At 43.1% G+C, this 60,948-nt stretch overlaps 1 long non-coding RNA gene across 9 annotated transcripts; it reads right to left on the bottom strand.

Moving 5' to 3' along the window:
- Positions 1 to 411: 411 nt before the first annotated feature.
- On the bottom strand, positions 412 to 30,454 carry LOC110607310. 9 transcript variants are annotated; one of them, XR_006352373.1, is made up of 7 exons: positions 30,304 to 30,454; positions 30,077 to 30,219; positions 25,104 to 25,239; positions 23,671 to 24,016; positions 22,432 to 23,170; positions 21,346 to 22,190; positions 21,039 to 21,142 (listed from the first exon to the last, which is right to left on the bottom strand). It is a non-coding gene; the product is annotated as an uncharacterized LOC110607310 (long non-coding RNA). The 9 variants fall into 9 exon arrangements; XR_006352375.1 differs by having other exon boundaries at positions 21,044 to 21,142; positions 21,346 to 21,391; positions 21,938 to 23,170; XR_006352377.1 differs by lacking the exon at positions 21,039 to 21,142 and adding an exon at positions 412 to 863 and having other exon boundaries at positions 21,938 to 23,170.
- Between the last annotated feature and the right edge of the window lie 30,494 nt (positions 30,455 to 60,948).

Below are 60,948 nucleotides of genomic sequence, written 5' to 3'. Positions count from 1 at the left end.
CACACCAATTTTTCCTTATGAATAAATTAATCCTCTTCGCGCTTAAATTAATTCATAGTTAACTAACAACCCCAACACACGTGTAGATTTAATTAGTCAACTGCATTAAGAGAGAAGAACTCAAACTTGATCAATAAAAATACTCGTTTTATTTAAATCAAATCTACTAATTTCTTATTATAAATTAATATATTAATTGCTACTTATTATTAACCCAATTAAACAATTACAGATTTAATTAGATTAATTAGCAATATGTTATCTTCCCAAGAGATTCAATGGACCCTTTGAATTCTCAAGAAAACAACAATGGAGGTGGTGTTCCTCGAATTCAGAAATTAATAGAAAATAAAAATAAGATAAAGAGAGTTGTAGTGCATAAACTCACAACTTGAACAAACCTCAAGTTAATTTAACCTTCAACTGAAAATAAATGTTTAGCTACTCATGGCCATAATAAAATTATAACAACTAAGCAAAAGAATAAGAAAAAGAAAAGAAGATGGAGAAAAAGGTGAGGGGCAACAAGAGAGGAAATGAGAGTGACAGGTAGAATATGATTCTCCAGGTTGAATGTTATGAGCCTTTATATAGGCACAAAAAGATAAAATTTAAAATAAAATATATTATTCTTATCGTATCTCTATCCTCATCTTATCTCCATCTTAATATGATCTTTATCCTCATCTGATTGAGTTTGATTCAATTTGACTCCACTTGAAACTGATCTTATCTTTGCACAAAATCTATCTTATCTCCCCATCGCCTCGGGTTACAGGTTTGGTAAAGGTTGTAGCCTCCCAGTATAAAAAATCCTTTAATTCAACATTTTTTCTTCCTTTTCTCAACTTCTGCTCACAAACCTGTCCAAAATCAAATTTAAATTAAAATTAAATATTTATATCAAAATTAGAGTAAAATCAAGGAATTAAATGAGGAAAAAATTGTGAATTTTTGGAACTCATCAGATTCCTCCACACTTGCACCTTTACTTGTCCTCAAACACATAAATTAAAATGAACAATAAAATTGAGCCCTGTCCTCAACCAACCTGAAATTTAATTTGTCCAAAGCAAAAAACCAAATTGTCATGCAACAGGATGATAGCAGAAATAGCTTCATTCACCAAAGTTTACTTCAACAAGTTTCATATTTAAAACTTGTTTCTTAAGGCATAAAGTTGATCCTCAATTCAATTTCAAGCATAAAAAATTAGAATGTCATATAATATTAGACTGCCCTTTTGAAATAATAGAATTTTAGAACTCTTGACTAGACCAATCAAATTTAAAGATTTGAGGGTTTATTATTTATTATTTACACTTTCTACTATATCTTGCCTGAAACTGATAAAGTGAACGTGAAACAAATGGTTACTGAGCCACTCGCCCCAAGCTATTCAGCTCAGGTGGCTACTAGCTCCACTCATAGTTACCTAATAAAAAGGTATGGGCGAGTTTTTTAAACAACCCAAAAAGGGGTGATACTCTTCCAAACACCAATTTCTCCATACGGAATCACCTTAAGGGGGCACCAAGTACCGTATTACTTGGACCATCGGGTTGGTAATCAATTGATCAAGCAACTAGAGGAGTGGGTCATAGGAGTGCATTTATTTCTGATTTTTATTTTTATTTTTTTCTTATTTTTCTTTGATGACACCCCTTAATTTCCACATAAACATTTTGTCTAGAAAATATCATTTAATTCATTCTCAACAAAGGGCAACAACTCATTTAAAAGAACATGCATTCATTACCCAACTATTTAAATAAGGACCATACATCATGAGTTTTCAAAACAAGTCTTAAAAATAAAACTAACAAAATAAACAATGATAAATTTATTCTATTTAAGCTAGCATACAAATGGCATAAGAACTTGTATTCTATGATAAATGACATATCAATTTCTTATGGCAAGTAAGGAGCTGTAATTTTTTTTATTTATTTATTTTTTTGAACAAAATGATGTCAATACTAGAAATCATAAAAATTAAATATGAGAAACAATTTAAAGTGCAAGTGCTGAGAAACTGCTGAGAATCATAAAAACAGATCAAGTGTTTATAGGTTTGGGCAATCCTCTAACTCAAACACCAAAAAATCAAAGAAAAATGGCAGAAAATAAAAATAAAAATAAAAATAAAAATTTCCAAAAATTTCATAATGTTCATCAATCATCAACCAATCTCATCAATCACAAAAAAAAACCTTCAATTTCCATACCATACCACATCTCCCCCACACTTACTCCTCACATTGTCCTCAATGTGGAAAAAAAAATCAATTAACGGGAAGTCCACAGAATAAAATAAAAGTAAGTTGAAGAAAACTTCCCTGAGGAGTAAGTCCATAGAACTCAAGTCGGTGGTGGTTGAGTTGCATTTTTCGGTCTTGGAGTTGCTTCAGGATCTCAAGTTTCACCTCCTCATCATCATAACTCATATCATCTGCAAATGCTGGCGTGTGGTTGCATCCGGCGAGGAAGTGGATGGCGGTGGAGGCGGCGGTGGAGGCATCGAGGAGGTGGCAATCGGTGAGGCTGGACTCGCGATTTGGCAAAGAAGGCGTGGCTGGGCTAGTAATCGGCGGCGAAGACATCGCGATTGGTGAAGGGGGCGCTGCATCCGGCGATGAAGGTTGCGCAGGCTTCGCTAGATGGAGGGACGCGTGACCGGCGATGATGGAGCGTCCGCTGGTTCAGTCGCGCGCGAGGTCGGGTCGCCACGTTTGTAATACCCGGCTGGAGTCCGGCATCGGAATGCTACCTTCCGGTGGAGTCCGGGATGTCGGAATGCTCTAGAAGGGTTAGCGTTATGTTTTTCTAAACTGTTTTGAGATGTTCATAAAGTTTTAAGCATAAGGAAATGAGTTTTTGAGTGAAATGAACCAAGGCAGAAAAGCCAGGTTCGGCCGCCGAAGTTGAGGTTCGGCCGCCGAACATGCATGGCTTTCGGTTTCACGTGTGGCCGCCGAAGGTGGTCTGGCCAGCCACCTATAAATGGCCCTCAGTCGGTTGAAGCGGCAGAACACCGTTTCTTTCACTTGCTGAGGTGAAACTCTGTCCTTTGTGAGTATTCTTTCATGTTTTCATGAAATCATGCAAAGCTTTGATTAGTTTTTATGGTATTTGAAGGTTTTAAAGCTAAAAACTCAAAGTTGTGAAGTTTGGAGAGTTTGAAGGCAAGTTGCTCCAAACCTCTACGTTAGGATCATTCATCTACTTGTTTTCACGAGGTAAGTGAAGATCCTGAGCTTGTTTTTATGTTTTCTGAAGGTTTTATGGGGTTTATGGAGAGAGTTGCATGAATAGGGTTTTTGTGAGTTTTTGATGATTTTGTATGTACAGCTTGTTTTTATGGTATGTGATTTGTGTTATTGGGGTTTTAGGTAGTTTTTGACCCCTTGGAGCATATACTTAGGTGTATGCAAGTTGAGGAAGTGAGGTGTGAAGTTGGAGAGGAGTTTGGTGCATTTGGCGAAAGGCAGGGCAAGTTTTTGCCCTGCTGATGAACTCAGGTTCGGCAGCCGAAGGTACATTCGGCCGCCGAACCCCTGAGTAGGTGTGAGGAGGTGGCTTCGGCTGCCCCAGCTTGCCCTCGAGCTTTTGGACTTTCGGCTCTGGAGGGAAGTTCGGCCGCCGAAGGTGCCGCCGAAGGTTAGAGACTTTCCTCTCTGGAGTGCCTTTTGGCCTCCGAAACTTGCCCCCGAAAGGGTTCGGCAGCCGAAAGTGGAAGTTCGGCCGCCGAAGGTGCTTGAGTTTCATCTCTGGAGAGGACTTTCGGCCGCTGAACCTGCCGCCGAAAGTGTTCTGTCCAGCTTTTCTTTTTCATTCTTTGCATGAGTTTTAGAGTGAGTGTGAAGGGCTTTGTGGGGAGTTAAATAGAGTTGTTCATAAGCTAGTTTGGTCCCTCATTTGCGTTTATCTGTACCTATACAGACCAGAGGAACCAGAGAGAGCAGCAGTGAGTACTGCTCCAGAGTTTACAGAGCCTGCAGAGTCAGTCAGTCCAGATAGCCAGAGGTGAGTGGAACTAAACTTAATTCTTTTAATTGACCAATGGAATGTTTTAGCATATCTCATGCATCATGATTCTGCAATAGGTTGATTGCATTAGTAGCCACGAATATGTTGCATTGCATAGTACATTGTTGATGTGGGTAAATGCTGAATGATCCAATAGTAACAGACAGGAAGTCCAGGAGCCTTTGACTATGCCCTGGCAGGTATAGAGAAGTCCAGGAGCCTTTGCCTTCGCCCTGGCAGGTATATAGTAAAGTCTAGGAGCCTTTGACTACGCCCTGGCAATGGTAAGTACAGAGGTGTTATATACACATATACATATATGACAGGAAGACCAGGTGCTCGATTCTATGCCCTGGCACAGAGTTACTGGGACTATGTGGTGACAGGTTTACCTTTGATGTGGATTGTCTGTGATATGATGCATTCCATCAGAGCATGTGTTAATGACTCTTTTACTGTTCTACTCACTGGGCTATAGAGCTCATCCCACTCCCTTAACACCAGTTTTGCAGGTTCAGTGTACAGTGTACAGGGACAGTCCAACAGAGTACAGGAAGAGGAGTTGTAATAGCGTAGAGTGGACATGTAATATGACATAGATGTGTATAAAGTTAGAAATGTGCTTGACTTAGTGATGTTTGTGGTAAACATGATCTGTATATGTATATATGTTTCTGTATGTGAAAAACCAGGCTTAACAGGTATGAGTTACCCATCTAGAGCAAGCTCTAGTCAGGGGTACAGAGTACAGAGTACAGAGTACAGAGTACAGAGTACAGAGATAGTGCATGCACAGGTTAAGCCTTGGTTCAGAAAAGAGTTTTTATTTTCACAGAAAATGTATGATCATGTATGAGTATTACAGGTACACAGAGAGTATAGCAGGCTTGCTACGGGTTCTGGCGGCCTTAAGCCGACCTGAATCCTAGCGCCGGTGACGGTCCATTTTGGGGTCATTACAGATTGGTATCAGAGCCCTAGGTGCACATGATCGGACCTAGAGAGAAAGTGTCGGGCTCATAAAGGTTAGAAGTGGTCAAGTACAATAGGAAATCATGTCCACTAGGATAGGGTATTGAGTCCTATCTGTTTTATGCCATGAGTTATGCATGTGCCTTATTGATATGTGATGTTTCTATGCTAAGTGCTATATGATATGTTGTGTTTTCAGAGTAACGATGAGAGGAACTCGTCGATCAGCTCGATTGACTGGAGTCCCACCAGAAAGTGAGAGACCAACTGCTCGTCCTCCTGCATTGCCAAGGGCAAGGTCTCAGAGATCTAGCAGGGAAGGTACGTCAATAGACCCTAGACGGTCTGTCGACGAGAGCAGAAGAGGAACAGCTAGGGGAGAAAGATCAGAGGACAGGAGGCAGGCTATGGAGATTGACCGGTCTCAAGATGACAGCATAGGTATAGGCAGCTTTAAGGAAGGTATGGGAGAGTCGCAGGGAGGCGCTCAGACCTCAGGTTTTGGCTACCCAGAGTATCTGATGGAAGGTATGTCGGAGTACTCTAGTTTTGTCCCATATCCCCCTTATATGCCCTATATGCCTTATCCTCCTTATTACCCACCATATCCTATGTACCCACCGTCCCCTACCCATCCAAGTGCATCACACCCAGAGCTAAATGACCCAATACCACCACCACCAGAACCAGTAGCCCTTGTGGTTGCCAGACATCAACCTAGCTCATCTGGAGGTAAAGTGCAAATGATGGAGTACTTGAAATTGGATGCTCCTAAGTATAACACAGGAGATGATCCATTTGAATACCTCAGATCAGTTAGGATGATAACCAGTGAATTGGGAGCTGATGATAGTAGAGCCATTGAGATGGCAGGGTTTACACTGAAATGTAAGAAGGCTAGAGAATGGTTCAAGAACTATGTGGAACCCAGGATGAACAATATGTCGTGGGGAGAGTTCGCCAATGAGTTTGCAGGGTGGGCTTTTCCTGACAGTTCGAGGGAGATGAAAGTCATAGAGTTCGAACAGTTGAGACAGACAGATGAGATGAGTGTTGATGAATTCACAGATAAGTTCCTGGATTTGCTTTAGTATGTGGGTCAAGCCTATGATACTGATCAGAAGAAGGCAAGGAGATATACTATGAGATTGCATCCCAGGTATTCTTCCTTGATTCTTCCAGCAGAAAAGGAGAGTTTCCACACCATAGTGGACGCAGCCAGAAAAATGGATGCTAGTGCCAATATTCAGAAACAATCAAAGGCACAGGCGTCGGGTTCTAAGGCCCCCAGTTCAGGCGGCAAGAGATGGGATAGAGCAAAAGGAACAAAGAGTAAGTTCTGGAGTAAAGTGAAGTCAGGTCTGGGAATAGGTAGTGGCTCAAGCTCTGGCACAGCTCCAGTATGCAGACGATGTGGAAAACCACATGGAGGAATTTGTCGGTTGGGATCTACAGCTTGCTTTCGATGTGGACAGGAAGGGCATATTGCTCGGGATTGTCCGCAGATGACTTTTGCACCATCCCAGCAGATGAGTTCAGGCAGTGTGGTACAGCCAGTTGTTCGGCCAGCAGCTCCAGTCATGCCTCAGAGTAGTGGCAGAGGTAGAGGGAGAGGGGCAGCCTCTACTTCAGCAGCAGGTTCCCGAGGTGGAAATCCGGTAGCCCCAGCACGGATTTTCACTGTGACACAGGAGGAGGCTAACACGTCGAACACAGTGGTGTCAGGTAATCTCATCATTGGGTATTCAGATGTGTATGCTTTGATGGACCCCGGTGCTTCTCATTCCTTTATTGCTTCGAGAGCCATAAAGAGGTTGGGTTTGATCAGTTCTGAGTTAGAGTATCCTCTCTGGGTCAGTGGACCCAAGTGTGACCCATCAGTGGCAGCGTCAGTCTGTTGTTTCAGTCTAGTGTTCATAGAGGGTAGATGCCTTCCAGCTGACCTTGTGGTTCTAGACTTGACAGATTTTGATGTCATTCTAGGGATGGATTGGCTATCTGCATATAGTGCTACTTTGGACTGTAGAGAGAAGATAGTGAGTCTTAGAGACCAGGATGGGTCAGAGTGTGTCTACAGAGGAGACAGGAGAGGTACACCCAGAGGTATGATTTCAGCCCTTCAGGCTCGTCGTTTGCTTAGGAGGGGTTGTCAGGGGTTTCTAGCTCATGTGAGAGAGCTAGACAGTCAGGTGAGGGAACCAGCCACAGTACTAGTAGTCCGAGAGTTTCCCGATGTGTTCCCAGACGATTTACCAAGACTTCCACCTGATAGGGAGATAGGGTTTGAAATAGAATTGCTGCCTGATACCAGACCTATCTCTATTCCTCCCTACAGGATGGCACCAGCAGAGTTAAAAGAGTTAAAAGAGCAGTTGCAGGACTTGGTAGATAAGGGTTTCATCCGCCCTAGTACCTCACCTTGGGGTGCTCCAGTGCTCTTTGTCAGAAAGAAGGATGGATCCCTCAGACTTTGTATTGACTACAGACAGTTGAACAAAGTCACTACCAAGAATCGATATCCTCTACCTCGGATTGATGATCTATTCGACCAGCTAGCTGGAGCAGGTTGTTTCTCTAAAATAGATTTGAGATCCGGGTATCATCAGTTGAGAGTTAGAGAGGCAAATGTGCCAAAGACAGCGTTCAGGACCAGATATGGGCATTATGAGTTCTTAGTGATGCCGTTCGGGTTGACTAACGCCCCTGCAGCATTCATGGATCTCATGAATAGAGTTTTCAGTGAGTTTCTGGATCACTTTGTCATTGTTTTCATCGATGATATTTTAGTGTATTCCAGAGATGCAGAGGAGCATGCCCAGCATCTGAGGATTGTTTTGCAGACACTGAGAGAGCATGGGTTGTATGCCAAGTTCTCGAAGTGTGAGTTTTGGTTGAGGAGCATTTCCTTCTTGGGACATGTGGTATCAGCAGAGGGTATTGAAGTAGATCCCAAGAAGATAGAGGTTGTAGCTAACTGGTCCAGACCCACTACAGTGACTGAGATTAAAAGCTTTTTGGGACTGGCAGGTTACTACAGGAGGTTCGTTCAGGACTTCTCAAAGATAGCGGCTCCTATGACCAAACTGACTCAGAAGAACCAGAAGTTTATCTGGTCAGACCAGTGTGAAGCTGTAATACCCGGCTAGACTCCGGTATCGGAATTCCTACCGTCCGGTGGAATTTGGGTGTCGGAAACCTCTAGAAGGGTAAAAGCATGTATTTTAATGTTTTAAGTATGATTTTAAATAAGTTTTTTTGCATGAAAATTCTTTAAGGAAAAACCCAGGTTCGGCCGCCGAAACTTACTTTCGGCCGCCGAACATGCATGGACTTTGGGAGGCACGTTAGGCCCCCGAAAGTCTAAGTGAGGGAAGTGCAGGTTCGGCCGCCGAACCTTATGTTCGGCCGCCGAACATTGCATGGATGCGGAGGCACATTCGGCCCCCGAACGTGGCCTGGCCAGCCACTATAAAAGGGTCCCCTTGGTCCGCACGGGCGAGCTTTTTCTCTCCCATTTTCGGCCAAGGTGAGTCTCCACCGTTCCTCCCTCGATCTTGAGTGTTTCCTCTAGATCTTTCATGGTTTTAACAAGTTTTCATCTTGCTTTGAAGCTTTTAAGCTTTTGAATCGAGTTTTGAGCAAGTTTTGAGCTTGGAGACCCAAGGAGCTAAATCTCTTCCAACTCCAAGTTAGATCGCCTCTACTCTCGATCTTCAAGAGGTAAGGGTCGATCTTGAACTCTTTTTATGCTTGACACAAGTTTTATGAAGATCTTTGGGGATTAAAGGCATGTTTAGTTCATGTGTAGGTTTATGGGTTTAAGTTGTGATTTTTGAGCAATGTAGCTTGTTTGTGTGTGAATGAAGTGTTGTAGATGGGGTATATACATGTTTGAGACCCCTAGGAACCTGTATGTGTGTTTTAGTTGAGAAATATGCATGATCTATGGTTTTGGGAGCCAGGAGGTTCACTTGAACCAAGTTTCTGCCGTTTGGCAGAAACCAGGTTCGGCAGCCGAAGGGAGTTTCGGCCGCCGAACCCCTCTTGTGAAGGCAGCTTTCGGCTGCCGAAGGTGCCCCCGAAAAGAGACTTTCGTCTCTGTCTGGCACTTTCGGCCGCCGAAGGTGCCGCCGAACCTAGCTGAGTTTCGTCTCTGTCCAGGACTTTCGGCCGCCGAAGGTGCCGCCGAAGGTGCCCTGTTTAGCCATTTCATGCATATTTTCTGTGATGTTTTCATGATGTTTTAGGGGGGTTTTTGGGGGATATATTAGAGTTGTGTTTATATATGTTTGGTCCCTCATTGGAGTCCACCTGTGTAGGCTCGGACCCGAGGAACCGAGGACCCCAGCAGTGAGTGAGCTGCTTCAGTGTCTGGTCAGAGCTAGCCAGAGGTGAGTGGAAACAAGCTTAATGTTTTAAAATCAAGCAATTAAATGTTTTGAGCATGTTTCATGCATCATGATGACATGTAATAGGCTGATTGCATTAGTTCACGAATATGTCGCATTGCATTTTATTTTGTGGTTGTGGGTGAATGCTGTATGATCCAATTAGTCCACGAGACTTTATGTATGTTATGACAGGAAGACCAGGACCCCATGCTACGGCCTGGCACGAGGCTTTATATATGATATGACAGGAAGACCAGGACCCCATGCTACGGCCTGGCACGAGGCTTTATATATGATATGACAGGAAGACCAGGACCCCATGCTACGGCCTGGCACGAGACTTAATATGTGTTATGACAGGAAGACCAGGACCCCATGCTACGGCCTGGCACGAGACTATGTTGGGACTAATTGGTGACAGGTTCACCCTTGATGTGAATTGTTTGTGATATGATGCATTTCATGAAAGCATGAACTTTAATATAATGTTTTTAGTTCCTGCTCACTGGGCTTTTAGCTCACCCCTCTCCCCTAACCCCCAGGTTTGCAGGTACGGGAGTGATAGAGAAGAAAAGAAGGGAAAAGTCACATGTATGTAATAGCTAGAGTATGTGGACATGAAAAAAATGATAAGAATGTAATGTAAAGTTTATGTGATTATGTTATTGAGGATAGATATGTGCTTGACCATAGTATATGTTAATCCCTTGGTATGTACATGATCTTGTGTTTTGATATTGATGTAAACCAACTCACCATATGATGTATAGCCCTTGAGGCTTTGATGAGATCCCACAGAGGGATTAATGTTTATGTATATGATGAATACAGTGCATGCACAGGTTGAGTTTGGTGTATGAAGAAAAAAAAAAAAAAAAAAAAAAGTTTTTAATTCTTATGTATGTTTGTTGATCATGTATGGGATTAAACAGGTAAACAGGATGTATGTAGGCTTGCTACGGGTTCCGGCGGCCTTAAGCCGACCTGAATCCTAGCGCCGGTAGCGGTCCGGATTTCCGGGGCGTTACAGAGTGGTATCAGAGCCCTAGGTTCATATGGTCGGACCTAGAGTGTCGGGCTCATAGAAGTTATAGAAGGTCAAGCACAATAGGCAAAAATCATGTCCACTAGGATAGGATGTAGAGTCCTGTCTTGCTATGATTGTATGATATGCCATGATGATATGCTATGTGTGTAATGTAGCTGATAGGTTCATGTTTGCCGACATGAACCATTTAATGCTGATGTTTATGTGATGTTTACTGTTTCTCAGAAAACAGGATGAGAGGAACCCGTCGATCTGCACGATTGACTGGAATACCACCTCAGGACGAGGGCACTGATGCCCGTCCTTCAACATTGCCTAGGGCAATGTCAAGTAGGTCCAACAGGGACCGAGCAGTGAGAGACCCTAGAAGGTCTTTAGATCTGGGAAGAAGCAGATCAGTCAGAGGAACAGTGCAGGGAGGTATGTCAGAAGATATGGGGGATCAGATGGATGTTGATCAAAGGAGGGATGGCAGTTTGGGCGTCAGTATGTCAGAAGAGGGTATGGGGGAATCCCAAGGAGGCACTCAGGCCTCGGGATTTGTTCAGCCACCTCACTATCCGCCCTACACCCAAAATCCCGTGTATTCGATGGGAGGTACATCGGATTACCCTAGTTTTAACTCCTACCCCACACAGATGCCATACCCACCATACTACCCACCATATCCACAGTACCCAGTGTACCCACCTCCACCATACTATCCAAATCCAGCAAACCCCACTCCGGGGGATGCTGTACCTCCACCACCACCGGCACCTACATGCCCAGATACCCAGATACCTCAGCCTAGCTCATCTGGGGGAAGTAAGGCTAAAATGACAGATTACATGAAGTTGGGTGCTCCCCAGTTTGAGTCAGGTGATGACCCGTTTGTATATTTGGAGAAGGTCAAGATGATCACAGAGGAGATCGGAGCTGATGATAGTAGAGCCATTCAGATGGCTGGTTTCACCTTGAAATGCAAAAAGGCCCGTGAGTGGTTCAAAAACTATGTGAAGCCGAGGGTGGATAGCCTATCGTGGGAGGAGTTCGCTAATGAATTTGCAGGATGGGCTTTCCCTGATAGTTCAAGGGAATTGAAGATGATAGAATTCGAGCAGTTGAGGCAAACCGATGACATGAGTGTAGACGAGTATACTGACAGGTTTATGGAGTTGCTGCCTTTTGCTGGGCAAGACCTTAGCACAGACCAGAAGAAGTCGAGGAGGTATATCATGAAGCTCCATCCCAGGTATTCCTCCTTGGTACAGTCAGCAGATAGAGAGAGTTTTCACGCCATAGTAGACATGGCTAGGAGAATGGAGGCTAGTGCCATCGTTCAGGGGACAGTCAAACAGACAGTGGCACAAGCTTCTGGTTCTAAAACTCCGGGTGGGGGAAGGTTAGATCCCTCTACCTTGAGTGCAGCAGCTTCAGGCAGTAAGAGATGGGGTAAGCCCAAGGGTAAGAAGAATAAGTTCTGGAACAAGGTCAAGTCTAGTCTGGGATTTGGCAGTAGTTCTAGTTCTGGGGCAGATAATGCAGCTTGTGCGAAGTGTGGTAGGCCACACAGGGGTTTATGCCGGTATGGGACAACGACCTGCTACAGATGTGGGCAAGAGGGGCATATGTCATGGCAATGTCCTAAAGCAGTTCCTACGGCACAGACACAGCAGACAGCTTCAGGAAGTGTGGCACAGCCAGTAGCTCCAGCTGCTACACAGGCCAGTGGCAGAGGCAGAGGGAGAGGGTCAGCTTCTTCCTCAGCAGGATTCAGAGGTGAAGGTCCATCAGCTCCAGCCAGGATCTTCACCATGACGCAGCAGGAGGCTAACACATCCAACACCGTGGTGTCAGGTAATCTCATCATTGGGTGTTCTGATGTGTATGCATTAATGGACCCGGGTGCATCTCACTCTTTTATTGCACCGAGAGCCGTTCAGAGGTTAGGATTGATGGTCTCTGGGTTAGAGTGTCCCCTATGGGTCAGTGGACCCAAGTGTGACCCGTCAGTTGCAGAGTCAGTCTGCCAGTGTAGTCCAGTTTTTATAGAGGGAAGATGCTTGTCCGCCGACCTTGTGGTTCTAGATTTGACAGACTTTGACGTCATTCTAGGGATGGATTGGCTATCTACCCACGGTGCTACCTTGGACTGTAGAGACAAGGTAGTCAGATTCAGAGATCAGGATGGGTCAGAGGTCGTCTTCAGAGGAGACAAGAGGGGTACACCTAGAGGTCTGATATCAGCTCTTCAGGCTCGTAGGTTGCTTAGGAGGGGATGTCAGGGGTATCTAGCTCATGTGAGAGAGCTAGACAGTCAGGTTAGAGAGCCCGCCTCAGTGCCTGTGGTGAGTGAGTTCTTAGATGTTTTCCCAGACGAGCTTCCAGGACTACCACCTGCAAGGGAGATAGAGTTTGAAATAGAGCTGATGCCTGGAACTAGGCCTATCTCTATCCCTCCCTACAGGATGGCACCAGCTGAGATGAAAGAGTTGAAGGAACAGTTGCAAGAACTGGTGGACAAGGGTTTCATCCGACCGAGTACCTCACCTTGGGGTGCTCCAGTACTCTTTGTGAAGAAAAAGGATGGATCCCTCAGGCTTTGTATCGACTACAGGCAGTTGAACAAAGTCACCATCAAGAATAAGTACCCATTGCCAAGGATCAACGATCTATTCGACCAGCTAGCAGGAGCGGGTTGTTTCTCCAAAATAGATCTGAGATCCGGGTACCATCAGTTGAGAATCAGAGAGGAGGACGTGCCAAAGACGGCCTTCAGGACCAGATATGGGCACTATGAGTTCCTTGTAATGCCGTTTGGGTTAACCAACGCCCCTGCAGCATTCATGGACCTCATGAACAGAATATTCAGACCATACCTGGATCACTTCGTTATTGTCTTCATAGATGATATCCTAGTGTATTCCAGGAATGCAGAGGAGCATGCCCATCATCTGAGGATAGTTCTGCAGACCTTGAGGGAACATGGCTTGTACGCCAAGTTCTCCAAGTGTGAGTTCTGGTTGAGGAGCATATCATTCTTGGGGCATATAGTGTCAGATAGAGGGCCCCAGTTTACCTCCAGGTTTTGGCGGAGTCTGCAGAGTGCTATGGGTACTAGGTTAGATTTCAGTACTGCCTTCCACCCCCAGACAGACGGACAGTCAGAGAGGACCATCCAGACCATAGAAGATATGCTCAGAATGTGTGTGCTAGATTTTGGCGGTTCTTGGAAGCAACATCTACCTTTGGTGGAGTTTGCCTACAATAACAGCTATCATGCTAGCATAGGGATGGCTCCATATGAAGCTTTGTATGGGAGGAAGTGCAGGTCACCCGTTTGCTGGGAAGAGGTTGGAGAGAGGTCCTTAGCAGGGCCTGAGCTTGTTGAGATCACCAGCAGGGTGGTGCCCATTATCAGAGAAAGGATAAAGACTGCCACCAGCAGGCAGAAAAGTTATGCAGACATCCGCAGGAAACAGGTAGAGTTTCAGGAGGGGGATCTAGTATTGCTCAAGGTGTCTCCGATGAAAGGGGTGGTTCGATTTGGTAAGAAGGGTAAGCTAGCTCCGCGGTACATTGGACCCTTTGAAGTCCTGCAAAGGATTGGGAATGTATCGTACAAGCTGGACTTGCCTGCTTCTATGGAGAGAATCCATCCGGTTTTCCATGTTTCCATGTTGAGGAAGTTCGTGTCAGATCCGGGCAAGGTTCTTAGCGAGCCTGATGTGGAGATCCAAGAGGATCTCACTTATGTTGAACAGCCAGTACGGATTCTTGACACTCAGATCAGAAAGTTGAGGAACAAGGAAATCCTGATGGTGAAAGTCCTTTGGAACCACCACAATTTGGAAGAATGCACTTGGGAGACCCGGGAGTCCATGCTCCAGCAGTACCCCCACCTCTTCTAAGGTTAGTTGAGATGTGTTCCATGTGCTATATGTGTGTATGTTATGTTTGTTTCGCTATGCATGTACTAGTTGAGGAACATTCGGGGACGAATGTTCTTAAGGGGGGGAGAATGTAATACCTGGCTAGACTCCGGTATCGGAATTCCTACCGTCCGGTGGAATTTGGGTGTCGGAAACCTCTAGAAGGGTAAAAGCATGTATTTTAATGTTTTAAGTATGATTTTAAATAAGTTTTTTTGCATGAAAATTCTTTAAGGAAAAACCCAGGTTCGGCCGCCGAAACTTACTTTCAGCCGCCGAACATGCATGGACTTTGGGAGGCACGTTAGGCCCCCGAAAGTCTAAGTGAGGGAAGTGCAGGTTCGGCCGCCGAACCTTATGTTCGGCCGCCGAACATTGCATGGATGCGGAGGCACATTCGGCCCCCGAACGTGGCCTGGCCAGCCACTATAAAAGGGTCCCCTTGGTCCGCACGGGCGAGCTTTTTCTCTCCCATTTTCGGCCAAGGTGAGTCTCCACCGTTCCTCCCTCGATCTTGAGTGTTTCCTCTAGATCTTTCATGGTTTTAACAAGTTTTCATCTTGCTTTGAAGTTTTTAAGCTTTTGAATCGAGTTTTGAGCAAGTTTTAAGCTTGGAGACCCAAGGAGCTAAATCTCTTCCAACTCCAAGTTAGATCGCCTCTACTCTCGATCTTCAAGAGGTAAGGGTCGATCTTGAACTCTTTTTATGCTTGACACAAGTTTTATGAAGATCTTTGGGGATTAAAGGCATGTTTAGTTCATGTGTAGGTTTATGGGTTTAAGTTGTGATTTTTGAGCAATGTAGCTTGTTTGTGTGTGAATGAAGTGTTGTAGATGGGGTATATACATGTTTGAGACCCCTAGGAACCTGTATGTGTGTTTTAGTTGAGAAATATGCATGATCTATGGTTTTGGGAGCCAGGAGGTTCACTTGAACCAAGTTTCTGCCGTTTGGCAGAAACCAGGTTCGGCAGCCGAAGGGAGTTTCGGCCGCCGAACCCCTCTTGTGAAGGCAGCTTTCGGCTGCCGAAGGTGCCCCCGAAAAGAGACTTTCGTCTCTGTCTGGCACTTTCGGCCGCCAAAGGTGCCGCCGAACCTAGCTGAGTTTCGTCTCTGTCCAGGACTTTCGGCCGCCGAAGGTGCCGCCGAAGGTGCCCTGTTTAGCCATTTCATGCATATTTTCTGTGATGTTTTCATGATGTTTTAGGGGGGGTTTTTGGGGGATATATTAGAGTTGTGTTTATATATGTTTGGTCCCTCATTGGAGTCCACCTGTGTAGGCTCGGACCCGAGGAACCGAGGACCCCAGCAGTGAGTGAGCTGCTTCAGTGTCTGGTCAGAGCTAGCCAGAGGTGAGTGGAAACAAGCTTAATGTTTTAAAATCAAGCAATTAAATGTTTTGAGCATGTTTCATGCATCATGATGACATGTAATAGGCTGATTGCATTAGTTCACGAATATGTCGCATTGCATTTTATTTTGTGGTTGTGGGTGAATGCTGTATGATCCAATTAGTCCACGAGACTTTATGTATGTTATGACAGGAAGACCAGGACCCCATGCTACGGCCTGGCACGAGGCTTTATATATGATATGACAGGAAGACCAGGACCCCATGCTACGGCCTGGCACGAGGCTTTATATATGATATGACAGGAAGACCAGGACCCCATGCTACGGCCTGGCACGAGACTTAATATGTGTTATGACAGGAAGACCAGGACCCCATGCTACGGCCTGGCACGAGACTATGTTGGGACTAATTGGTGACAGGTTCACCCTTGATGTGAATTGTTTGTGATATGATGCATTTCATGAAAGCATGAACTTTAATATAATGTTTTTAGTTCCTGCTCACTGGGCTTTTAGCTCACCCCTCTCCCCTAACCCCCAGGTTTGCAGGTACGGGAGTGATAGAGAAGAAAAGAAGGGAAAAGTCACATGTATGTAATAGCTAGAGTATGTGGACATGAAAAAAATGATAAGAATGTAATGTAAAGTTTATGTGATTATGTTATTGAGGATAGATATGTGCTTGACCATAGTATATGTTAATCCCTTGGTATGTACATGATCTTGTGTTTTGATATTGATGTAAACCAACTCACCATATGATGTATAGCCCTTGAGGCTTTGATGAGATCCCACAGAGGGATTAATGTTTATGTATATGATGAATACAGTGCATGCACAGGTTGAGTTTGGTGTATGAAGAAAAAAAAAAAAAAAAAAAGTTTTTAATTCTTATGTATGTTTGTTGATCATGTATGGGATTAAACAGGTAAACAGGATGTATGTAGGCTTGCTACGGGTTCCGGCGGCCTTAAGCCGACCTGAATCCTAGCGCCGGTAGCGGTCCGGATTTCCGGGGCGTTACAGAAGCGAGCTTTGAGGAGCTCAAGAGGAGATTGACCACAGCACCAGTGTTAGCTTTGCATGTGAGTAATGAGGATTTCACAGTGTTCTGTGATGCATCTCGAGTGGGATTGGGTTGTGTATTGATGCAGAATGATAGGGTGATAGCTTATGCTTCTAGACAGTTGAAGAAGCACGAGTTGAATTACCCTACCCATGACCTAGAGATGGCAGCAGTTATCTTTGCACTTAAGATGTGGCGGCATTACCTCTACGGGATTAAATGCGAGATCTTCACCGATCACAAGAGTTTACAGTACATCTTGAGTCAGAGAGAACTGAATTTGCAGTAGAGAAGATGGGTCAAATTGCTCAGTGATTATGATTGTAAGATCCAGTATCATCCGGGTAAGGCAAATGTTGTGGCAGACGCCCTAAGCCGGAAGTCACTAGGCAGTTTATCCCATATAGCAGCAGAGCGGAGACCAGTCGTGATGGAGCTTTACAAGCTCTTAGACAAGGGATTACAGCTAGAGTTGTCTGGTACAGGTGCGTTGATAGCACAGATGAGAGTGACACCTGTGTTTCTGGAGCAGATAGCTCAGAGACAGCATGAGGACCCTGAGTTGATGAAAATTGTCAGGACTGTTCAGTCAGGCAACAGTGCAGAATTCAGATTTGATAGCAAAGGGAGCCTCCGTTATGGGAGTCGACTTTGTGTACCAGATAGAAACAGTGTGAAGGAAGACATTATGAGGGAAGCTCATAATGCGAGGTATAGTGTTCACCCAGGAGCCACTAAGATGTATCAGGATCTGAAAAGGGTTTATTGGTGGCCAGCCATGAAGAAAGAAGTGGCGCAATTTGTGACAGCCTGTGAGGTTTGCCAGAGGGTGAAACTAGAGCATCAGAAACCAGCCGGAATGCTTAACCCATTACCGATTCCAGAGTGGAAATGGGAGAACATAGCCATGGATTTTGTAGTGGGTTTACCAGCAGCGTCCAACAGAGTAGACTCTATATGGGTGATTGTGGACAGACTCACGAAATCTGCTCATTTTCTTCCAGTTCGGAGTAACTATTCTGTGGATAAATTGGCACAGGTCTATCTGGATGAGATAGTACGGTTACATGGAGTTCCAGTGTCGATAGTTTCAGATAGAGGACCTCAGTTTACTTCCAGATTTTGGCGAAGTCTGCAGAGTGCGATGGGCACGAGGTTAGATTTTAGTACTGCTTTCCACCCACAGACTGATGGACAATCAGAGAGGACCATCCAGACCATAGAGGATATGCTTCGACTGTGTGTGTTAGACTTTGGCGGTTCTTGGAGGCAGCATCTACCTCTGGTGGAGTTTGCCTACAATAACAGCCATCATGCTAGCATCGGGATGGCTCCTTATGAAGCGTTGTATGGGAGGAAGTGCAGATCCCCTGTTTGCTGGGAAGAGATAGGAGAGAAGGCTCTTGCAGGACCAGAGCTCGTAGAGATTACCAGTAAAGTGGTGCCCATGATCAGAGAGAGAATCAGAACAGCGCAGAGCAGACAGAAAAGTTATGCAGACGTTCGCAGAAAGCAGTTAGCGTTCCAGGAGGGTAATTGGGTATTGCTAAAAGTGTCGCCAATGAAAGGAGTGGTTCGTTTTGGAAAGAAGGGTAAGTTAGCCCCACGATACATTGGACCCTTTGAGATTTTGCAGAGGATCGGAAATGTGTCGTATAAGCTAGATTTACCTGCTTCTATGGAGAGAATTCACCCGGTATTTCATGTTTCTATGCTACGGCAGTTTGTGTCAGATCCGAGTCAGGTTCTGAGTGAGCCTGAGGTGGAGATTCTTACAGATCTCACCTATATAGAGCAGCCAGTGCGGATTCTGGACACACAGATCAGACAGCTCAGAAACAAGGAGATTCCGATGGTGAAAGTTCTGTGGAACCACCATAATCTCGAAGAATGTACCTGGGAGACGCGGGAGTCTATGCTCCAGCAATATCCATATCTGTTTTGAGGTTAGTTTCCTCCTTTTTATGTGTTAATTGTTTGTTTGAGGAACATTCGAGGACGAATGTTCTTAAGGGGGGAGAATGTAATACCCGGCTGGAGTCCGGCATCGGAATGCTACCTTCCGGTGGAGTCCGGGATGTCGGAAGGCTCTAGAAGGGTTAGCGTTATGTTTTTCTAAACTGTTTTGAGATGTTCATAAAGTTTTAAGCATAAAGAAATGAGTTTTTGAGTGAAATGAACCAAGGCAGAAAAGCCAGGTTCGGCCGCCGAAGTTGAGGTTCGGCCGCCGAACATGCATGGCTTTCGGTTTCACGTGTGGCCGCCGAAGGTGGTCTGGCCAGCCACCTATAAATGGCCCTCAGTCGGTTGAAGCGGTCAGAACACCGTTTCTTTCACTTGCTGAGGTGAAACTCTGTCCTTTGTGAGTATTCTTTCATGTTTTCATGAAATCATGCAAAGCTTTGATTAGTTTTTATGGTATTTGAAGGTTTTAAAGCTAAAAACTCAAAGTTGTGAAGTTTGGAGAGTTTGAAGGCAAGTTGCTCCAAACCTCCACGTTAGGATCATTCATCTACTTGTTTTCACGAGGTAAGTGAAGATCCTGAGCTTGTTTTTATGTTTTCTGAATGTTTTATGGGGTTTATGGAGAGAGTTGCATGAATAGGTTTTTGTGAGTTTTTGATGATTTTGTATGTACAGCTTGTTTTTATGGTAAGTGATTTGTGTTATTGGGGTTTCAGGTAGTTTTTGACCCCTTGGAGCATATACTTAGGTGTATGCAAGTTGAGGAAGTGAGGTGTGAAGTTGGAGAGGAGTTTGGTGCATTTGGCGAAAGGCAGGGCAAGTTTCTGCCCTGCTGATGAACTCAGGTTCGGCAGCCGAAGGTACATTCGGCCGCCGAACCCCTGAGTAGGTGTGAGGAGGTGGCTTCGGCTGCCCCAGCTTGCCCCCGAGCTTTTGGACTTTCGGCTCTGGAGGGAAGTTCGGCCGCCGAAGGTGCCGCCGAAGGTTAGAGACTTTCGTCTCTAGAGTGCCTTTTGGCCTCCGAAACTTGCCCCCGAAAGGGTTCGGCAGCCGAAAGTGGAAGTTCGGCCGCCGAAGGTGCTTGAGTTTCGTCTCTAGAGAGGACTTTCGGCCGCCGAACCTGCCGCCGAAAGTGTTCTGTCCAGCTTTTCTTTTGCATTCTTTGCATGAGTTTTAGAGTGAGTGTGAAGGGCTTTGTGGGGAGTTAAATAGAGTTGTTCATAAGCTAGCTTGGTCCCTCATTTGCGTTTATCTGTACCTATACAGACCAGAGGAACCAGAGAGAGCAGCAGTGAGTACTGCTCCAGAGTTTACAGAGCCTGCAGAGTCAGTCAGTCCAGATAGCCAGAGGTGAGTGGAACTAAACTTAATTCTTTTAATTGACCAATGGAATGTTTTAGCATATCTCATGCATCATGATTCTGCAATAGGTTGATTGCATTAGTAGCCACGAATATGTTGTATTGCATAGTACATTGTTGATGTGGGTAAATGCTGAATGATCCAATAGTCACAGACAGGAAGTCCAGGAGCCTTTGACTACGCCCTGGCAGGTATAGAGAAGTCCAGGAGCCTTTGCCTATGCCCTGGCAGGTATATAGTAAAGTCCAGGAGCCTTTGACTACGCCCTGGAAATGGTAAGTACAGAGGTGTTATATACACATATACATATATGACAGGAAGACCAGGTGCTCGATTCTACGCCCTGGCACAGAGTTACTGGGACTATGTGGTGACAGGTTTACCTTTGATGTGGATTGTCTGTGATATGATGCATTCCATCAGAGCATGTGTTAATGACTCTTTTACTGTTCTACTCACTGGGCTATAGAGCTCATCCCACTCCCTTAACCACAGTTTTGCAGGTTCAGTGTACAGTGTACAGGGACAGTCCAGCAGAGTACAGGAAGAGGAGTTGTAATAGCATAGAGTGGACATGTAATATGACAGAGATGTGTATAAAGTTAGAAATGTGCTTGACTTAGTGATGTTTGTGGTAAACATGATCTGTATATGTATATATGTTTCTGTATGTGAAAAACCAGGCTTAACAGGTATGAGTTACCCATCTAGAGCAAGCTCTAGTCAGGGGTACAAAGAACAGAGTACAGAGTACAGAGATAGTGCATGCACAGGTTAAGCCTTGGTTCAGAAAAGAGTTTTTATTTTCACAGAAAATGTATGATCATGTATGAGTATTACAGGTACACATAGAGTATAGCAGGCTTGCTACGGGTTCTGGCGGCCTTAAGCCGACCTGAATCCTAGCGCCGGTGACGGTCCATTTTGGGGTCGTTACAACGTTCTATGGGATCGTGGTCTACTGGCGGTGCGACGAGCTGCGGCTACGGGTCGAAGCGCCGACGGCGGAGGAAACGGCATGGGAAGAGGCGGCGCAGGCCATCTGCAGGAAAGAAAAGAAAAGAAGAAAAAGAAAAAGATAGAAGATGAAGATGACAGGAGAGAGAGAATTAGTTTTTTCTTTTATTTATTTTTTATTATTTTTTTATTATTTTTTATTTTATTTTATTTTTTTAAGTAGAAAATAAGATGAAGTAGAACAGAACTTACCTTCTTTTGGGAGTAATTTTAAAAATAATAACTTACCTCCAAAAAGGTTCCCTAAAGTCCCGAATTGCCTAGAAAATCCAATCTGCTCCAAAAATAATAAATAAATTAATTTAAAACTAAAAATTAAAAGGAAAACTTACTTGTGACTCTACAGGCTTGCGCAAGCATGTAACCTTGGGTTGCCTCCCAAGTAGCGCCCTTGTTTATTGTCCTAGGCTGGACAGTGGCATGTTATGTTTCATTCACTTCCCTCTTCATATTCATTCAACACCCAAATTAACTTCATTGCTTTTAAATGATTCAACTTGGAGGAGATTATGATTGGAAGTGTGTTATTACTTCCCAAAAATGCATATTTCAAATGAGCTGAAAGTATTTTTAACTCAAGTTCTAGTGTCTTATGGTTCAAAGTGTCCAATGAGTGGATTATTTCTATGATTTCTTCACTGAATTGCGATGTGCTATTGTCAAGGCAGTCCATTGTCAAGTTTTCGATTAAAACTACCTCCAACTTGTTTTTCTTGCTTAGTTCAAAGGCTTCTTGAGTGAGAGGAACAACTACATCTATGCTGCAAAGAGAAAAATTATCATCAAAATGCTTCATTGCATCATAAACATTAAACTTTACCTCTTGTCCATCAACTCCATTGAAAGTGTGTCTTCGTGCACGTCGATCTTCGTTCTAGCTGTGCTGAGAAATAGTCTTCCTAATAATAAATCTGTAGAGTTGGATGAACTGTCATCTTCCATATCCAAGACAAAGAAGTCAGCCGGAAAAATTAATTTTCCCACTTGGACCAAAACATCTTCCAACACGCCTTTAGGATAAACTATTGATCTATCAGCGAGTTGGAGTGTGACTCCTGTTTGTTTCAAAGGATCTGCATCCAAAGACAAATAAACTGACAGAGGCATAACATTTATGGAAGCTCCTAAATCACACATTGCTTTCTTGATTTCAAGATTTCCAACTTTACATGATATCGCAAACATGTCTTTGTCTTTACATTTTTGTGCAATTTTTTTTGGAGTACAGATGACACATTCTCCTCTACTTTAATCTTTTTGTGCTCATACAAATTTTTTTTATTAGTGCAAAGGTCTTTTAAAAATTTCGCGTACCTGGGTATTTGCTTTATGGTTTCAAGAAGGGGTATGTTTATCTGGACTTTGCGAAAAATCTCCAAGATCTCTTTCTCTTCCTTTTCTCTTTTTGATTGAGCAAATCTTTCAGGAAAAGGTGGACGTATTACCTGCATTGGGGATTGTTCTTCCTTAGATTTTTGAGGTTGATTCTCTTCTAGAATCTCTATTTCTGCTTCTGTTTTTTGGTCTGCTTCTGTTTTTTGGCCTGCTGTACTGCCTTGGGCAAGCCTCTTCGGGCTGGCAGATTCTAACTCCTTCCCACTTCGCAGCATAATTGCGCTTACGTTCTGTTTTGGATTTGGTATGGTTTGGGAGGGTAGTTTCTCTTGAAATTCTAGTTTGCTCACTGACGTAGCAAGTTGGCTCATTTGATTTTCCAAATTCTGTATGCTCGATTTTGTTTCCTGTTGAAAAGCAAGAGTGCTATTAGCAAGGGATTGAACAAGGTCTTCTAGAGACATACCTGAATTTGCAGCTTGATAGTTTGCTCTTGGCTGGAAGTTTTGTCTGTTCCCATAGCTAAGGTTTGGATGATCTCTCCACCCTGGATTGTAAGTGCTTGAAAATGGGTCATTCTTCCTTTGTTGTCCATTGAATTGTTGTCCATTGAACCCTCCAATGGCATTTACCTATTGCTCTCCTTCCTGAAGAGTATGACACATATCTGTGGGATGGTTGGCTTGTTTGCAAATGCCACAAGTTCGTACATTATTCCCTGCAGCCAATTGTTGAATTGCAGCTGTTAGTTGTGCAATTTTAGAATCTAAAGATGCAATACTTACTTCATTAGCATTCCTTGGAATGTCCTCTTCTTGGCCATGTTGTCTAGAATTGGCAGCCATTTTTGAGATTAAGGTTTTGCCTTCTTCAGGTTCCATTTCTGAAATGGCACCTCCACTAGCAACATCAATCATCCTTCGTTCTAATGGCAAAAGTCCTTCGTAGAAATGAAGGTTAAGCTATTTTGGAGTGATTCCATGTTTTGGACAACTTGCAATTAATTTCTTATATCGTTCCCAATATTCATGTAAATTTTCATTTTTTCTTTGTTTAATTCCACTTATTTCCTTTCTTATGGATGATGCTTTGGTCACTGGGAAAAATCTTTCTAAGAATAAGTCTCTAATTTGCACCCAAGTGGTGATTGAACCTGGGGGCAAATAGTAGAGTCAATCCTTAGCAGATTCAATTAAAGTGAAAGGGAAAGCTACCAACCTTATTTGTTCGTCAGTTATACATTGTGGTCTCATACTTAAACAAACCACATAAAACTCCTTTAGATGATGATGAGGGTCTTCATTCTCCAAGTCTTGGAATTTTGGTAACATATGAATCATACATGTTCGTAATTCCAAGGGTGCATTTAGTATTGGGTATGTGACATATTGTCTCTTTGATTTGTGTCAATTGGAGGCTCAGTTGGTGTTGAAGATGAGGTCTTTTCGGTGCGCAAAGGAGATCAAGCAGATGGTTGAAAAGCTCCCGAATTGGCCTGTTTTTGCAACTTGGTTGCTTTCCTCAACCTTTTTGCAATCTTCTCGATTCTGGATCAAACTGAATTCTGCTATTCTCAAATATGATCATAAAAACAAAAATAAATTGTTAGAGGTCCCCAGCAACGGCGCCAAAATTTAACGGATGCCGAATCCGTCAATTTAAATTTTACTTTCCTTTTTTTAATTTATAAGAACTTGTAGATAGGGTAAGTAAATATCGATCCCACAGAGAGCTTAATTCTATTTAATTTAGATGACCAATTTAAAATATAAAAGTAGTTTAATACAAAAAGTGAGAAGAAGAGAGTTTTTTGATGAAAGTGATTTTGCCTTGGGCAAGCCAAAAAAATAAACTTAAAAGAAAATTAATAAATAATACAATTGAAATTGAAGAAACAAATAAAAAAAACTTTCGGTTGAACATAATCAAATTGAGGTATTTTGCAGTTAATCATTGGTTAGAAAAAAAAATATTTCATATTATTATCTATTGTTTGGTTATAGTGATCAAACACGCGAATCCCACCAATTCTTTCTTATGAATAAATTAATCCGCTTCGCGCTTAAATTAATTCATAGTTAACTAACAACCCCAATACACATGTAGATTTAATTAGTCAACTACATTAAGAGAGAAGAACCCAAACTTGATCAATAAAAATATGCGTTTTATTTAAATTAAATCTACTAATTTCTTAATATAAATTAATATATTAATTGCTACTTATTATTAACCCAATTAAACAATTACGAATTTAATTAGATTAATTAGCAATATATTATCTTCCCAAGAGATTCAATAGACCCCTTAAATTCTCAAGAAATAATAATGGAGGTGATGTTTCTCGAATTCAGAAATTAATAGAAAATAAAAATAAGATGAAGAGAGTTGTAGTGCATAACTTAACAACTTGAATAAATCTCAAATTAATTTAACATTCAATTAAAAATAAATATGAGAGTGAGAGGTAGAATATGATTCTCCAGGTTGAATGCTATGAGCCTTTATATAGGCACAAAAAGATAAAATTTAAAATAAAATATATTATCATTATCTGATCTCTATTCTCATCTTATCTCCATCTTAATATGATCTTTATCCTCATCTGATTGAGTTTGATTCAATTTGACTCCACTTGAAATTGATCTTACCTTGCTTAGGTGACAAAATCTATCTTATCTCCCCATCACCTCGAGTTACAGGTTTGGTCAAGGTTGTTGCCTCCCAGTATAAAAAATCCTTTAATTCAGCATTTTTTCTTCCTTTTCTCAATTTCTGCTCACAAACCTGTCCAAAATCAAATTCAAATTAAAATTAAATATTTATATCAAAATTAAAGTAAAATCAAGGAATTAAATGAGGAAAAAATTGTGAGTTTTTGCAACTCATAAAAACCTAGGACAGGAAACAAAAAAGAAAATAGGGGAATAAGTTCTAAGGTCTAAAGGCGGGGGCAAAACACCAAAAAGGGCCATAGTAGAATATCTCATTCAAAACAGATTGTCATTCACCAAATTATTAACAAATGACTTAATAATCTTTAAAGTTTTGGTTAGCTTTGGATATTTTTCTTCACCTTCTTAAATTTACAAGCCAAAGAAGCATACGATGCTTGCAAAGCCTGTAATTGATCCTGATTGTCAATGTATTTGGCTTGAAGATCAATAAGAGCCTATGTGTAGCTTTCTTTCACCACAATCAATTCTTTATAGTTATAATCCTATATTTCAAGTTCATACATAGCCTTTAAAGCATCCAAAACTGACATAGTAACTACATATTTAGTCTCTTCTATACTCACAACACTCATCCCAATTCTGTCAAACATAGCTTTATTCCCTTGTGAATCATGATGCAAAAAAATGCACTTAACATAAAAATACCCTTCGCCTGTAGTCTCTAACCGGTAGGAAGGGGGTGGCAAACCCAACTAAGAAAGGACCTCAGAAGCAAACCCAACTAAGAAAGGACCTCAGACAACATGTTTTCAAGTGAAATGTTAATGATCATTGTCTAAAAGGAAGAGAAAATGAGTAAATGAAAACCTGTGTGTGGAAAATCAACAAACACCTTTATCTAAAGACATTTCTATATCACAAATAGGCCACTGCTAAAGATCATTTTCCAACAAAACACCTTATGCAAATGTGTTTTTTTAGACAAACATCATGTAAAAAGGGCATCAATGATGTAAATCGATGTAAGTTAAATACAAATCCTAATTTCTTTCCTCAACAGCACATACATTTTAATTCCTAGCTTCTTTAAAACAACATATATCCACTATGTTTCCCAAAAAAAATTTTCTGATACTGCATTTACTTGTGAATCAACCCCATTCCTTTTGTATTTTTTCAAGGAATTCAAATCTAACAGTCTGAGTTTCTTTAACACAGCAGATATCCATTATGTCTCTCAATATGCTTTTCACTGTTGAGGATTATATATATATATATATATAAAAGATACTTTTCAAATATAATTTGAGAGGCTCTTTTTACTTTTATTTTTCTTCATTTAGCAGTTTCTAATGAGTCAAACAATAATATTTCTCATGTCAAGCCAAAACACTGCATATCCTCACATAGACTAACAAAAGTAGGAGAAAGAAAAAGAATGAGGATAACTACCTCAGAACAGTAATGAACAGAAAGGAGTTGAAAAATAAAGTACGAAATAAAAAAGTAAAGTCAACAAAAAGGAATACAGCCACAAAACAAAATAAGTAAAAGAATATAAATTGATAAGCCATTGAATAAATATGATACTAGTTAATGCAAAGCCTTTGAATCTCTATGAAAGATAAAGGAGAACCAATCGCAAAAAGAAAATGAAGAATGCATTAAAAAGGGCTACAATGAAGTAAAAGAGAAGTTGAGTGAAAAAAAAAAAAAAAAAAAAACAAAGGAGAGGACCTCTGAGAAGAGCGGATTGAATGAAAATGGGAAAACTGAAGTGAATATATGAATAAGATCACAACCGTGATTAGGGAAGGGAAGAGGCTATTCATCTTCACACAACCGTGATGAGGGAAGGGAAGAGGCTATTCATCTTCACTGTTGTTCTAATCATTTTGTCTAATAAAAGGGTAAAAAAGATGGAAATACTAACAATGAAGTGACTATTTCGGCTGATGGAGTAATTTCCTTAGGAAAAAAAAGAGTGAACATTGTTATGCTGCATAGAAGCTAAACAAAGGCAAGCAAAAGGAGATGATTACACCTCGTTAAAGGTGTGAAGGAGCAGGTTGCATTAAATTCTCAAAATATCCAAAGGAACCTGTTCATAAATGGAAGATCATGCACAGTTTATAAGATCATGGCTTGTGATAATTTTTTAATAGCAGTTTAATATATTTGTATCCAGAAACTGCCATTAAGAACTCATATACCTGTAACTTTTTTATTCGAGCTTCATTTAATGAATTGAAGCTTCTAATGCTTGAAAAGAAGAGCTCTTTTAACTGCTAATGAACACTGAACTGTTGAAATCATGACTTAAGATCACCTGTTTACACCATTTTAATGTCTTTGTATCAAGGGGTTGTCATTGAGTTCAAGCTTTTAATGTTTAGGAATTAAAAGTTCTTTAACTACAAATGATTTGTTATATATTGATATTATATAGACTTAAGAATGATTTATTATATATTGACATTGTATAGATTTGAAAACGCTCCATCTATGTAACCACTGTGTTTAACAACTCCCCACAATTTTTTTTTCTCACCATTACCTTTTACTAAGCTCTCACAATAATAGGTAAATAGGAAGAAAGAAAAGAGATGATGCCATTTTTTGCCGAATGGTACCAAAGCAGATAGAGCCAAGAAGGAGAAAGAGCAGTACCGTTTTGATAAGGAAAAGAGGGATTTCAAACGACATCGTTTATTTATTAGCTTCAAGTGAGGGAGGACGTGGAGAGACGTCAAAACTAAGGAAGAATACAGAAGGAGGGCATTTAGGAGGGCAAAAGCATAATTGAAAAAATCAATTGCTGACTACTGTTCATTGCATTATTGCTGGGCTAACCGTCCGTTATAGTATAATATATTAATTAATTGCTCAAATAATATACACAGTAATATAATCTAATTAATATTATAAACTCAATCCTTTTGAAAGCTCTCAAATTGTTGGGTAGCATAGCTCTAGGAACTTTAAAAAAAAAACATATTAGATAAATGTTAGCATAATTAAAAATAAAAAAGGATTTAATTGTTATTATTGATTTCAAGCTCAAATAAAAAAAAAACAGAACAAGAAAAAAATCAATAAAAATTTGGTGACCAATATAAAGATCTTCTAATAGTCACTAATTTAAGATACAATTAAAAAGATATGAATTTTTATTTCCAAACAATTAAATTGGAAATTTTATAGTATTTATAATAATATCAAAACTTGGAAAAAAGAATCATAATCCATTTGCAGACAATTTATAGAACATTGAAGAATCCATAATATAAGAACATTTAACAAAGTTTAAAAGTCAAAGTTGAGTAAAGGAGAGGAGCACACTATGGCATGCAAAACTTCAACAAGAAATAAGTTTATTAATGTCTTAATATCACTAAAATCTCCATGATTAAAGAAAATATTAAAACATAAAGAATGATAAAATTACAAGGTCAAAGTGTATCTGCATTCCTAAGGGAAAAAAGAAAAGCAAATAATGTGCAATTCTTAGAAATTTAGAAGAATATGTAACCCACATGCCATAGTAATACATGCCACTTCAACTATGTGAATTAACATGTACCCATATTAGCTAATGATAAGGAATAGGGGAAATATTATAATAGTGGTGTGGTGCTGGTTATAAACTGAGTTACCTAATTAAATTTCAAATTTTATAATCTCGTAGTTATTCAAAGAGTACCAACCGCAAAAATTTTAAGAAAGTCTAAATAGAAGGGTATCCAATAGACTCAAGAACCAAAATAAGCCAAGTTATGATCAAAGAATTAACCAAAGAGAAAGAGCCCATAAAAAATAATTATTCAAATTCAAATCTTTGATAAAACTATAAAATCTGCAATACATGTGATGGTGCTGGTCTCCCACCAGTTCACTGTAACAAAGCACTAGAACTCCTCAGAGTAGGTAGAAGCCCATTTTTAATAAATACAATCAATTTCAGGAAACACAAAATTTCACAACCACTGAATTTATTTCATATGTATATATATATATATATATATAAATAACCGTACTAGCCCACTGCATTCTGCAAACAATATTTTACCGTACATAGAAAACTAGAGAAAGATAAAAGTAATGGAATTAGACTAAATTGTTTTAAGGAATTGTGAATGATGTCAAGAATATGAGAAATCTAATAGCACAAATGAGTAAAAAAAAATGGTTTTTATTTTATGGACAAGATGTGACATGATAAAACTAACTCCTACAAAGAAAAACATAGGGATATCCTTAGAATGGCTTGTGGAGATTTGTTAGCCTGGTGAATCATGAGTGTTTTATTTCTCCAGTCAAGACTTGTGAAAACTATATTTCAATTTGGATGAACTTGATGGGTTTGATGAAACTAATTATTCAGTAAATTTCTTAAAAGAATGGATTGTTCTTGATAATGATATTAATCTATCATTATTCAGCTGCTTTCTGAAGGTCTCACTCTCATACTATTGTTAATGCTACTACTAATTTTTTTAAGGCATCAAAAAATAAGCATGAAAATAATCAAATTAATATATCTTATAAAACCCATATCTAAAACCACCCACATCTTCATTTACAATAAGTTTGCAGATGTGAATTGGTGAAATTAAAAATTTAAGCAAAAGACAAGCGATTTATTAGTATTCTCTTCATTTCGCTTTGCAAAGCTTGGAAATCTATTAAAAGTTTTGGAATCCAAGTTTATTGGTTCAATAGTAAAGTATATTCATGGCTATCAATTCATGATTTGCATTCCTAATCTTAAAGTGTTTCACAAAGGAAGACGCCATTAGAAAGCCAAAAAAATATGAATCTAATAAAATATGCTTCCAAATATAGGAAATAAATAAGAAAAATATCGTTCCTTCATGGCTACTGTTAGGTTCATCAAAGTGCATAGATAGTTAATATTTTAGAGTGAAAGCCTATGGTTAACATACCTTTACATCTAAAATTTCAGCTGGCAAGAATTTCTCTCCATTCTTCAATCTGAATAGGGCTGAGACTGAGAGTCCTCGACAAGGAAGCAATGGTTGAAACTTGAGATGCAAAATCTTTTTTCTCTTCTTGAAATCTAGTTACCCTAGCAAGAGAAATTTTCATTCAGCTAAATTCCAATCAAGAACAAAAATTTAAAAGCATGCAATAACTTCAAAATTGACGGTACCTGAATCTATAGGAAATAAACCCACAAAAGAAAAGAACGGAAAATGAAGAAGATACAAATTGATAACTATATCTTGAAGTAACCGAAGGTGTTTTTTGTTGACGAAAAGGAAATCTTAGCTTGAAATTGTTGGAGATTTGAAATCGACGGTATGGTGTGAAATAAAAGAGAAGATAAAATAGAGGCAAAATGCCCTTTTAAGCCCCCGATAAATTTTAAAATAGTCATATATGCCCCTAATAAATTTTTTAGTTCAAAGAAGCCCCTAACTGAATAGTAAGGTCATACTAAACCGAATCATTAAGCATCATTACACCATTCCATTATATGAGCAGGATTTTTCCCCTAAGACGAGTCAAAGCAAGGGGAGATTGAAGAAAAAGAAGAAGGCATAGATTCTGCAGGGTTCTAAGTGAAAGGATCTTCTTGGTTTATCATGATATTTGATTGTGCAGTTGTCGAAACCCGTCAAAAATAACCTTTTTGGTTATCAACAATTTTATAACTGCAGATAGTGGTAAAAGGATGAAATCCATAGGGAATTGATACTTATCTATTTTCCTTATCAAGACCAAGCAAATAAACTGAAAGTAAAATAAAAGGGGGGTTTTGAGATTGATGAATTAAACTACTACTGAAAGTAATAAAGTAAAGCAAATAATAAAAGTAAAGAAGATTCAAATATGAGAAAAATTCTAATTGAAGAATTTGATCCACTTCAGTTGTTGGGATTGATCATTGACACAAAAATTCATTTATTTGATTCAATAAATTAGTTATGGAGATGGAAGACGCTTCTCACCACCATATCCCTCCTTAGGCATAAATCAATTAGGGAACATTCTCTAATTAATGACTAATCAATAAGTTGCCAAGGAACGTCCTTGGACCTTTGGCATCTAACAACTGTCAATTGCATTAAGAAATAGAGAGACCTAATTCTAGCTATCCAAATGTATGGTGATATGGCTAGATCATGCAATTTCCATAATTTTTACACCAAGAGTTACTTGTATTTAAATAATTCAAGCAATTACGGACTTAAAACTATCCAAACTAACAAATTATTACTTTGCAATCAAGAATCAATAGGCCCTATTGATCTAAACAACAAAGTAACAATGGAATTAAGCATGAAATTGCATAAATATTGATAAACAAAAGATAAACAATATATGTTCAGATCTCTCAATCCATAAAACAACTAAAGTTTCACCTAATCTTCAACTAGAAAAAGAGGTTTCAGCCACTCATGGCTGAAACAAAATACAAAATAAAAGAAAGAGAAGAAGAAGAAGAAGAACCGGCCGACGGCTTGGAGAAGGAGGCGGCTTGCAATCCAAATGGGAGAGAAGAAGGGGTGGTGTGTGGCTCTTGTGATCTTTTATAGTTGAAAGTGTTGCCCTAGGTTTTCTTGATGAGATGGAGCCTTCTTTTGAATTTTGAATTTTGAATGCTGAATTTTGAATTTTGAATGTTCTCCTTTGAATTTTGAATTTTAAATTCTTGGAAGATAAGTGCAACTTCTTGAGATTTGACTTTCTCAATAAGGGAAAGACTTCTTGAAGATTTGAAATTTGAATTTCAAATTACTCTGCTGACTGTACTTGTAATACCCGGCTAGACCCCGGCATCGGAATTCCTACTTTCCGGCGGAATCTCGGATGTCGAAACCCTCTAGAAGGGTAAAATATATTTTTATAAAATGTTTTTACATGTTTTTATAGTTTTAATGAAGAAAGAAAATGAGTTTTTGAAAGAAAACACTATGGAGGAAGAGTCCAGATTCGGCCGCCGAACCTCATGTTCGGCCGCCGAACATGGTGCTCTTGCGGAAGCACCTTAGGCCCCCAAAGGTAGTCTGGCCAGCCACCTATAAAAGGCCCCTTGTCCGAAAATGGGCGAGTTTTCTCTCTCTACTTTTGGGCATAGGTGAGATTTCACCTTCCTTTAGTCGATTTTATGTTTTCCTTCAAATCTTTCAAGTTTTTGACAAGCTTTCATCTTATTTTGAAGTTTTTGAGCTAAAGAGCAAAGTTTTGAAGTTTAGAGACCCCCGGAACTTATTCCTCCATATCTCTGAGTTTGGAATCGCATCTCCTCTTGATCTTCAAGAGGTAAGTGTCGATCCACGCCTTTTATGATGTTTTAAGTAAGTTTTAAGAAGGGGTTAAGGGTTTTGATGCATGTTTAGGCTAGGGGTAAAATGTTGGGGTAAAATGTTAGGGTTTATGTATCCTTTATGTTAAATGTATGCTGAATGTGGTGTTTGTTGGGGTATAGGTTAGTTTTATGCCCCTATATGCTTGGAAATGTGTTTATACATGTTTTAGTATAATTTGTTGCTTGTTGGGTTGTTGAGGGTGGCTGGATATGCAAGGCAGAATCGAGTTCTGCTGTAATACCCGGCTAGACCCCGGCATCGGAATTCTGACTTTTCCGGTGGAACCTCGGATGCTGAAACCCTCTAGAAGGGTAAAATATGTTTTTACAAAATGTTTTTACATGTTTTAAGGTTTTAAGTAAGAAAGAAATTGAGTGTTGAAAGAAAAGTACCTTGGAAGGAAATCCAGGTTCGGCCGCCGAACATGGTGAAGTTTAGGGAGCACCTTTGGGCCCCGAAGGTGGTCTGGCCAGCCACCTATAAAAGGCACCATGTCCGAAAATGGGCGAGTTTTCTTCTCCATTTTTAGGCAAAGGTGAGTCCATACCCTTCCATGGTTAGTTTTGATGTTTTCCTTCAAATCTTCCAAGCTTTTGACAAGCTTTCATCTTGTTTTGAAGTTTTTAAGCTCAAAATCAAAGTTGTGAAGCTTGGAGACCTCCGGAACTCGTTTTCCCCAAATCTCCAAGTTGGGTCACGCCTTCTCTCGATCTTCAAGAGGTAAGCGCTGATCCTCACCTTCTTTGATGTGTTAAGTAAGTTTTATGAAGGGTAAAGGGTGTCTAATGCATGAATAGAGTAGATCCTTGATGATAGGGTTTATGGTAGTTTAAGGATATATGCATGATAAATGTGTTGCTAAATGTGATGTTTATTGGGGTATAGGCTAGTTTTAAGCCCTATATGCTTGAATACATGTTTATGCATGCTTGGGAGTGTTGTGCATGAGTTTGGAGGGTTTGGGAGGCAAAATGTGCATGAGAGGCTTGAGTTCTCCCATTCTGGAAGAACTCAGGTTCGGCTGCCGAAGCCATGTTCGGCCGCCAAACCTGCCTGTGAAGGCAAGTTTTGGCTGCCTAAGCTCGCCCCCGAAAGTTGGACTTTCGGCTCTGGAGGGGAGTTTCGACCGCCGAACCTGCCCCCGAAGCTTGGTGACTTTCGTCTCTGGAAGCACTTTCAGCCGCCGAACCTGCAGCCGAAAGTGCCTGAGTTTCGGCTCTGGGAGGACTTTCGGCCGCCGAATCTGCCGCTGAAAGTCCCCTGCCCAGCCTTCCTTTGCATGTCTTCAATGCATGTTTTATGATGTTTTAGGGGGGTTTTTGGGGAGATGTTTAGAGTTATGTTAGAGTTTGTTTGGTCCCTCATTTGAGTCCACCTGTGTAGGTTCGGACCCAAGGAACCGAGGAACCCAGCAGTGAGATAGCTGCTTCAGAGTCTTTTCAGAGTCAGCCTGAGGTGAGTAGAATAGATCTTTATGTTTCAAAGTAATTAAATTTTGAGCATATTCATGCATCACAAATGCCATGAGATATATTAGGTTGCTTGCATTAGAATTCACGAATATGTTGCATTGCATAATATGATGTTGTTGTGGATGAAAATTAGATGATCCATTAGCCCTTGATTTGGCATGATGATGATGATACGGTATGGAAGACAAGAGACCCATTCTACGTCCTGGCACATTGGAATGTTATGATATATTATGTTTAAGGGAAAGATCAGAGACCCATTCTACGTCCTGGCACCTTGGAATGTTATGATATGTTATGTTTAAGGGAAAGACCAGAGACCCATTCTATGTCCTGGCACCTTGGAATGTTATGATATGTTATGTTTAAGGGAAAGACCAGATGTAATACCCGGCTAGACCCCGGTATCGGAATTCCTACGTTCCGGCGGATTTTCCGTTGGAAGTCGGGATTCGAGGATGTCGGAGCTTGCCCTAAGGGTATAAGAAAGGTTTTTAAGATGTTTTTAAGTGTTTTTATCATGTTTGCATGTTTTGAGTTAAGAAAATTGAGTTTTGAAATGAAAAGGCCAAGGGGACAAAAGCCAGGTTCGGCCGCCGAAGGTGAAGTTCGGCCGCCGAAAGTTGCATGGTTTCGCATGCACGTTAGGCCGCCGAAGGAAGAGTCGGTTGGTCACTACAAAAGCCCTTTTGCCCGAGACTTGAGTGTGAAACACTCTGTTTTTGGGTCAAAGGTAGGTTCAAGCTCTCCTGGGTGTGATTTCTCATGTTTTTCTCAAATCTTGCATGTTTTAACGTGATTTGAGCTTTGTTGTAGAGATTTGAGCAAAAGGAAGCAAAGTTGAGCACTTGGAGATTTTGATTTAGTTTTCTCCCATCTCCAAGCTTGGATCATCAATCCTCTAGTTCTTCAAGAGGTAAGCATGGATCCTCACCTCCCCTTATGTTTAAAGCAAGTTTTAGAAGTTTTAAGAGAGTTGTATGGCATGTTTTGGGGTATAAGCATGAGTTTGCGCATATGTTGATCATATGCGTTTTGTTGTTGTTTTTGAGGCTTGAACTAGGTTTGAGGCCTCTATATGCATGAGATAGGTTATATGTTAGTTGAGAAGTGTTGGTATGCATGTTATGGGTGTTTGATAGGATTTTGGAGGCTGAGAGCATGAGTTGTGCTCGGATTCTGCCTTTCTGGAGAATCCAGGTTTGGCCGCCGAAGCAAGGTTCGGCCGCCGAACCCCTTGTAGAGGCAGTTTCGGCTGCCAAACCTTGTCCCCGAAAGCTAGGCTTTTGGGTGAGAAAGGGACTTTCGGCCGCCGAAAAAGGGAGTTCGGCCGCCGAAAGTGCATGAGTTTCGTCTCTGGACGAGGCTTTCGGCCGCCGAAGGTGCCGCCGAACATGCATGAGTTTCGTCTCTGGAGAGGGGTTTCGGCCGCCGAAGGTGCTCTGTCCAGCCTTCTTTTGCCCATTGTTCCATGCATGCCTATGATGTTTTAGAGGGGTTTTGGGGAGATGTTAAGAATTATGTTTAAGTAAGTTTGGTCCTCATTTGAGTCCACCTGTGTAGGTACGGACCCGAGAGACCAAGGAGGCCCACAGAGTTAGAGTTACAGAGACTGCTCAGCAGTTGACAGAGGTGAGTGGAACAGAACTTTATTTTAAAAGTTAAGAACTGTTTTAGCATGCTAAATCATGCATCATTATGCCATGTGTATGTAGGATGCTTTGCATTAGTATTCATCAAGTTGATGCATTGCATTATTACTTGTATATGTGGATTGGACCGAGGCGATCTCAATAGCCCATAAGTCTGTCTTTATTATTTGTCCTGTGTGAGCTCCTTTGGGGCCGGGCATTTACCTTGGATGAGTCCTGTGAGAGCCCTTATAGGGTCGGGCACCATGAGTAGTTAGTGAAAGACCTGTGTGAGCTCCTTTGGGGGTCGGGCACTGACAGAGGGAGTTTTGGGATCATGTCCAATCCGAGATGTGAAATGTTTGTGCAGTGATGCATCATATGATAGCATGTTTTAAATGTGATTTTTTTTATAGATTCCGCTCACTGGGCTTTAGCAGCTCATCCCTCTCCCTAACCCCATTTTTCAGGGCCTCAGAGAAGAGAAAGAGAAAGAGATAGCAAGGGTAAAGGCATATGTAATAGTATAGAATAGTGGACATGATAAGGATGTACAGTACAGAGTTTATGTAATGTATAGAAATGATGTAATAGCAAGTTATGTATTGAGTTATAGAATTGTGCTTGGCCCTAGTGTATGTTTATCCCTTTGCACATGATCATTTTATGATTGAGATTATGTTGTTATGATGTGCTAGGCTTGGTGCATGGTAGTCTTTCTATCTCTGTAGTTACTGTATGGTACCATAGCAGGTATCACTCTTCGAGTGCATACAGACAGAGCATGCAGAGTCCAGGCTTAGTGGATTTCAAGAAAAGAAAAGATAGTCGAGTAAAGAAAGAAAAAAAAAAAAAAAGAGAAGAGTAAGTAACAGTTTTAAGTTTAAGTGTGATCATGTATGGGATTTATCAGGTACACAGAGTTGACAGTAGGCTTACTACGGGTCCCGGCGGCCTTAAGCCGATCTGGATCCTAGTGCCGGTGATGGTCCGGTAAGCGGGCTGTTACAGATTGGTATCAGAGCATAGGGCCTCTAGAGTACGGTGTGCTGAGCTAAGATGCTCAGGGATTCGAGATATCTCACATCGGAAAGAGGTTGTGTTAGAGGGCAAGCACAATAGGAAGATCATGTCCACTAGGATAGGATGTTGAGTCCTGTCTTGATGTGTAATGCCATGATTTTATGCATGTGCATTTCATGATATGCTATGATATGCTATGCTATGAGTTGAGGGTTCATGTTGTTACATGGATCATATGATGCTAAAGTTTATGTTATGTTTTCAGAAGCTAAGATGAGAGGAACCCGTCGATCAGCTAGATTGACTGGAGCTCCGCCCGAGAATGAGGGTATGGAAGGGCGTCCCCCTGCTTTGCCAAGAGCTATGTCCCAAAGGGCAGGCAGAGAAAGATCATCAAGGGACCCTAGAAGGTCTTTTGATGAAAGCAGGAGGGAGACAGAACAGAGAAGAAGATCTAGTGATACAAGGGAAGAGATGGAAGTGGATCCCAGAAGGGATGGAGGGTTAGGTGTTGGCATGACAGAGGAGGATGTGGGATCATCACAGGGAGGCGGTCAGGCCTCGGGGTATGGTTATCCACCCCACTATCAGCCCAACCCACAGGGCCCAGGATATTCGATGGGAGGTACGTCGGATTATCCTAGTTTTCACCCATATCCCACATATATGCCTTATCCACCGTATTACCCCCCATATCCACCATATCCCATGTATCCACCCTCACCTTTTTACCCCAGTCCAGCATACTCTACACCAGAAAGTTCTGCACCTCCCCCACCACCACCAGTGGTACAACCAGAAGCCCCAGTTATCCAAACACCTCAACCTGGCCCATCTGTGAGGAGCAAGGTAAAGATGACTGATTACCTAAAGTTAGATGCGCCTAAGTACCAATCAGGAGATGATCCGTTTGAGTACATTAAAGCAGTCAAGATGATAGCAGATGAGCTAGGGGCAGATGATACCAGAGCCATTCAGATGGCAGGGTTCACTTTAAAATGTAAGAAGGCGAAGGAATGGTTTGGCGTCTATGTGGACCCTAGGTTGGATAACATGTCTTGGGAGGAGTTTGCTAATGAGTTTGCCGGATGGGCATTCCCAGATAGTTCGAAAGAGCTAAAGATGATAGAGTTTGAGCAGCTCAAGCAGACAGAGGATATGAGTATTGATGAGTTTACTGATAGGTTTATAGAGTTGCTGCGGTATGCAGGACAGGCCTATGATACTGAACAGAAAAAGGCTAGGAGGTATGCTATGAAATTGCATTCCAGGTATTCCTCTTTGATCCATGCAGCCGAGAGGGAGAGTTTCCACACCGTGGTGGATTTAGCACGGAGGATGGAGGCTAGTGCCATTATACAGGGTACAGTGAAACAGCAGCCGGTACAGTCCTCAGGTTCTAAGACCCCAGGTAGGGGTAAGTCAGATCCCTCTTCACAGGGTGCAGCAACTTCCAGTGGTAAGAAGTGGAGTGGTTCCACTCAGAAGTCGAGGAAGAATAAGTTCTGGAACAAGATTAAAGCAGGTCTGGGATTAGGCAGTGGCATGAGTTCAGGCTCAGAGGTGCCAGTGTGTGGTAGGTGCGGTAAAGCGCACAGAGGAGTTTGTCGCTTTGGGATTACAGGATGTTACAGGTGTGGCCAGGAGGGACACATGGCTCGTGAGTGCCCTCAGGCAGTTTTCACGGCACCATCCCAGCAGACAGCTCCAGCTAGCATGCCACAGCCACCAGTTTCAGTTATGACACAGGGCAGAGGCAGAGGGAGAGGGTCAGCCTCTTCATCTGCAGGTCCCAGAGGTGGAGGTCCGTCAGCTCCGGCGCGGATTTTCACGATGACACAGCAGGAGGCAAACACTTCTAACACCGTGGTGTCAGGTAACCTTCTCATTGGGTGTTCTGAGGTGTATGCTTTGTTAGACCCTGGTGCTTCGCATTCCTTTGTTGCTCCCAGAGCCATAGAGAGAGTGGGTTTGATGACGTCTGGGTTAGAGTGTCCCCTATGGGTCAGTGGCCCTAAGTGTGATCCATCGTTGGCAGAGACAGTCTGTCGACATAGTCCAGTGTTTATAGATGGTAGATGCCTTCCAGCTGACCTTGTGGTTCTAGAGTTGACAGATTTTGACGTCATTCTAGGGATGGATTGGCTATCTGCATATGGTGCTACCTTGGACTGTAGAGACAAGGTAGTTAAGTTCAGAGATGAGGATGGATCTGAGTTTGTCTTCAGAGGAGACAGGAGGGGCACGCCTAGAGGTCTGATATCAGCCCTACAGGCTCGTAGGTTGCTCAGGAGGGGATGTCAGGGGTATCTAGCTCATGTGAGAGAGCTAGACAGTCAGGTTAGGGACCCCAGTTCAGTGCCCGTGGTCAGAGAGTTCCCAGATGTGTTTCCAGATGAGCTTCCAGGACTACCACCTGATAGGGAAATAGAGTTCGAGATTGAGTTAGTGCCTGGTACCAGACCGATCTCTATTCCTCCCTACAGGATGGCACCAGCAGAGCTTAAGGAGTTGAAAGAGCAGCTACAGGAGTTGGTAGACAAGGGTTTCATCCGTCCGAGTACCTCACCCTGGGGTGCTCCAGTGTTGTTTGTCAGAAAGAAGGATGGATCCCTTAGACTTTGTATCGACTACAGGCAGTTGAACAAAGTCACTACCAAGAATAAGTATCCTCTACCCAGGATCGATGATCTATTCGACCAGCTAGCAGGAGCAGGTTGTTTTTCTAAGATAGATCTGAGATCGGGCTATCATCAGCTGAGAATCAGGGAAGAGGATGTACCTAAGACAGCTTTCAGGACCAGATATGGGCATTATGAGTTCTTAGTGATGCCGTTCGGGTTGACTAACGCCCCTGCAGCATTCATGGATCTCATGAACCGAGTTTTCAGAGAGTACCTGGATCACTTTGTTATTGTCTTCATAGATGATATCTTGGTGTATTCCAGGAATGCAGAGGAGCATGCCCATCATCTGAGGATAGTCCTGCAGACCTTGAGAGAGCATGGTTTATATGCCAAGTTCTCCAAGTGTGAGTTCTGGCTAAGGAGCATTTCATTCTTGGGGCATGTAGTGTCAGATCAAGGTATAGCAGTGGACCCCAAGAAGATAGAAGCTGTAGCCAACTGGCCTAGACCCACCACAGTGACAGAGGTTAAGAGTTTCTTGGGTTTGGCAGGCTACTACAGGAGGTTCGTTCAGGACTTCTCCAAGATAGCGGCTCCTATGACCAGATTAACCAGAAAGAACCAGAGATTCACATGGTCTGACCAATGTGAAGAGAGTTTCGAAGAGTTAAAGAGAAGATTAACTTCAGCCCCGGTGTTAGCTCTGCCTACTAGTGATGAAGACTTCACAGTGTTCTGTGATGCGTCCCGAGTGGGATTAGGTTGTGTGTTAATGCAGAATGACAGAGTAATAGCTTATGCTTCTAGACAGCTGAAGAAGCACGAGCTGAACTATCCAACACACGATCTTGAGATGGCAGCTGTTATCTTTGCACTCAAGATGTGGAGGCATTACCTCTATGGGGTGAAATGTGAGATCTTTACAGATCATAAGAGCCTACAGCACATCCTGAGTCAGAGAGAGTTAAATTTGAGGCAGAGACGGTGGGTGGAATTGCTTAGTGATTATGATTGTAGGATCCAGTATCATCCGGGAAAGGCAAATGTTGTAGCCGATGCCTTGAGCCGGAAATCACTAGGCAGTTTATCTCACATTACAGCAGAGAGGAGACCGGTGGTGAAGGACTTCTACAGGTTAGTCGAGGAAGGGCTACAGTTAGAGGTAACTGGTACAGGTGCTTTGATTGCACAGATGAGAGTTACACCCGTGTTTCTGGAGCAGGTGGCTCAGAAACAACATGAGGATCCAGTGTTGGTCAAGATTGCCAGGACTGTTCAGTCAGGCAAGAGCGAAGAGTTCAGATTCGACAACCAAGGGATTCTCCGCTACGGGCATAGACTATGTGTACCAGACGATATCAGTTTGAAAGGAGACATTATGAGAGAAGCTCATAATGCGAGATATAGCATTCACCCTGGAGCCACCAAGATGTATCAAGATCTGAAGAGAGTTTATTGGTGGCCAGCAATGAAGAGAGAAGTGGCACAGTTTGTGTCAGCCTGCGAGATATGTCAAAGGGTGAAGCTAGAGCACCAGAAGCCGGCTGGAATGCTTAACCCACTGCCGATTCCAGAATGGAAATGGGAGAACATAGCGATGGATTTTGTAGTGGGGTTACCGGCGACGTCCAACAGACTAGACTCCATATGGGTGATTGTGGATAGACTGACTAAATCTGCTCACTTCATTCCTGTCAGGAGTGGCTACTCTGTGGACAAGCTAGCGCAGGTGTATCTTGAGGAAGTTGTGAGGTTGCATGGGGCTCCTGTTTCTATAGTGTCAGACAGAGGACCCCAGTTTACCTCTAGGTTTTGGCGAAGTCTGCAAGAGGCTATGGGCACAAGATTAGACTTTAGCACTGCTTTCCATCCACAGACTGACGGACAGTCAGAGAGGACCATCCAAACCATAGAAGATATGCTTCGAATGTGTGTGCTAGATTTTGGCGGATCTTGGAGGCAGCATCTACCCTTAGTGGAGTTTGCCTACAACAATAGTCATCATGCTAGCATAGGGATGGCCCCATATGAAGCTCTGTATGGGAGGAAGTGCAGGTCACCAGTTTGTTGGGAAGAGGTTGGAGAAAGGTCCCTAGCAGGGCCTGAGTTAGTAGAGATCACGAACAGGGTGGTGCCCATTATCAGAGAGAGGCTCAAGACTGCTGTTAGTCGGCAGAAGAGCTATGCAGACGTTCGCAGAAAGCACATAGAGTTTGAGGAGGGGGATCTGGTCTTGTTGAAGGTGTCTCCAATGAAAGGGGTGGTTCGTTTTGGGAGGAAAGGTAAGTTGGCTCCGCGGTACATTGGACCTTTTGAGATTGTGCAGAAGGTCGGAAATGTGTCGTATAAGCTTGATTTGCCTATGTCTATGGAAAGAATCCATCCAGTCTTCCATGTTTCGATGCTAAGGAAGTTTGTGTCAGATCCGAGTAAGGTTCTTAGCGAACCAGATGTGGAGATCCTAGGAGATCTCACGTATGTAGAACAACCAGTGCGGATCATTGACACCCAGATCAGAAAGCTAAGGAACAAGGAGATCCCGATGGTAAAAGTCCTCTGGAACCACCATAACATAGAAGAGTGCACCTGGGAGACACGGGAGCCTATGCTCCAACAGTACCCCCATCTCTTTTGAGGTTAGTGTTAGCTTCCTTTGTTCTTTATGTGCTTTATGTTATGTTTTTCTTCTGTTTTGCGTTAGAGAGGAACATTCGGGGACGAATGTTCTTAAGGGGGGGAGAATGTAATACCCGGCTAGACCCCGGTATCGGAATTCCTACGTTCCGGCGGATTTTCCGTTGGAAGTCGGGATTCGAGGATGTCGGAGCTTGCCCTAAGGGTATAAGAAAGGTTTTTAAGATGTTTTTAAGTGTTTTTATCATGTTTGCATGTTTTGAGTTAAGAAAATTGAGTTTTGAAATGAAAAGGCCAAGGGGACAAAAGCCAGGTTCGGCCGCCGAAGGTGAAGTTCGGCCGCCGAAAGTTGCATGGTTTCGCATGCACGTTAGGCCGCCGAAGGAAGAGTCGGTTGGTCACTACAAAAGCCCTTTTGCCCGAGACTTGAGTGTGAAACACTCTGTTTTTGGGTCAAAGGTAGGTTCAAGCTCTCCTGGGTGTGATTTCTCATGTTTTTCTCAAATCTTGCATGTTTTAACGTGATTTGAGCTTTGTTGTAGAGATTTGAGCAAAAGGAAGCAAAGTTGAGCACTTGGAGATTTTGATTTAGTTTTCTCCCATCTCCAAGCTTGGATCATCAATCCTCTAGTTCTTCAAGAGGTAAGCATGGATCCTCACCTCCCCTTATGTTTAAAGCAAGTTTTAGAAGTTTTAAGAGAGTTGTATGGCATGTTTTGGGGTATAAGCATGAGTTTGCGCATATGTTGATCATATGCGTTTTGTTGTTGTTTTTGAGGCTTGAACTAGGTTTGAGGCCTCTATATGCATGAGATAGGTTATATGTTAGTTGAGAAGTGTTGGTATGCATGTTATGGGTGTTTGATAGGATTTTGGAGGCTGAGAGCATGAGTTGTGCTCGGATTCTGCCTTTCTGGAGAATCCAGGTTCGGCCGCCGAAGCAAGGTTCGGCCGCCGAACCCCTTGTAGAGGCAGTTTCGGCTGCCAAACCTTGTCCCCGAAAGCTAGGCTTTTGGGTGAGAAAGGGACTTTCGGCCGCCGAAAAAGGGAGTTCGGCCGCCGAAAGTGCATGAGTTTCGTCTCTGGACGAGGCTTTCGGCCGCCGAAGGTGCCGCCGAACATGCATGAGTTTCGTCTCTGGAGAGGGGTTTCGGCCGCCGAAAGTGCCGCCGAAGGTGCTCTGTCCAGCCTTCTTTTGCCCATTGTTCCATGCATGCCTATGATGTTTTAGAGGGGTTTTGGGGAGATGTTAAGAATTATGTTTAAGTAAGTTTGGTCCTCATTTGAGTCCACCTGTGTAGGTACGGACCCGAGAGACCAAGGAGGCCCACAGAGTTAGAGTTACAGAGACTGCTCAGCAGTTGACAGAGGTGAGTGGAACAGAACTTTATTTTAAAAGTTAAGAACTGTTTTAGCATGCTAAATCATGCATCATTATGCCATGTGTATGTAGGATGCTTTGCATTAGTATTCATCAAGTTGATGCATTGCATTATTACTTGTATATGTGGATTGGACCGAGGCGATCTCAATAGCCCATAAGTCTGTCTTTATTATTTGTCCTGTGTGAGCTCCTTTGGGGCCGGGCATTTACCTTGGATGAGTCCTGTGAGAGCCCTTATAGGGTCGGGCACCATGAGTAGTTAGTGAAAGACCTGTGTGAGCTCCTTTGGGGGCCGGGCACTGACAGAGGGAGTTTTGGGATCATGTCCAATCCGAGATGTGAAATGTTTGTGCAGTGATGCATCATATGATAGCATGTTTTAAATGTGATTTTTTTTATAGATTCCGCTCACTGGGCTTTAGCAGCTCATCCCTCTCCCTAACCCCATTTTTCAGGGCCTCAGAGAAGAGAAAGAGAAAGAGATAGCAAGGGTAAAGGCATATGTAATAGTATAGAATAGTGGACATGATAAGGATGTACAGTACAGAGTTTATGTAATGTATAGAAATGATGTAATAGCAAGTTATGTATTGAGTTATAGAATTGTGCTTGGCCCTAGTGTATGTTTATCCCTTTGCACATGATCATTTTATGATTGAGATTATGTTGTTATGATGTGCTAGGCTTGGTGCATGGTAGTCTTTCTATCTCTGTAGTTACTGTATGGTACCATAGCAGGTATCACTCTTCGAGTGCATACAGACAGAGCATGCAGAGTCCAGGCTTAGTGGATTTCAAGAAAAGAAAAGATAGTCGAGTAAAGAAAGAAAAAAAAAAAAAAAAGAGAAGAGTAAGTAACAGTTTTAAGTTTAAGTGTGATCATGTATGGGATTTATCAGGTACACAGAGTTGACAGTAGGCTTACTACGGGTCCCGGCGGCCTTAAGCCGATCTGGATCCTAGTGCCGGTGATGGTCCGGTAAGCGGGCTGTTACACCAGAGACCCATTCTATGTCCTGGCACTGTTGGATTATGTAGAGGGCTATTGGTGACAAGTCCATCCTTAATGTAAATTGTTTGTGATGTGATGCATCTCATCAAAGCATGTATTTAAGCTATTGTTTTACTATTCTGCTCACTGGGCTTTTTAGCTCACCCCTCTCCCTTAACTCCCAGGCTTGCAGGTTCAAGTTAGACCGGGGAGTCTTCACGGTTGAAGTTATGTTTATGTGATAGTTTAGTTGTGGACATGAAAGATAATGTAATGTAAAGTATTATACAGAAATGTAATGTAAAGTATTATACAGAAATGTAATGAGGATTAGTATTGTGCTTGACCCTAGTGAGTATGATTAATCCCTTTTGTTCATGATCATTGTGTAATATTTTAATTAATGTGATGTAATCCAAGCTTGATAAATGTAATGTTGACCCAACTAGAGTATTTGATGAGGGTTCTAGTGTGGGGTTTTTATGTATTCAGTTTAATGCATGCATAGGTCAAGCTTGGTAAATGGAAAGTTTAAAGTTTTTATGTAAATGTATGATCATGTATGGATTTATCAGGTATGACAGGTTGTATGTTAGGTTTGCTACGGGTCCCGGCGACCTTAAGTCGATCTGGATCCTAGCGCCGGTAGCGGTCCAATTTCGGATCGTTACAAATTCGTATCAGAGCCCTAGGTTCATATGGTCGGTCCTAGAGAGTGTCGGGCTCATAGATGTTATTGAAGGGCAAGTGCAATAGGAAAATCATGTCCACTAAGATAGGATATAGAGTCCTATCTAAATGATGATATGAAATGCCATGATGATATGCATGTGCATTAATGTTATGTGATGTATGTGGTGCGGGTTCATGTGTTTCCACATGAATCATGTGATGCTAATGTTTTATGTGATGTGTGCTGTTTTTTCAGAAGCAGGATGAGAGGCACTCATCGATCTGCACGATTGACTGGAGTCCCACTAGAGAATGAGGGCATGGATGCCCATCCCCCTGCTTTGCCTAGGGCAATGTCCTGTAGATCTAGTAGGGAGAGAGTGTCAAGGGACTCTATAAGGTCTTTTGATGCAAGCAGGAGGGGAGTAGTTCAGGGAGGAGTGTCAGCTGAGGGGGATGAAATGGATGTTGACCTGAGAAGGGATGGAAGTTTAGGAGTGAGCATGTCTGAAGAGGGCATAGGAGAATCTCAAGGAGGCACTCAGGCCTTGGGGTTTGCTCCACCACCCCAATATCAACCTTTTCCACAGGGCCTCGGGTATTCGATGGGAGGTACATCGGATTACCCCAGCTTTAACCCTTATCCCTCTTTCATGCCTTACCCACCTTTCTACCTACCATACCCCCAATACCCAATGTATCCACCCTCACCTTTTTACCCAAATGTAGCAAACCCTAATCCAGGGAATGTTGCACCTCCTCCACCACCCCCTGAACCTGTAGCTCCTGAAGTCCAAGCACCTAAACCTAGCTCATCTGGAGGGAGCAGAGTTAAGATGACTGATTACTTGAAGCTGGATGCTCCCAAGTTTAAGATGGGAGATGATCCATTTGAGTATCTGAAGACAGTAAAAATGATTACAGATGAGTTAGGGGCAGATGACAGTAGAGCCATTCAGATGGCGGGGTTCACTCTTAAATGCAAAAAGGCCCGTGAGTGGTTTAAAAACTATGTGGACCCAAGATTGGACAGTTTAACCTGGGAGGAGTTTGCTAATGAATTTGCAGGATGGGCTTTCCCTTATAGCTCAAGGGAATTGAAGATAATTGAGTTTGAACAGCTGAGGCAGACTGAGGAGATGAGTGTTGATGAGTTTATAGATAAGTTCTTGGAGCTGTTGCCGTTTGTGGGGCAAACTTATGATATGGACCAAAAGAAAGCAAGGAGGTATACCATGAGGCTCCACCATAGGTATTCCTCCCTAATTTTGCAGCAAAGAGGGAGAGCTTCCACACTATTGTGGATGCGGCACGAAAGATGGAGGCTAGTGCCATCATTGAGGGGACGGTTAAGTAGTCAGTGGCATAGTCTTCGGGCTCCAAGATCCTAGGCAGGGGAAAGCTAGATTCCAGGCAGGGGAAAGCTAGATCCTAGGCAGGGGAAAGCTAGATCCCTCTCCTCTGAGTGTAGTAGCTTCAGGTAGTAAGAGGTGGGGTAACACCACCAAAAAGCCAAAGAAGAATAAGTTTTGGAATCGCTTAAAATCAGGTTTGGGACTAGGTTGTGGCTCGAGCTCGGGTTCAGATGGTGCAGAATGTTTGAGGTGTGGTAAGCTACACAAGGGAGTGTGTCGGTTTAGGACTACAGCCTGCTTCAGATGTGGGTAGGAGGGACACATGGCACGGGAGTGTCCTAGGGCACCGTTTATGGCACCATCCCAGCAAACAGCCTCCGGTAGTGTGGCTCAGCCAGTAGCTCCAGCCGCTACTCAGGGCAGTGGCAGAGGCCGAGGGAGAGGGGCCGCCTCTTCTTCAACAGGTTCCCGAGGTGAAGGTCTATCAGCTCCAGCTCGGATCTTCACTATGACACAGCAGGAGGCGAACACATCCAACACCGTGGTGTCAGGTAATCTCATCATTGGTTGTTCATATGTGTATGCTTTAATGGACCCTGGTGCATCTCATTCTTTTGTTGCTCCGAGAGCCGTTGAGAGGTTGGGTTTGATGGTCTCTGGGTTAGAGTGTCCCCTTTGGGTCAGTGGACCTAAGTGTGACCCATCAGTGGCAGAGTCAGTCTGCCGGTTTAGTCCAGTGTTTGTTGAGAGTAGATGCCTTCTAGCCGACCTTGTGGTTCTAGACTTGACGGATTTTGATGTCATTCTAGGCATGGATTGGCTATCTGCTCATGGTGCTACCTTGGACTGCAGAGACAAGGTAGTCAGGTTCAGAGATCAGGATGGGTCAGAGGTTGTCTTCAGAGGAGACAGGAGGGGTACGCCTAGAGGTCTGATATCAGCCCTACAGGCTCGTAGGTTGCTCAGGAGAGGTTGTCAGGGGTTTATAGCTTATGTGAGAGAGCTTGATAGTCAGGTTAGGGAGCCCGCCTCAGTGCTCGTAGTCAGAGAGTTTCCAGATGTCTTTCCAGACGAGCTTCCAAGACTATCACCTGCTAGGGAGATAGAGTTTGAAATCGAAGTGATGCCTGGAACCAGACCAATTTCTATCCCTCCCTACAGGATGGCACCAGCAGAGTTGAAGGAGCTAAAGGAGCAGTTGCAAGAGTTGGTAGACAAGGGTTTCATCCGACCGACTACCTCACCTTGGGGTGCTCCAGTGCTATTTGTAAAGAAGAAGGATGGATCCTTGAGGCTTTGTATCGACTACAGGCAGTTGAACCAAGTCACTACCAAGAACAAGTATCCTCTACCCAGAATCGACGATCTATTTGACCAGCTAGCAGGAGCAGGTTGTTTCTCCAAGATAGATCTGAGATCCGGATACCACCAGCTGAGAATCAGAGGGGAAGATGTGCCGAAGACGACATTCAGGACCAGATATGGGCATTATGAGTTCCTAGTAATGCCGTTTGGGCTAACCAATGCCCCTGCAGCATTCATGGACCTCATGAACCGAGTTTTTAGCCAGTATCTGGATCACTTTGTTATTGTCTTTATTGATGATATCTTAGTGTATTCCAGAGACGCAGAGGAGCATGCCCATCATCTGAGGTTAGTTTTGCAGACCCTGAGGGAGCACAGCTTGTATGCCAAGTTCTCCAAGTGTGAATTCTGGTTGAGGAGCATCTCATTCTTGGGGCATGTTGTATCAGCAAATGGGATTGAAGTGGACCCCAAGAAGGTAGAAGCTGTAGCTAACTGGCCCAGACCCACTACAGTTACAGAGATCAAAAGCTTTCTGGGTTTGGCAGGTTACTACAGGAGGTTCGTTTAGGACTTCTCTAAGATTGCCGCTCCTATGACCAGATTGACCAAGAAAAATCAGAAGTTTGTGTGGTCTGATTAGTGTGAGGAAAGCTTTGAAGAGCTGAGGAAAGCTTTGAAGAGCTGAGGAAAGCTTTGAAGAGCTGAAGAAAAGGTTAATGTCGGCACCAGTGTTAGCTCTGCCTAACAGTAATGAAGATTTCACAGTGTTTTGTGATGCGTCCCGTGTGGGACTAGGTTGTGTGTTGATGCAGAATGAGAGGGTGATTGCTTATGCTTCTAGGCAGCTGAAGAAGCATGAGTCGAATTACCCTACGCATGACCTAGAAATGGCAGCCGTGATCTTTGCACTCAAGATGTGGAGGCATTACCTTTATGGGGTTAAATGTGAGATCTTTATAGATCATAAAAGCTTGCAGTACATCTTGAGTTAGAGAGAGTTGAACCTAAGGCAGAGAAGATGGGTGGAACTGCTTAGTGACTATGATTGCAAAATTCAGTACCATCCGGGTAAGGCAAATGTTGTGGCAGATGCCCTAAGCCGGAAATCACTTAGCATTTTGTCCCATATTACAGCAGAGAGGAGACCGGTGGTGAGGGAATTCTACAAGCTCATGAATGAAGGGCTGCAGTTGGAGTTGTCTGGTACAGGTGCTTTGATAGCTCAGATGAGAGTAACACCCGTGTTTCTAGAGCAGGTGGCTCAGAAACAGCATGAGGACCCAGAGTTAGTGAAAATTGCCAGGACTGTTCAGTCAGGCAAGAATGAAGAGTTCAGATTTGACAGCAAAGGGATCCTCCACTACGGGAACATGTTATGTGTACCAGATGACGTGAGTCTAAAGGGAGACATTGTGAGAGAAGCTCATAATGCTAGATACAGTGTTCACCCTGGAGCCACCAAAATGTATCAAGATCTGAAGAGAGTCTATTGGTGGCCAGCTATGAAGAGAGAAGTGGCACAGTTTGTGTCCGCCTGCAAGGTATGTCATAGGGTGAAGCTGGAACATCAGAAGCCGGCTGGAATGCTAAACCCATTGCCGATTCCAGAGTGAAAATGGGAGAATATAGCTATGGATTTTGTGGTGGGGTTACCAGCAACATCCAACAGATTGGACTCCATATGGGTGATTGTGGACAGATTGACCAAATCTGCTCACTTCATCCCGGTCAGGAGTGGCTATTCTGTGGACAAGTTGGCGCAGGTGTTTATTGATGAAGTGGTCAGGCTACATGGGGCTCCTGTTTCAATAGTGTCTGATAGGGGACCCCAGTTCACCTCCAGGTTTTGGCGGAGTCTACAGAATGCTATGCGTATCAGGCTGGACTTTAGCACGGCTTTTCATCCACAGACTGACGGACAGTCAGAGAGGACCATCCAGACAATTGAAGATATGCTCAGAATGTGTGTGCTAGATTTTGGCGGTTCTTGGAGGCAGCATCTACCTTTGGTGGAGTTTGCCTACAATAACAGCTATCATACTAGCATCGGGATGGCTCCTTACGAAGCTCTTTATGGGAGGAAGTGCAGGTCACCTGTCTGCTGGGAAGAAGTGGGAGAAAGGGCCTTGGCAGGGCCTGAGCTAGTAGAGATCACCATCAGAGTAGTGCCCATTATCAGAGAAAGGATCAGAACTGCTGTGAGCAGGCAAAAGAGCTATGCAGATGTCCGCAGGAAGTATGTAGAGTTTCAGGAGGGAGATTTCGTGTTGCTCAAGGTGTCTCCTATAAAAGGGGTGATTCGCTTTGGGAAGAAAGGTAAGCTAGCTCCATGGTACATCGAACCCTTTGAGATCTTGCAAAAGATTGGGAATGTATCGTACAAGTTGGACTTATCTACTTCAATGGAAAGAATGCATCGGTTTTCCATGTTTCCATGTTACGAAAGTTCGTGTCAGATCCGGGCGAGGTTCTTAGTGAGCCTGATGTGGAGATCCTAGGAGATCTCACCTGTGTTGAGCAGCCAGTGCGGATCCTAGACACGCAGATCAGAAAGTTGAGGAACAAGGAAATCCCGATGGTGAAAGTCCGTTGGAATCACCACTATATAGAAGAATGTACCAGGGAGACACGGGAGTCCATGCTCCAGCAATACTCCTATCTCTTCTAAGGTATGTGTTCTAGGTTATGTGTTTCTTGATGCTTTGCTGTATGTTTGCTTGTTTGTTGAACATTCGGGGATGAATGTTCTTAAGAGGGTGAGAATGTAATACCCGGCTAGACCCCGGCATCGAAATTCCGACTTTTTCGGTGGAACCTCGGATGCCGGAACCCTCTAGAAGGGTAAAATATGTTTTTACAAAATGTTTTTACATGTTTTAAGGTTTTAAGTAAGAAAGAAATTGAGTTTTGAAAGAAAAGTACCTTGGAAGGAAATCCAGGTTCGGCCGCCGAACCTCATGTTCGGCCGCCGAACATGGTGAAGTTTAGTGAGCACCTTTGGCCCCCGAAGGTGGTCTGGCCAGCCACCTATAAAAGACCCCATGTCCGAAAATGGGCGAGTTTTCTTCTCCATTTTTCGGGCAAAGGTGAGTCCATACCCTTCCATGGTTAGTTTTGATGTTTTCCTTCAAATCTTCCAAGCTTTTGACAAGCTTTCATCTTGTTTTGAAGTTTTTAAGCTCAAAATAAAAGTTGTGAAGCTTGGAGACTTCCGGAACTCATTTTCCCCAAATCTCCAAGTTGGGTCACGCCTTCTCTCGATCTTCAAGAGGTAAGCGCTGATCCTCACCTTCTTTGATGTGTTAAGTAAGTTTTATGAAGGGTAAAGGGTGTCTAATGCATGAATAGAGTAGATCCTTGATGATAGGGTTTATGGTAGTTTAAGGATATATGCATGATAAATGTGTTGCTAAATGTGATGTTTGTTGGGGTATAGGCTAGTTTTAAGCCCCATATGCTTGAATATATGTTTATGCATGCTTGGGAGTGTTGTACATGAGTTTGGAGGGTTGGGAGGCAAAAATGTGCATGAGAGGCTTGAGTTCTCCCATTCTGGAAGAACTCAGGTTCGGCTGCCGAAGCCATGTTCGGCCGCCGAACCTGCCCCCGAAGGTTGGTGACTTTCGGCTCTGGAAGCACTTTCGGCCGCCGAACCTGCCGCCGAAAGTCCCCTGCCCAGCCTTCATTTGCATGTCTTTAATGCATGTTTTATGATGTTTTGGTTTTTGGGGAGATGTTTAGAGTTATGTTAGAGTTTGTTTGGTCCCTCATTTGAGTCCACCTGTGTAGGTTCAGACCCGAGGAACCCAGCAGTGAGATAGCTGCTTCAGAGTCTTTTTAGAGTCAGCCTGAGGTGAGTAGAATGGATCCTTATCTTTTAAAGTAATTAAATTTTGAGCATATTCATGCATCACGAATGCCATGAGATATATTAGGTTGCTTGCATTAGAATTCACGAATATATTGCATTGCATAATATGATGTTGTTGTGGATGGAAATTGGATGATCCATTAGCCCTTGATTTGGCATGATGATGATGATATGGTATGGAAGTCCAGAGACCCATTCTATGTCCTGGCACATTGGAATGTTATGATATGTTTAAGGGAAAGACTAGAGACCCATTCTACGTCCTGGCACCTTGGAATGTTATGATATGTTATGTTTAAGGGAAAGACCAGAGACCCATTCTACGTCCTGGTACCTTAGAATGTTATGATATGTTATGTTTAAGGGAAAGACTAGAGACCCATTCTACGTCCTGGCACAGTTGGATTATGTAGAGGGCTATTGGTGACAAGTCCATCCTTGATGTGAATTGTTTGTGATGTGATGCATCTCATCAAAGCATGTATTTAAGCTATTATTTTACTATTCTGCTCACTGGGCTTTTTAGCTCACCCCTCTCCCTTAACCCCCAGGCTTGCAGGTTCAGGTTAGACCGGGGAGTCTTCAAGGTTGAAGTTATGTTTATGTGATAGTTTAGTTGTGGACATGAAAGATAATGTAATGTAAAGTATTGTATAGAAATGTAATGATGATTAGTATTGTGCTTGACCCTAGTGAGTATAATTAATCCTTTTTGTTCATAATCATTGTGTAATATTTTAATTAATGTGATGTAAACCAAGCTTGATAAATGTAATGGTGACCCCGCTAGAGCATTTGATGAGGGCTCTAGTGTGGGGTTTTTATGTATTCAATTTAGTGCATGCACAGGTCAAGCTTAGTAAATGGAAAGTTTAAAGTTTTTATGTAAATGTATGATCATGTATGGGATTTATCAGGTATGACAGGTTGTATGTTAGGTTTGCTACGGTTCCCGGCGACTTTAAGTCGATCTGGATGCTAGCACGAGTACCGGTCCGATTTTGGATCGTTACATCTGCCCTTTGGGAGAGCCCAGGTTCGGCCGCCGAAGCCAGTTTCGGCTCTGAACCTGCCTGTGGAGGCAGTTTGGCCGCCTAAACTCATCCCCGAAAGTTTGGACTTTCGGCTCTGGAGGGGAGTTTCGGCCGCCGAACCTGCTCCCGAAGATTGTGACTTTCGACTCTGGAAGGACTTTCGGCCGCCGAACCCTGCCCCCGAAAGTGCTTGACTTTCGGCTCTGGAGGGACCTTCGGCCGCCGAACCTGCTGCCGAAAGTCCCCTGTTCAGCCTTCCTTTGCATGTTTTCTATGAATTTTTTATGATGTTTTAGGGTTTTTATGGGGAGATGTTTAGAGTCTTGCTAGAGTTGTTTAGTCCCTCATTTGAGTCCACCTGTGTAGGATCGGACCCGAGGAACCGAGAAGGCCAGCAGTGCTAACTGTTTCAGAGTCAGCCAGAGGTGAGTAGAACTGAACTATGTTTTAAAGGAAATGAAATTTTTAGCATGTTCATGCATCATGAATGCCATGATATGTACTAGGTTGTTTTGCATTAGAATTCATGAATATGATGCATTGCATAATATATTGTTGATGTGGATGGATATTGGATGACCCACTAGCCCTCAATATGATATGTTATGATACGGTATGGAAGTCCAGTGAGGTCCATTCTACGCCCCTGGCACGATGTGAGAGAAAGACCAGTGAGGCCCATTCTACGCCCCTGGCACAATTGGATATGTAGAGGGTTATTGGTGACAAATCCATCCGTGATGTGAATTGTTTGTGATGTGATGCATTTCATGATGACATATGTTTATAAACTGTTTTTATTGTTCTGCTCACTGGGCTCTTGTAGCTCACCCTTTTCCCCTAACCCCCAGGTTTGCAGGTTCAGGATAGACCGGGAGGTCGTCAAGGGTAAAAGCTATGTATTTGTAATAGATTAGTAGTGGACATGATATATAAAATAATATAATGTAATGTAAGGTATTGTTCAGGGTTGTAATGAGGATTAGTATTGTGCTTGACCCTAATTTATGGTTAATCCCCCTTTTGTACATGATCTATATGAAATGTTTTAATGATGAGTTATGTTGAACCAGACTTGGCATATGATATGTTACCTCGCTAGAGCATTTGATGAGGGCTCTAGTGTGGGGTTTTATATTTACAGTTATGGTGCATGCACAGGTCAAGCTTGGTGTATAAAAAGTTTAAAATTTTTATGAAATGTTGATCATGTATGGGATTTTATCTGATGTACAGGATGTATAGTAGGCTTGCTACAGGTCCTGGCGACCTTAAGTCGATCTGGATCCTAGCGCCAGTAGCGGTCCAGTTTTCGGGTCGTTACAGAGTGGTATCAGAGCCCTAGGTTTATATGGTCGGACCTAGAGAGTGTCGGGCTCATAGATGTCATAGAAGAGCAAGCACAATAGGAAAAATCATGTCCACTAGGATAGGATATAGAGTCATGTCTTGATGATGATGTGAAATGCCATGATAATATGCATGTGCATTAATGATATGTGATGTATGTGGTGCGGGTTCATATGTTTCCACATGAACCATATGATGCTAATGTTATGTGTTGTATGTTGTTTTTCAGAAGCAAGATGCGAGGCACTCGTCGATCTGCACGATTGACTGGAGTCCCACCAGAGAATGAGGGCATGGATGTCCATCCCCTTGCTTTGCCAAGGGCAATGTCATGTAGATCAAGTAGAGAGGGAACGTCAAGGGACCCTAGAAGGTCTTTTGATGTTAGCAGGAGGGGAACAGTTCAGGGTGGAATGTTAGCTGATATGAGGGGATCAAAGGAGGATGAGCAGAGAAGAGATGGTAGGTTGGGTATGAGTATGTCAGAAGAGGGCATGGGAGAATCTCAAGGAGGCGCTCAGGCCTCGGGGTTTGGTTATCCACCCTAGTATCAAACCTTTCCACAGGGCCCAGGGTATCCGATGGGGGGTACATCGGATTACTCCAGCTTTAACCCATATCCCTCCTACATGCCTTACTCTCCTTTTTACCCACCATATCCCCAGTACCCTATGTATCCACCCTCACCCTTCTACCTAAATACAGCAAACCCTAACCCATGGAATGCTGCACCTCCTCCTCCACCAGCAGAACCTATGGTCCCTGATATCCAAACACCCAAGCCTAGCTCATCTATGGGGAGCAAGGTAAAGATGACAGATTACCTGAAGCTGGATGCTCCCAAGTTTAAGACTGGTGATGATCCGTTTGATTATCTCAAAACGGTAAAGATGATTATAGATGAGTTGGGGGCAAATGATAGTAGGGCCATTCAGATGGCGGGGTTCACGCTGAAATGCAAGAAAGCGAGAGAATGGTTCAAAAATTATGTGGACCCAAGGTTGGACAGCTTATCCTGGGAGCAGTTTGCAAATGAGTTTGCAGGATGGGTGTTTCCAGACAGTTCCAGAGAGCTGAAAGTTGTGGAGTTTGAGCAGCTAAGGCAGATAGAGGAGATGAGTGTCGACGAGTATACCGACAAGTTTCTAGAGTTACTACAATATGTGGGCCAGGCATATGATACAGATCAGAAGAAGGCCGGTGTAACGACCCGAAAACCGGACCGCTACCGGCGCTAGGATCCAGGTCGGCTTAAGGCCGCCGGAACCCGTAGCAAGCCTGACATACAACCTGTAAACCTGTTTAATCCCATACATGATCAACAGCATACATGAAATTTTGAAATTTTCTCTTACCAAGCCCAACCTACATGCCCATAAACATATACATAAACATAAACCCCACACTAGAGCTCTCATCAAATGCTCCAATGGGGCATTTCATCATACACAAGCTTGGTGGAACATAACCTCATAAAACATAGATCATGTTTACAAAAGGGATTTCTATACAAACTCGGTCAAGCACAACTTCTAAACCTCAATCTCAAAATCAACATTTACATGACATAACTATATATCATTTTACAATTTATCATGTCCACATTCTATCTATTACATACACATGACTTCATTCATCTCGACTTCTCTGCCTAGCCCGTACCTGCAAACCTGGGGGATTAGGGAGAGGGGTGAGCTACTAGAGCCTAGTGAGCAGAATAATAAAAACATTATATTAACATTTCATGCTTTCATGGAATGCATCACATCACAAACATATCACATCAAGGATGAACTTGTCACCAGTAGCCCTCTACATATCCAATAGCGCCAGAACGTAGAATGGATCCTGGTCTTTCTCTTACATAGCATAACATAACATTTCAATGTGCCAGAATGTAGAATGGGTCCTGGTCTTTCTCTTACATAGTGCCAGCGAACGTAGAATGGGTCCCACTGGTCTTTCATTCCATACCGTACATATCATATCGTCACATCATAGGTCGAGGGCTATGGATCATCCAACGTTCATCCACATCAACAACAAAATATGCAATGCAACATATTCGTGAATTCTAATGCAAACAACCTAGTATATCTCATGGCATTAATGATGCGTGAATCATGCTAAAATGTCCATTATTTGCTTTAAAACGTAATGAGTTATTCCACTCACCTCTGGATAGCTCTGACCAGACACTGGAGCAGCTGACTCACTGCTGGGGTCCTCGGTTCCTCGGGTCCGAACCTACACAGGTGGACTCAAATGAGGGACCAAACATACATGAACATAACTCTAAACTACTCCCCAAAAATCCCCTATAACATCATGAAACAATCATAGAAAAACATGTAAAGGAGGGCTGGACAGGGCACTTTCGGCGGCAGGTTCGGCGGTCGAAAGTCCCTCCAGAGCCGAAAGTCAAGCAGGTTCGGCGGCACCTTCGGCGGCCGAAACTCCCAGACAGAAACGAAACTCATGCATGTTCGGCGGCCGAAACTGCCCTCCAGAGACGAAAGTCCTCTTTCGGGGGCAGGCTTTGGCAGCCGAAGGCTGCCTTCACAAGCGGGTTCGGCGGCCGAAAGTTCCTTCGGCGGCCGAAAGTTCCTTCGGCGGCCGAACCTGAGTTTCTCCAAAGTGGCAGAAACTCAGCTCCAACATGCACAAACGCCTCCCAAACCTTTCGAACATGCATAAACCTATCCTACAACACTCCCAATCATACACAATCAAGCATACAAGTTCATAGGGGTCTCAAACTAGCCTAAACCCCAACTACAACACATCAAACATACCCACATTGCTCATGGACACACATTAAACCCATAAACTTAAAACAACCTAAACATGCATTTCTACTCCATAAACTTGTATAAAACTTGTTTAAAACACATCATAAGCTAGAGATCGACTCTTACCTCTTGAAGATCGAGAGTAGAGGCGATCTAACTTGGAGTTGGGAGAGATTTAGCTCCTTGGGTCTCCAAGCTCAAAACTTATTCTTTTGCTAAAAAATCTTCAAAACAAAGTGAAAACTAGTGAAAATCGTGAAAGATTTGAAGGAAGAAACTCAGGATCGGTGAGGGGCGGCAGAGAGCTCACCTTGGCCGAAAATGGGAGAAAAACTCGCCCGTTTTCGGCTAAGGGACCCCTTTATAGGTGGCTGGCCAGGCCACATTCGGGAGCCGAACGTGCCTCCGCATGCATGCCATGTTCGGTGGCCGAACATAAGGTTCGGTGGCCGAACCTGGACTTCCCTCACTTATGCTTTCGGGGGCCTAATAGCGCTCCCGAAGGCATGCATGTTCGGCGGCCGAACTTGAGGTTCAGCGGCCGAACCTGAGTTTTCCTCCAAGGCTATTTTTCATGCAAAAACTCATTTCTTTCTTGATTAAAAACATAAATCACATTAAAACATTTTATAAAAATATGGTTTTACCCTTCTAGAGGTCTCCGACACCCGAGATTCCACCGGACGGTAGGAATTCCGATATTGGAGCCTAGCCGGGTATTACATTCTCCCCCCCCTTAAGAACATTCGTCCCCGAATGTTCCTCAACTAGTACAAGCAAGGCATAACACACATCATACACATAAAACACACATAAAACTAACCTCAGAAAAGATAAGGGTACTGCTGGAGCATGGACTCCCGTGTCTCCCAAGTGCATTCTTCCAAATTGTGGTGGTTCCACAGGACTTTCACCATCGAGATTTCCTTGTTTCTCAGCTTCCTGATCTGGGTGTCTATGATCCGTACTGGCTGCTCAACATAAGTGAGATCTTCTTGGATCTCCACATCAGGCTCACTAAGAACCTTGCTCGGATCTGACACAAACTTCCTCAACATGGAGACATGGAAAACCGGATGGATTCTTTCCATTAAAGCAGGTAAATCCAGCTTGTACGACACATTCCCAATCTTTTGCAAGATTTCAAAGGGCCCGATGTATCGTGGGGCTAGTTTACCTTTTTTCCCAAAGCGAACCACTCCTTTCATAGGAGACACCTTGAGCAATACCAGAACTCCCTCCTGAAACTCTACTTGCCTTCTGCGGATGTCTGCATAACTCTTCTGTCTGCTTGCAGCAGTCTTGATCCTTTCTCTGATTATGGGTACCACCCTACTGGTGATCTCTATTAGCTCAGGCCCCGCCAAGGCCTTTTCTCCAACCTCTTCCCAGCAAACAGGTGATCTGCACTTCCTCCCATACAAAGCTTCATATGGAGCCATCCCGATGCTAGCATGATGGCTGTTATTGTAGGCAAACTCCACCAAAGGTAGATGTTGCCTCCAAGAACCGCCAAAGTCCAGCACACACATTCTGAGCATATCCTCTATTGTCTGGATGATCCTTTCTTATTGTCCGTCCGTCTGTGGATGGAAAGCAGTGCTAAAATCCAACATGGTAGCCATGGCATTCTGCAGACTCCACCAAAACCTGGAGGTGAACTGGGGTCCTCTATCGGACACTATTGAAACAGGAACCCCATGCAGCTTGATGATCTCCTCAACATATACCTGCGCCAACTTGTCCACAGAATAGCCACTCCTGACAGGGATGAAGTGAGCAGATTTGGTGAGTCTATCCACAATCACCCATATGGAGTCCAATCTGTTGGACGTCGCCGGTAACCCCACTACGAAGTCCATAGCTATATTCTCCCATTTCCACTCTAGAATAGGTAGCGGGTTAAGCATTCTAGCCGGCTTCTGATGTTCCAGCTTCACCCTCTGACACACTTCGCAGGCTGACACAAACTGTGCCACTTCTCTCTTCATAGCTGGCCACCAATAAACCTTCTTCAGATCTTGATACATCTTGGTGGCTTCGGGATGAACGCTGTATCTTGCATTATGAGCCTCTCTCATTATGTCTCCTTTTAGCCCTATGTCGTCTGGTACGCACAATCAGCTCCCATAGCGGAGGATCCCCTTATTGTCGAATCTGAACTCACTATCTTTGCCTGACTGAACAGCCCTGGCAATCTTCACTAATTCTGGGTCCTCATGCTGTTTCTGAGCCACCTGCTCCAGAAACACGGGTGCCACTCTCATCTGAGCAATCAATGCACCTGTACCAGACAACTCCAACTGTAGACCTTCATCAATGAGCTTGTAAAACTCCTTCACCACTGGTCTCCTCTTTGTCGTGACGTGGGATAGACTGCCTAGTGATTTCCGGCTTAGGGCGTCTGCCACAACATTCGCCTTATCGGGGTGGTACTGAATCTTGCAATCATAATCACTCAGCAGCTTTACCCATCTTCTCTGTCTCAAGTTCAAATCTCTTTGACTCAGGATGTACTGCAGGCTCTTATGATCTGTGAAGATCTCACATTTAACCCCATAGAGGTAGTGCCTCCACATCTTGAGTGCAAAGATTACTGCTGCCATCTCCAGGTCATGTGTGGGGTAATTCAACTCATGCTTCTTCAGCTGTCTAGAAGCATAAGCAATCACCCTTTCATTCTGCATTAACACACAACCCAAACCCACTCGGGATGCATCACAGAAAACTGTGAAATCCTCATTGCTAGCTGGCAAAGCTAACACTGGTGCTGACGTTAACCTCTTCTTAAGCTCTTCTAAACTCTCTTCGCACTGGTCAGTCCACACAAACTTCTGATTCTTCCTGGTTAGTCTGGTCAGAGGAGCTGCAATTTTTGAGAAGTCCTGAACGAACCTCCTGTAGTAACCTGCCAAACCCAAGAAACTTCTAATCTCTGTCACTGAAGTGGGTCTAGGCCAGTTAGCCACAGCTTCTATCTTCTTGGGGTCCACCTCTATCCCATCCTCTGACACTACATGCCCCAAGAATGAAATGCTCCTCAGCCAGAACTCACACTTAGAGACTTGGCATACAAGCCATGTTCCCTCAAGGTCTGCAGAACCAACCTCAGATGATGGGCATGCTCCTCTGCGTTCCTGGAATACACTAAGATATCATCTATGAAGACAATAACAAAGTGATCCAGGTACTGGCTAAACACTCTATTCATGAGATCCATGAATGCTGCAGGGGCATTGGTTAACCCGAACGGCATAACAAGGAACTCAAAATGCCCATATCTAGTCCTGAAAGCTGTCTTTGGCACATCTTCCTCTCTTATCCTCAACTGATGGTACCCAGATCTCAGATCTATTTTGGAGAAACAACCCGCTCCTGCTAGCTGGTCGAATAGATCATCGATCCTTGGCAATGGGTACCTATTCTTGGTAGTGACTTTGTTCAACTGCCTGTAGTCGATACAAAGTCTAAGGGATCCATCCTTCTTTCTCACAAACAAGACTGGAGCACCCCAAGGTGAGGTACTCTGTCGGATGAAGCCCTTTTCTATCAGCTCTTGCAACTGTTCTTTCAATTCCTTCAACTCAGCTGGAGCCATCCTGTAGGGAGGAATAGAGATCGGTCTAGTTCCAGGCATCAATTCGATTTCAAACTCTATCTCCCTAGCAGGTGGTAGTCCTGGAAGCTCCTCTGGAAAAACATTCTGAAATTCTCTGACAACTGGCACTGAGGCTGGCTCCCTGACCTGACTAACTAGCTCTCTCACATGAGCCAAATACCCCTGACATCCCTTCCTAAGCAACCTACGAGCCTGAAGAGCTGATATCAGACCTCTAGGTGTACCCCTCTTGTCTCCTCTGAAGACGACCTCTGACCCGTTCTGATCTCTGAACCTGACTATCTTGTCTTTGCAGTCCAAGGTAGCACCATGGGTAGATAGCCAATCCATCCCTAGAATGACGTCAAAGTCTGTCAAATCTAGAACCATAAGGTCGGCGGAGAGGCATCTTCCCTCAACAAAAACTGGACTGTACTGGTAGACTGACTCTGCTACTGACGGGTCACACTTGGGTCCACTGACTCATAGGGGACACTCTAACCCAGAGACCATCAGACCCAACCTCTCAACGGCCCTCGGAGTAATAAAAGAATGAGATGCACCCGGGTCCATTAATGCATACACATCAGAACACCCAATGATGAGATTACCTAACACCACGGTGTTGGATGTGTTAGCCTCTTGCTGTGTCATGGTGAAGATCCTGGCTGGAGTTGATGGACCTTCACCTCGGGAACTAGAAGAAGAGGCTGCCCCTCTCCCTCTACCTCTGCCACTG

This window comes from Manihot esculenta, chromosome 10, assembly GCF_001659605.2.
Source record: "Manihot esculenta cultivar AM560-2 chromosome 10, M.esculenta_v8, whole genome shotgun sequence".
Lineage (NCBI taxonomy): Eukaryota > Viridiplantae > Streptophyta > Magnoliopsida > Malpighiales > Euphorbiaceae > Manihot > Manihot esculenta.
Note: the sequence above shows the minus strand (reverse complement) of the source record. Positions and strands in the feature narration are given on the sequence as shown.